At 39.9% G+C, this 72089-nt stretch overlaps 1 pseudogene; it reads left to right on the plus strand.

The window, feature by feature from the left end:
• The first annotated feature begins 21764 nt into the window (after positions 1-21764).
• On the plus strand, positions 21765-36106 carry LOC120292473 (annotated as a pseudogene).
• The last annotated feature ends 35983 nt before the right edge of the window (positions 36107-72089 follow it).

Raw genomic sequence — 72089 nt, forward strand, 5'->3', positions numbered from 1 at the left:
TCGGGAAGGGGGTCACCTAGGTGTCATGATCTATGGGCACCCCAAAATGCTCATGGCGGAAAGGACTAGCCATGGTTAGGGTCTGAAAAATTTAAACCACAATGAGTGAGAAAAACTTAGTAAGTAAACTCCCTAAACCTCGTGTGGGAGATTACTTCGCCTCAAAAACACCATATACGTGTAGCTTAATTGTTGATAGTAGATCAATAGCAAAGCCTTTGATTTGCATCATCTATAAGCATGAAATGAGCAACTCACCAGACAACGTCCTAACAACGTATCCAATAATTACATAATTAATTCTGCACGTGAGTCCACAAATATAGCAAGCACATGACAAATACGAATAATAATCTAGACACAATCATTACCACTTCCATGTACAATGCATCCACATGAGTCTAGATTATTACGACTACTCTCGGCCACAACTGACATTGGCGTCGGTGCTCTTCCGGCATAATCAGGCATCATCTAGCCCCATCGGGTACGGCAATGTCTCGACCTCACTCAAAGACGGCATTCAATTAAAACCATTATTCTGAAATCCATCAACGAACAGCATTCGGACCTCTACCAGGCATCCGAAATCCATCACGTATCATCTCTCGTAGTCATACAAGTACGGAACTTTTTAAGTGATCACATGGGCACACCAACTACTCAAGCCAATTTTTATCTTCTAATTTAGCCAATGAAAGAGTGTTTAGTATTCACACGTCATACACTAGCAATTTTTCCACACAAAAATGCCATAAAATAATCCCATGTGATTACCCATTAATTTTTTCCACCAAAATATTCATACGATAACCTCATTCCCTATGATCAATGCAAACACATAAAAATTGGCATCTCACTGCAATACTTCAAGAATCAATCCTGTCATGCCTTTCTAAGTTTTCTTTTCAAACAATACTTTAGAACAAAGGTTACTAAATTCCATTATCATGGAAATCACCCCTCAATTCCACACAATATCACACCATGAGTTTAGTTATCAACATAACTTATCATTTTCAAGATAAGCTATCACAAGTACTTATCACTTTTCAAGATAAGCTATCATTAGTACTTATTGCTTTTCAATATAAGCTATCACCTAATCCATCTATCTCTTAATCTAATTATCCATAACCTTAATCCTAATCCCTAATCCTAAGCATAACTACTGTCTTAAACAAGGTTTAGGAAGTTACTCATAGGACCACCTTTCAAGCTTCGACTGCAAGTGGCAGCGGCGATGGCACGGTGGATCACAGTAGTGGATGGTGGGGCAATAGTGTGAGGACAAGAAGGTTGTAAGAGTGGCAACAGCAATGGCAGCTCACGACAGTGGACGGTGGGGCAATGGCATGAGGACAAGACAATAGTAAAAGGGGCAATGGCAACGGCAACAGCGGCTCACGGCGGTGGATAGCGGCATGAGATGATGAGAGCGAGAGAGGAGGCATGAGAGTGTTTGAGAGAGAGAGAGAGAGAGTGTGTGTGGGCGGTGATGAGGGTGAGAGATAGAGTATGTCAAGAGAGAGGGATATGAGGTAGAGAGTGAGAGAATGAGAGAATGAGCTTCTCTTCCAAGTTTTCCTCAAAGCCTTGATGAGCTTAGTACAAAATCCCTTGAATTACTCTTGGCCAAGTCCTTTGAATGGCCATCAATAGCTCTTGAAATATTCATATCCACTCTTCAATTAATGCCGAATTTCAAGCATGTGCTTTAGTTGGAAATGAACTGAGAAAGCTAACTACGTTGGACTCTTCATTTTCCCTCTACAAATGGGTGCCTCCCCCTCCCTTGGAAGACAACCATTCTTGTCTTATTAAGCCAACAAGCTTCTAGAAGGGGTAATTTAAGGATTTAATCAAACTACAGTATAAAATACTATTCATGCACATGGGTAATTAATGTACAAGCTTCCAAAAGACTAAGTATGGGCTTAATTGGCCTTGATGGGCGTGAGGCCCATTGGGCCATTTTGCGGCTTGGACCCTCGTGGCTCCTCATTCGCAGCTCGTTTTCACTTTTCCAAAAATTCACGATCTACCGATGTAAAATTAAAATTTTTATGCTAAGGTGACCATCCCTTACTTTTTCATATTTTGTTGATTACTGTTGTAATTCTATTCTTTTGATAGGGATCAAGTTGAGGATGTCACAATTTCTCCTTATAATTCAAAATGGGGTGGTTAGAGTCATTAACTGCAGGTATTATTGAAAGAACACCACACCCTTTATGTGAGAAAGGAACCAAATTTGTAAAAGCTTAGGCAGGGCATGGAGTGTTTTATCACAATTTTACTTATATTTAGTGAGGGAAATAAAAGTTTCAACCAAAATAGTGTTGACAAAGTTCTTTTCCATGCAAACTTGTTGAACTAGCCATGCAATTGTCAAATTACAGGCATTCCCATAATGAGGAAAAACTACGAACCCAAAGAAAGCTAGTAAGAAAATCCTACTCTTTTGAATCGGGGAGGCATTTTCAAAACATTTGCTTAAAAATGAGAAAGGGCATATCCCACGATTACTTTTCAAAACTTTCTCGACCTCATTTTATTCAATGCTTAGAAATTCAGATAAAATGAGTGTAGGCTCTATTCCGACAGACGGATTAATCAATTCAGAGTCCAAAGATTTTCTAATGACAATGTTATATTCTTCCAATGTTTGCGTAAGTTCATGCTTATCAAAAAGGAAAGTAGATGTCTCTAGACACTAGAAATGTGCCAATGCTCGGATGAGCCCAGAACAGACCTTCACTTCTAACAGAGGGAGTAGCCGCCCTGTCTTGGATTTAACAAAAATGTAGCCAGTTGAGTTAAGTTTGCTCCACCATATGCTTAGCTCATCCTTAGGAGCAGTAACGATTCGAATGTTGACTCCTCCCATTGTATATAGACCAAGACTCACGACCAAGCTAATGTCATGGACTGACCAAACATACAAAAAGTAAGTAAATTGCAAGACAAAAGGTTTAGAAAACTTACTTTACCCAATCGAACCATGGCAACTACATAGACATACACATGAGATGCGAGGCTCGATTTCTACTCTAGATAGGCTTGGCAAATAAAGTCACAGGATTACTGGATTGAACCAATGTGGTTGTGATTTGGTCGGAGTTCCCATGACTTTGGCTTTGTCAAAAAGCCAATTCGGGTCGCGTGGTTGCAAACCGGGGTGATAACTCTAGGATACTAGAAAGAAATTTGGAACATAAGAAGGGTGACTCATATTATGAGGTTGTAGTCGGAGTGTCCATGGTCTTAGTACCATCCTAATAATCATGTGTGTCTAGGTCCGACATAGTTTATGTGTGCAATGCATTGTAGATGTAGGGCATGCACAATAGCTTATGTCAAACAACACTTTGTACATAAAAATAAATCATAAAACAAAGGTTAGCAAACACTTCCCTTTATACTTCCCATTCTATAAGAGCATTTAATATCTTAAATGTTAGGGATGTCCCTAGGATAATTGCTGTCAAACAAAAATAAGTTTTTTTTTTCAAGAAAGGAAAATGGCTTAAGTCCACGAAGTTTTTTATGTTTCCAATGAAGTCGCTAAGCTGTCATGACCTAACCTCGGGTGCACTACCTAGGATTTGGCAAATGGATTTTTAAGTCTAAACGTAGTTCAAGTTCTCCTAAGCCCATACTAATTCGCGACTTAGGTTCAAGTTTTTAGCATGCAAATGAATTTTATCTAGGAGTCACCACTAATCAATTTATGGTAGATCGATTAGACACTTGAGTAAAATAATGGAAGAATTATTTTACTCCTATGAGCTAGAGAATTTGGGTACGAGGACTTGGTTACACTAGATTTCTCTAATGCTATTTCGGTATTGTTCTTTTCATGAAAAAATGTTTATCAGGCAACTTGAATTCATTTTATTACTCTCTAGCATCTAAGGTGATCATGTGACTGCGCAATTCACCAATTTAACACCTAATAAAATAATAAATAAATTGCAACACTTACCTCATAGCAACAATAACATCTGCAATGTTAGCTTAGAATTCACATCAACAGCTTAGATATGATTTCTAATTAACACAGAGTCATTTAATCTTTTAGGATTTTCTCTTATTTAATAAACATAATCTACATGCAATGCAATGCAAATGATATGCAATGTGCAACCTAATATGCAAACTATATGTCATGCAATGTTACTTGCGTGACCTAATCTAATGACAGACAAATATTAATGCAACTATCCTCATATGTCTCACGTTTAAATGATCTTAAACATACAATGACTAGATGACATACAAGGGATGACCTAATTTTACGTTAGACATTCATGATTTTTTTTTCTTTTTTAATTAAAATTCGAAATTAAAATTACCCAATAATTAAACACGCAATTTTATTTAAAGAAAAGGAAATGTAACATCTTAAAGCAATATTTTTGGTATTTTTATTTTAAAAATTCAGAATAAATAAATAACCTAATCAAAACATGTAATTTAGCCTAAACAAGCAATATTCTAGCAAGAATCAAATCTATTTTAAAGATTTTTTTTTTGGGGTTTTCTTTTTTAAGGAAAGCAATCGAATAATGGATAGATATTTAATTGAATAATGTAATACACAATCTTATGTTATCTATTTCAATAAGGACACGAAATAAACCGATGATCGTATCCAAGTGGTTATGGATCTTGATGGAAGGTTTATCCGTTCAAATTTGGAAATGGGTTCATCAACGATCATATCCAAATGGTTATGGATAAGATAGAAAATTTTCGCATCGTATATCATGGTTAGAAATCAAGCGACCATTCAGGTACATTGTTAAGTTAGGAAAGTTTCATAACTTGAGGGAGGTATCATAGGATTTTGTGGATTATATTATTTAAGTAAATATCAAACAGAATATTCTAACATCAAACAGAATATATCAGACAATTGCAAAATATATCTAATCACTCAAACAAGATAGTACAATATTGCAAATATTCTAAAGATGTGTATCTGACCTAAGTAGAGGATTTTATTTCCAAATTCGAACGCAATGCAATCAGACTGGAATTGCAACTGGCTCCATGATGGTGGACAGGTGGCGAGCGGCACAACGGATGGCTCGCACGGTAGTGGGCATGACGCCATACAACCAAGGATGGCGGCGGGACTACTGGATCGAAATCGAGGATCATGGCTAAGGACGGTGTGGTGGTTGGCCGTGTGGGGCGCTGTTCGTTTGTCGATGTAGCGGTTCACGGCCAACAACTGCTCGTCAGTATGGTCCAAACCTGCAGAACAATGAACCACAGACCGTGAAAGGAACGCCGTCGGTGATGGATTGGACTGCGACGGGGGTCGCGATCAACGTTGGTCGCGTCATGGGGCTCTCGGTCCGGACTCAGTGGCGTCGGCAAGGACAGTCGCGGTGGAGGTCTCGGTGTTGTCGAGGAGATCTTGCGTGGACGCTTGGAAGAACTGGGACTGCAGGTTGCCAGTAGGAACTCGGTGAATGTGTCGGGTAACAGCAGGAGCTCGCTTTAGAACATCCCGCGTTTCTCTTACGGAGTGTTAAGTATGATGGGAACGCGAATATCCTCCAGGTGTTGCTGTGAATGGAAGGGAGCTCTGCGTAGATTCCCCACGTGTGTGCATCCTCCAGAACAAAATAAAAAATAATCATGATAATGAGATCTAGACGTGAGACATTGATGAAGAATTGGAGGCCTGTGATTTTTGTCTGTGATGGGCATACATGTTATACCATACAAAATATTTCAAGCAAGATCCATAATCTATTAAAAGAAATCAAGAAATCGAGGATGACTTTTCTATGCATAAAATAATTCTCATTGCTTTATTGACACAAGGATCACATCTATATCTGAATTAACAAATCTTTATTTGTCATTTCATTTATAAGTATATGGCAGTTAACAAAAATTAACATTTTTTCCTTCCAAAAACTTCCAAAATATAGAATCGAGGGGATATATACGACGGAAGTTACATCATTTGATGGGAAATAATCATGCAAGAAATCATTAATTGGTTGCAAAGATAGATATGTATCGAATTGTTCATTCGCTAGTGAATTGATCGATTCGCTGGCGATTCAGGTTACTGATGGAAAAGGAAAGGAGGAGCGTTAGTTACAGTTGCATGGTATGGAAACAGCTGCCTCTTCTGTTCGTTTTTGTCCGGTCAACCGGTTGCCAAATACGACTTATAGTGATTCTTGTTCTCTTTATTAATAAGCGTTAAAAAAACAAGATTTGGAATCTGTTGCAACTGAGAACAAAATGAGGATTTGTGCTGTATCACATTCCTTCGTAACCAAGAGCAACTAGTTACGTAGCGGGCATATATTAACGTACTTATTTTCATGTGTGTTTATTCTCCTTTTCGTTATCACCGTCATTAGTTTTGCACGTGTGTTATTTGGAGTTGTAAGTAAGCACATTTGTCAATTGGATTTATAAAATACAACCTGAAAATTTAAACCTAAAATTGAGATAAAATAGGCATATAATTATGGCTGGATAACATATATTTGAATAGAAAAGAGGAGTTTTAATACTGTTGACTTTTCACAAGTTGAATTTTTATTTTATTTTATTTTGCAGTATATGGATTTCTTTATCGGGCATCATATTTTTAAAATGACATTTTCATTTGGGGAAAATAATATAAATGGTCCATGAACTTTGTCAATATACAATATCGTCTCTTGATTTTCAATTTATTTAATGTGATTAGTAAACTATTCGTAAGTGTTTAATCAGAGCTTTCTCGAGTAAATTTTCAATATTCCTTTGCCCCATAGTTCATTCTAACATTCAACGACATATCATGCATTCATTTAGGGAAATTTTAATGCAATTATAACCGGTGAAAACAAGAAAAGTCGTAGGTTGATCTGTGATTTGATTCACTGTTTGAGGCGGGGTGAATTATCACAATCAACTTTCGATGACTATTCATCTTGCCGTCATTCATTACGTCCTTAACAATGTTTTTTTTCGCATTTGGACTTGTCCTACCCTCCATTTTGCAAGTAATGAAAGAATGAGGATTGTTGGGCGTAAATCGCGCAATCCCATGATCTCCATAACCAAAACAAGAGCATAGATAAATAGGTAGAAAGATTAACGCACATGTTTTAGAATCCATCATTCTTGAAACGGAAGCGAAAAGCGATGATTCACACGCAAGTCATCCTCCTCTATTGCCCTCCGTATTACTGGCTCAATGAGACGACCCCCTCACCCTTCAACGCTAGGTTAACGTCCCTTATGTGATGATACTTGTGAGAATTAAGGTTAGAGGAGAGACTTTAGCACTATTTATAAAGTTTCCAACCAGGCCATCTCATTACGAGTTAGGCTCAACTTGGCCCATACAAGCCAGCCACATATTAGACTAATTAAGAAACATTTTATCTCATTTTAGACCAACCCAGTAAAACGGTAAATTACAATATCAATTAATGTAGCCCACATCAGGAAAACTCTTACATTCTCCCACTTGGGCTATATTAATTGAAATTGTACTGTATGTGTGCACCTTGGTCTAGAGATAATTCTTAATAGTCAATCACATCCCATAAAGTCTCAAACACCGAATCATTGCGATAACTGCATATATACACATAGAGCCTTCTATGGTCATGAGTGATTTCAACTTTATTGATATAGATTTAATATGATAGTGTGGCAAATGGATAACATCTCTTATAGAGAGACCCCATTTGTCAATCATCATTCTCTTACCTTAAGCGTAAAAACAAACTTGTGCCACTAGAAAATGTCTTTATGGTTCTAATGAACCCACATATGCCTTATCTTTACGGTTAACATTTCTTTATATATAACAAGACATACACAAGGCTAATAACCGGATGCCCCTAGCCTTCACTCGAGATTTATATAGTACATTGAGACTTTTATCAATATGTATTCAATATAGTAATAACACATTCAATAATATTTTATTGAATGCAAAAGTCGATACATATCAAACCGTTACTAAGTGTAACAAATACATAAGTAAACTTTATTAGGATAAAGTCAAAATAGCTCCCATTAAACAACAGCATCTCATGATGCTCTTAAGTCCATATCAATGACATGTCATTCAAGAACAGAAAAATAAAGTCCTTTAGTTAGTGGATCTGCAACCACATCATTTATGGAAATATGCTATATTATAACATCATCTTTTTGTACCATTTCTTTTTTGTCAAAATTTTGACCACCATATATTTAGACCCCTTGAGACCTCTGTTATTAATAATATTACAAATGTATTGTCTCAGTACAATCGTATTGGTCTATCCATAAAGTTAAAAAACGGTTAATTCCTTAATAAGGTTCCGGAGCCTAATAGCCCAAGTAACAGTCTAAAAGAATGTTACAAACTATGCTTACATAGTAGAAGATGACATATAATTTTTATTTATTGCACTTCCTGCTAACATAAATATGTATTCCGTTATTGATTTCATGTCATTATAGCAGCCAGCAAAGTTTACATCTAAATACCCTACTAGTTGCAAGAATTGAACATGTCTATAAATTAGCATATAATCTCTTGTTCTATTTAAATACCTTAAAACCTTCTTGGCAGTGACCTAGTGATCGCATCTTAGATTTGACTGATATCTGCCTAGAAGTCCCATCGCAAAGACGATATTTAGTCTAGTGCAAATTTAAGCATACATTATACTTTTAAGTACACTTACACAAGGTACACCATTTAATTAGATTTTCTCAATATCTAAATAAGGACAATGTAATAGATTCAGTCCATCACCTTTAATGACAGAAACAATTCCTGACTTGCAATGATGTATGTTGAATATTTCCAACAAATGTCCTATGAGATAAATCCAATAAAAACCAATATATATGGCGAGAACAATCCTTATGGACCTCAGTACAAATGACAAAAGATGCCTCAATGTCACTACTTGTAAGTAAAATATCATGTATATAGAGTATAAAATAAATTTTCTCCCACTAACCTTACAGTATATATATAATCACTTTGTTCACAACTGAACGAAAAGACAACACTATGAAACTTTAATAATATTGGCTGGAAACTTGCTTACGACCATGAATAAGACTTTTCAGTATGCACACAAGTTTACTTGAATCATCTGCTGCAAAATCCTCTAGTTGCACTATATAGATTTTGTATCTATTTGACATAACTCCATATAAAAAATAGCTATTAATGACATGTTCACTCTGAAAAAATCTTTAAAAATGCTAGAAAGAAACAATTATTTCTTCACTATTAACTATCCACCCCTCTTTTAGAATGAAAACTTTAGCTACCAGTTTAGCTATAAACTCCACAATATTTCTTTAAAATCCTTTTAGTTTTGTATATCTATTTGCAACTAATGAACTTGTGATCTTTAGGCAAGTCAGTAAGTTTCCAAATACTATGATGTTTCATAGATTGCATATTGCCTTTTATGGCATCTAATCACATACTTGATTGAGAATAATAAACAACATTTATATAAGTCGCTAAATCAACCATGTAGTGGATATTGCAGTCATGCTCTCACAAATAGAATATATAGTCTGATGGTATAACTGATAGTCTTTCCCTAACAAATCTCTTGAGTAAAGCTACAACCACTTCATTTTGTACTTGAGAGATTTGAGAGATTTGAGAAATTTCATCATAAACTATATCAAGAATAGTATCTTGAATTTCAACAAGTTTACTTTATGATATAAGATATTCTTCAATTGTCTGTATAGGCAAAAACAAAGACACAGTAACCTCCATCGTACTATTATTTTTAATAGTATGAGAACAACTATCCTCTACAAGTGCGTCGAACTCTAGAAACTTTACTATATGTGATTCCATAATTCTCATACCTTCATTAGGGTTATAAAATCAATACCCATTTGAACAATCTAGGTAAGATACAAAATAATTCTGAGTGGATCTGAATTTTAATGCACTTAATATTTGATTATAGAACCTCACTTCTGCGTGACACCTCTAAATTTTAATATGATTCAAGTTAAATTTACGTCAAGTCCATAACTCAAAAGAAATTTATGAAACAACTTTGGTAAGAGCCATGTTTTGTATGTGAAAAGGTTGCTTAAAAAAATCAGCACACAGAAAATCGGATAAATTAGTCTTACTAATCATACTCAACATCATATTCATTATGGTGCAATTATGCCTTTCGGCCAAATCATGTTGTCAGGATTTTCAGGCATAGTAAATTAAGTTACCACCCCAAAATTTACTAAGTATTTGACAAATGACCCTTTAAGCTATTCAGCATTATCATACTTGCCAAAATACTCACCGCCACTGTTAGGCCTGACAACCTTTAAGACTAATTCTAATTGTTTTATTCTTTATCTCGACTATTTATCCTGATTTTCAGGTTCTGTTTTCGATTGAATAAGTTGGGCTTTTCATCAACACGCCTATAGTTCTTTTCTCTGAGTTGACCACTCACGAGATAACTAGCCTATCAGGTGAAGCCGTTAAGGAATATAAACGCAATAGACTTGAGAATTCAACCAGGAATCGACTGCTCAACCGTGCTAATCTGCAAGGGTCATTACGACACAGTTAAAAATCTATTAGAGACCGGAGATAGGTTAATTTGATAGAACCATGTGATTAAGTGTGGGTGATTCCACCTAATTGCAAAATTCTTATCAATCGGCATTAGACCGATTTTTTTGTCGTTTTGGTACCATGTGTCTGTATTTGAAATCTCGAGATTTTCACAACAACCAAGAGTCACCGATGAATCAAAGATGGTTCGAAAATAATTGACCATGGGTCAGTTGCGCTAAAAATTCCTAAAAGCTACCCGGTAGGTTAGGTCATGCTAAAATCACGTCCGGTTGAAATTAACTGCAAAATTGAACCCGATTTCAGAAATTGAAAGTTTGTTCATGTCATGATTTATTTTAGGAACGTCAACTCATACTCCGAAGAATTTTTTGCGAGTTTGAGATTTTTACAGAAAATCAATTCGGACAATTTGGAAACGAAAAGAAATTCGGAGGGGCCAAATTGAGGGGATGTTTGGCCTCCTTAGTGAGCTATTTGGTGATGGGGAATTGTGGAAATCGTGTGGGCTTCCTCCTTAGCGAAATTAGTCATCAAATTGAGGAAATTGATGAAGAAATTGAAGCTCTATTTGTGAAATTCGAAGGCTTGTGAGGGGGCTGCAACTTTTGGCATCAAAATTTGTTATTTGTGGAGATTTATGCAAGAAAGTATTATGGGGGACAAATGGGATTAACATATGGATTTTTTGGGGACCAAGCATTGAAGAAGATAGATATTTTGATTGACCCCCCATTCGCAGCTTCTCTCAGACGCCAACTGCATCCTCTTCGCGGCTTCTTCTTTCCTTTCATTTCTCCTGACTTGGACGAGCTGCTTGTGCTTTCCTTCATTCCCTTTGAAAGACTCCAGCTGCCACGAAGTCAAGCGGAACCGAAGCAACCCCACGGTCGTCTCTCTCCCCCATGCGTCCGTAGCAACTCCACCGAAATGATTTCAATTCAGCCCCACGCACTTCAGCCCACTCTCATGCCTCCCTCGCCATTCCCCAGCTCGCTGCCAGCACAACCGAAGCAACTCCACTTCCTCAGCTTTGCCGCGTGCCAGCTCCAGTTCCGTGCCCTAACTCCACCATAGCAACCCTGCTGACCCTCCATTCACGTTGCCACGCGTCTGTCTCCCTCTCCACCGAGTCAACTCTAGCGGTCCAGCGAAGCCCCGAAGTTGACTCGCAAGCCCAGATCGCCATCACCACTTCGTCTTCTCCTCTAACAGCGACGCCACCGCCCAATTTCAACGGCCCAGCCTAGTCTAGAGTCCACCAAACAGCCATAGCACGCCAGCAGCTCCTTCGTCTTTGTGTTGCACCCACACCACCACCTGCGGCCACCAAGACTAGCCCAAGCCACACCAGTTCAGCCACCGTTTTCACCTCCACAGAAACAAGTCCAAATCTCAGCTTTGGCTGAGACGTGTTGGACCGTTGTCAGCTCGATCCAAGCTCCTATTAGCACCGCCGTAAACTCGAGTTTCGGCGGCCGTTGCGTCGCCGTCGCCGTGGACTCACCGGCCCGCAAAACAGATGAGTTTACTCACTAAACTCTGCGAGTTAATGATGCTTAAGGGGTGATTAGTTTAGGCTAAGTACAGTTTAGGTGGTTAGTTAGAACGGATTAGCGATTTAATTATTCGTTTGTGCATACTCGGTGGTTAGAACAGCTTAATTAGGGACTAAATAAATTGTACTATTTATCTAGATTGGTTCGGGAATTTTCTGGGCCCGTTTCGGTGTTTAATTAAGCATGTATGGCCTAAGTTTCTATTTTTGGTAATTAAATGCATTTATTTAATTATTTTTGGTATTTATTTAATTATTTATTATTTTCCAGAAATTATACGGAATTGTCGGTGACCGGAATTTCGTGTTGATTGCAATGGTGTGCTCGGTTTATTTAAGTGAGTGTTAATTTGTGCAAATTGAGTGGTAATTCTAATTTTGGACAAAATTGTAGAATTTCAGTATTTTAATTAGAAAATACCGGGCATTGATTTACAACGCCAAAAATGCCTTTATGGACTATATTAAATAGTGGGATTTTTTAAAAGAAAGATATTGCATTTTTGGTTCATGCCAACCGTGTACCCACAAACGATTATTTTTATCGGATTTTTTTAACATGGTGAATCGTCAGCTTATGAGAGCTTTATTGCACATAAGCTTGTGAGAGCCTTATTGCATGTCAGCTTATGAGAGCAGTATACTATATCAACTTATATGAGCTTGATATGTATATCAGCTTGTGCGAGCTACTATCTATCTATATTAGCTTACGAGAGCTATGACCATCTATATCAACTTGTGAGAGTTATGACCATCTATTTCAGCTTGTGTGAGCAGTGGTTGTATCAATTGAATTGATAGATGGTATTGATTGTATCGAATCGATTGAATTGAATTGATTGGTTGAGATTATGAACTGTACTGATATGCAGGAAGGAACTGAGGTGAGCGTCTTCTGACTTGTGTGCATAGACTACCTCTAGGCGTATTTCCTTCCTAGTTGGGGTTTAGGGGGTGAACTTGCTGAGAGATTGTCTCACCCCGTCATGGGCTTAACTTTTCAAGTCCCTAGTGTGAAGAACCCGGAGCTTAAGACGGAAGGGTCAGGAGGATGTGTGGCTCAGAAGTTCTTTTTGGAGATAGACCTCCTATACTTAGACCCTAGAGTTAGCCTCTTTTTGTAAACCAAATTGTTTTATAAAAGATGTGTTGATTGATTTGAAATTGTTGTCCTATTTTTCTATCTCACGTTTGTTGTGGTTAGGGGTTTAGTAATTCGCTTCTGCATGCGCATTAAAATGAATGGGTCGGCGATGCGTCCTGGGACGTCGTAAATTTATCGACCACCGAGGGATGGGCACGTGCTCGAGGATCAAGGCGTGACACAATATTCTATAGAAGTCTTTAGATAACCATTAAGAGTAGACATAATATCAATATTGTCAACTTTTCTACTCTTCCTTTAAACATGTGTGAGATTATTCCTTAGACAGAAAAATTTTGGAAATAATATTTTCAATCGTATACGAGACGTATATATCATTATGTTAAAAAGGCCTTGTAGATGTATCCTAATTTCGGTATTAGACAAGGCATAATTTCAAGGCACTAAAGCTTCTATCATCTTTCTGCAGTGCAATTAGTTGGTAAACCTTTTTTAAGTCTTCATGAATGGAATGCTTTATGGACCATAAAAATTCTATTGCTCTTTTCCCAAACAGTATATCATATGTCCACAACTTAAAATTTGAACCAGTAAAAACCTTAATAATAGTGGAGTTATTAATTAAAGAAAATGTGACTGAAAAACAAGTAATGTATATAATTAGTATCATGTGAACATTATGTAACTTGACGTACAAGTACACATTCAAAGAGTTACACGCACCTTTAGGCTGAATACATGACATACAGTTGTACAATCCCCACATGATAGCGGTTATGAGAATATATTTTAATCTTCATGAATTCATCACATTTGGGCATATGAACCACTAGGATCAGTCACTCCTCCACCACACCATCATATATCCCTCCATGAACTAATACACAATCACCTCCTTTGGGAGTATGACTACGTATCAGACTAGGAGATATCCCAATCATTATACGAGAAGATATTCCTCATACCCAATCAAGTGTGCTACTTTGGCAGTCACTACTCAATTGAATCTTTGAAACTCTCTCATACTAGGGATATAAACTTTATATCTCACGTACACCATATACATATGATTTTAACTTTAGTGATAGGGGCAATATATCACTAAAATCACATATCATGCTAATCACACTACTTTATTCATCCAGGAATATCAATCATACATATATAAAGAGGACCTGATTGATAAACTCCAATGAGATCACCAAACATAGCAACACAAGAAACTCATCATAACATAGAAGAAAACGTCTCTTGTGCACCTAGATTACAGATTACCAGAACAACATAAAGAAGAATGTTGATCCAAAGGATCTCTCACAAGTTTACATCAATAGCAATATAGGGTACCCTTGATTAACAAGCCTGACAGCTGATTTATTAGCCCATTTTAAGTAACAAATTATCATTACATTAATCAGTGGCCTATTAATTGAGTCAAACCTCATGACAAAATATCTAAACTACAACAGTAGATACTATTGCTTTGCATAAATGTTGTCATACTTCTTAACTATAAAAAAAATGTTCAACTTGATAGACATTAACAAGTGACCATATGAGTTTAGGTATAGTATCCAATAATTTAACAGACATGCATTACCCACATTTAGCAAATGTGTTAAGTAGTATAATCAGTTTGGTCACGAGTTCTTAAAACGTCCATCATTCAAAGGTTATTAAAAAGAAACAAAAAATGCATCAAAATGCGTGTAAAGGAGTATGTTTGAGTAACAAAAGTTTCATAACCTTTTATTGTTTCTCATCACTTCAATACATAATTCAATTACTATCCCATAATGATTGTATCTCATTAAGCCAGCTTCAGTTCATAATAAAGTTTAATTTTTATTAATGAATCACACTTTATAATGATTATGTGATAACAAACCTATAAACCAACACCTGTATTTCCAAAATCACAGAAAAATACAAGAAAAATATGCAAAAATACACTAAAAATACATGTATTTAGGGTTTTGTATATATTTTCACATCCATAAAATCATTAAAAATGTAAAATAAATACACCACAAGAGAGAGAATGACCATACGAACCCAACGCCACTGGCCATGCGCCCAACGGAGCATCCACACCCCCGCATGCGCCGCTTGAGTGCGTGGTACATTGAGCTCACGCGAGCGTAAAGGTCGGTCAAAAACCTATCCGACCGGTTCCCGGTTTGACCGTCTGATCCAACCGCCCGGTCCGACCGGTTGACTGGTCTGATCAACAGTTGACTAGGTCGGGTTGAGTCAACGGGTAGGGTCAGGTCCTAGGTCAGGCTCGGGTCACTGACCTCATCGTGACGTTAGCACCCACGTGCATCGCATGCACAAGTTGCGCCCCGCACGTGGGGGCGCGTGAGCACGTCTCCGACGCCTTAACAGCGTGTGGGGGCGTGTGGAGCCTCCCTCGGTGACACACCGCCCAAGGTCTTGCTCGTCTTGATGAGCCTGGTCAGAATTTGTAATTTAATTTGATTTTTATTGAACAAAAAAATCACGAAAATCACAAAATTAGGGCAAAAGTTCTATGCGTTCAAGTTCTTGGATTATGGTTGCTCTGATACCACATGTTGACGCAAATCGTGGAACCCCATGATCTCCATAACTAGAACAAGAGCATAGATAAATAGGTAGAAAGATTAACACACCTGTTTTGGAATCCATCATTCTTGAAGCGGAAGCAATAAGCGATGATTCACACGCAAGTCCTCCTCTATTGCCCTCTGTATCACTGGCTCAATGAGACGGCCTCCTCACCCTTTAGCACTAGGTTAACGTCCCTTTTGTTAGGATACTTGTGAGAATTAGGGTTAAATAAGAGACTTAAGCACTATTTATAGAGTTTCCAACCAGACCCTCTCATTACGGGCTAGACTTAACTCGGCCCACACTAGCCAGCCCTATATGTGGCATCCTAGAATTTCATGTCAACCCCTAGATGTGTTATGAACCATGGATAGGTGATGGAAGCACCATCAAGTTGTATTGTAGCCATTTGATCCATGATTTGCAATAAGATTAAGGCCAAGCTTTTAGTGGATAATTATTTGCTAGGAAAGAAAATTCTATTCTTGGCCATGTGTTTTATAAGTTGGAATTTATTAATTTATGATGCAAGTTTTATGGTTATATAAATTTCAATTAGGTATTTTATAAGTGGGATTTAGAGTAGATTATTAAAAGAGGAAGTGGGCCAAAATTCTTAGGCCAAGACCAGCCCGCAAGACCCCACCATTCGACCATTAGGGCCTGGCCCGCAAAGCCCAAAGGGAAGGGGGCTGCCGACGACCAAAGAAGGGAGAGGCCGGCCCATCTAGCCCATCATCTTGCATGGGAAAAATGCCAAAGTGGCTAAGGGGATTGGCCAAGTGGCATTTGCATGCAATCTAATGATTGCAAATCATTGCAAAAGGGAAGAAAAGAGAGGGAGAGTGGGCGGAGTGAGCAAGGAAAACCGAGAGGGAGAGAGAGAGCTGTCGTGCGAGAGAAGGAGAGAAAGAGAGGAAGAGAGGAAGAGAGAAAGGAAGAAGGAGGTTCGTTCGCTGCCATGCGTGCTGCCGAGTCGCCGCCGTTGAGCCGCCTTGCCCCGCCGTTTGCTTGCTGTGTTTTCGCTTGGATTAGAGGCAAGTAGAGTCCATTGATCTACCCTATGCTTGTTGTGTTTAGTGTGTAATGAATGGTGGATCTCGGATGTGGATGAAGTGTGAAATTTCGAAGTTATAGGAGTTGTGTTCTAGCCTAGTGTTATGTTTCTAGGAAAAACAGTCCGACCTTTGATGTTTTCGTGAGTTGCATGCAATGTTCTAGTTGAAATATGACTTCGACTTCTTAATGAAAGTTGTAAAGGACTTCTTGTAAAATAACATATCAAAATTTGAGAGGAAATGAACAAGTATAGGTTGGTAAAACCATTTTTCTTTGAAGAAGCTAGATCTGGAAACTGTTATGCTGACCTAGTACGACTCTATGAATTTTATAAAATTATCCAGTCCGAATTTGATATTGTGTCCTTGATGAAATTTGTAGACGACATCTTGAGGAGTAACATACTAAAAGGAAAAGTATTGATCGGGGAAAACGATTTTCTTTGAAAATGATGAATCTGGACAGTGAACCGAGACTAGGGAGAATTACAAAAATTATATATTTTAATCCAGAAGGAATTAGACTTCAAATTCTTCATGAGACTTTTACCTCCAGATCTTAGCTATAATATATCTTTTCAGAGTTCATTTAATGGTTTAATCGAAATTATTTCCGAAACTGTACAAAAGTGGCATTGGAAATTCTTTTGCTGTGATGTGTGGATCTATGTGATTGATGTGGAACTTTCTTGACATGATGTTCTTCACAAAATATCTTGCTCTGGACTTTGTTTACATTATTTCAAATTTTCAGAATTTATTGAGATGGTTTACTAATTTTACAAGAATTTTTACTAAAGAGGTGCATTCTGTTTCACCCGAAAATTGTTTCTATTTTCAAAAGCCAATGAATTTCTTTATGGAATGTGATATCGTGGGTGTTATGTGTGCTGCATATATGGTGACGTTTGGCATATCATATGACATCAAAAAGCTTGTTTAGACCTTTGATATTGTTGCATCAAATGCCATGTTGAAAATGAGACACATATGTGATTATAAATTGTGATAATAACAAGACCGTCGGAGGTGTGAGCCGACGATACCCCGGGAGTGTCGGGATGCCCGGAGGTTTGTGCCGGATGCCCGGTTGTATTACAATACATGCCCGGAGGTCCTCGGGAGTTTCGAGATGCCTGATGGTATATGGTACGTAATGTCCAGGGGGAATGCGTGGTGGTATGGCGGTACGTAATTCCGAAAACCCTGGAGGTTTGTGCCGGGGGGATTCCTCGTGATGCTAGTTGGGATGCGAGATGCCCAGAGGTTTGTGCCGGAGGCTCCTCGCGATGCCAAGTTGGGTGCGAGCGATAAATTGAGGGATGCAAACATTGGTCCCTGGATGAAAAATGATGAGATCCTTGTGAAAGATAAATATTGAAATTGAATCATGTGCATGGGTGTATGCATATGGCATGATGCATGATTTGCTTATGAAAGTAAATTGATGCTATTTGACATTGAGAATGCGATCATGAAGGCTTGAATGGATCTCATGGGGATGTATACATGAGTGCATGGATGTTATGAATCATGCGTATGTATGTGCATATGGCCTGGGATGAACCTCATGGAAATACAAGCATGATTGCATGGTGGTACATGCACGATGGCATGGTGAGATATGCATGATTGCATGGTGATATATGCACGTCTGCATGGTGATGTATGCTTGATAACATGGATGATATGTGCTTTACTTGTGATATCTTGATTGTCTTGCTTGTGGCATTGTGTAGTTTGGTGGATCTTTACTGCTGAGTGGTTGTACTCACCCCTTTAGAGACTAATATTTTAGATTGAAAGATACCTCTATCACCTGTCACGTATGGTACATTTTATGGATTACCGTCTGATGTCGAGGTCGAGTGCTCGAAGCACCCCTGCGTCGGTGTTCATGGTTTGGTGTTTATCCGCGTCCGTGTTTTGGTCATGTACGATGTGGGCTTACCTAATGGTCCCGTTGTACAAGAGTTTTTGCCTGTCCATGTTCGTAGAGATGGGAGGATGATGGGGATGCTGCCGCCGCCAACGGTCAATGCACCAGGATGGGTGTGATAGGAGTGTGTGACTGGTGAAGGTTGACACTTTTTGGGATGGCCGACACTAGCTGATGGATAGATGTTCACGTTTGATGTATAGTCGGGTTTCTTTTTAGCCGAGCTTACTTAAAGTCTTGGCCCTTTTGTTGTACCGACTTGTGAAATCCATCTTAGTATGTAAATAAAAGTGATTTGGCCCTAAAATGCATATATATATGAAAGGTTGTAGTTGGTGTGTATTGCATCGTATTATTTAGTTTGTGTACGGGTTAGGGAGATGTTGAGTATGCTTCCGTTAATTTGAACTACGCTGGGACCGATCTAAAAGATGTAAACCCCTAGGATGTATGGACCCGCTGCAATTGAAATGGTATCAGAGTGGAATGTTATCAGGACAATTGATATGTGAGTAGGCTGTGGTGACCCTAGCGGATCGGGGGGCCGTGTTGAGGGGTGCCACACCATATTAGACTAATTAAGAAACATTTTATCTCTCTTTAGACCAAGCCCGTAAAATGCTAAATTATAATATCAATTAATGTAGTCCACATCAGGAAAACTCTTACAAGGATCGCATAATTCTCGGTAACATTGTCTTCTCGAGCAGAGTTTAGGTGACAATTGAATTTACTTAATGAGAAAATGTAAATTACCAGCTTATGGTATAACTAGTAGTAAAAGTTAAAAAGTTAATATGGTTATGTTTTTGAAATGTAGAACACAATAAACACATAAAAGATATTTATCCAGCTCTGAATGAACTACATGAATTGTGACTCTTGCACTATGAACAATCACAAATTAAAGAAATAGGTAAGAAATCCAGTATTGTACAAAAAAGCATTATGGCAGAATGATTAATTGGTTCAATCTAATTCCTAAAAATAAAAATAATCTTACAAGTCCCTCCATATGCTGGCGCTAATGCTAACCACTGTATGCCCGGTTATATGTCTTAACTCGAGATAAACATCATTTAAATTCCGACATGTATTTTTACCTTGGCAATCTCAGACTTTATCATAGATTAAATTGTGCCTGAGTTTGTTTATGTTCAGTTCGTTCATAATAGCTGTACTTCCTAAGTCTCTTCATTGATTAAATTCCGGCACAATTTGCATTATTTGTATAGTTTGGTTTGAAGTAAAGCTATTGATTTCCCTATTTGCCTTTCTTGTCCAGAATCGCCATAGAACCAATTCCTCCATTTAAAAAATTGAAAAATGATTTTCGGTGAAAGGTATTTTATTGCAGGAGAAATTTCGGCAAAACATTATCAAATAGTTTCTCATCCTCGGGCGAATCGACAAAGGACTAATGACTTAAGAAGAGAACCTATTGGAGCAAATGCAATGGAGAATAATAGAATATTTGGATCGCGAGCACGAAAAATGGTGGAACGCTCACACAAGAGATTACGAGGAAAAAAGATGGGTTAAGTGTCTCCCTAACGACACATTTGGTTTCCATTCATAGACATCAATCCAAGATTCGAGTTGACCTCTTCCTTTCTAAAGAAAAGAGAAGCCTGAGGAGAGAAAAAAAACATTTCTCGACAAGCATCGTATAATTGTCACCATTGACATGTCTTGATTTGGCTGGAACATTATGATTTGCTTGGTCTCATGATAATTCTATACGTTGAGCATCTACTGCATCTACTTCTACTCGACTTCGCTCTTAAGACGCACTTTCAATGCTTGACCTCAGTACGCGAAACCAACTGGATCACAGATACCATATGGCTATGAATGTGAGGAAGGCTAGTGGTATCACTTAGAGAACAGTCAAGTTTGATATAAGTTGAACCGAGTGAGATAGTGTATAGATATAATCACAAATTGGTTACGTCAAGCAATATAATGTCGTGCTTCTATTAGGCAATAAATGAATATGAGCAGAGAGATAGAGAACAATGCACAAGAGCTAATAGTGGTTTAGCTTGACTCTCCCACACTAATAGCCTACTGGCTAGATTCCACTAAAAATCATCTTGAATGTGCCACTTATAACCAAGTGCTTCTTCTCAAAGTTGGTGCTACTTATACCCAAGTTGATAGGACTTACTAAACAAAAACTATAATACTGCCAACACTTCTCGAAAGAAAAATTGAAAAGTATAAAGCTCTCTGTAAATTTGGATTTATGAACTCTTGATCCCCATACTTTCTTTAACATCTTGATCTCATTTTATATTGCTCAACATCCAAACTTCTTGTTGGACAATCTTCAAGAGGATCAATCTCCAAACTAGCCATTGGATGATTGTTGAGAAGATCAATTAGCCATTAAAGATAAGCAATCAGAATTCCCATTGATTTGGTCGCCCATGCAATCAAATCTGGGGAATTAAAAAATAGAGTAGCTATGGAAAGTGATTTGTCTACATGATGATTGCCAATCCACAAAGATGTTATGTGTATCTAAATCTTTCACAAAGATATATTTTGAGATTGATGATCAATTATATCCTTCCATAATTGGAATCCATACCAATTATATGTTACGGACTCCAAAAAGTTGTGCTCAATCCCAGATTTCAAGAGCAGTGGAGAAACCTCAACGAGAATGGAACTTCGCAGCTCAGCAGATCATAAGTTTCAAAACCAAAGAGCTTCAACCTCTCCCAGTCTTGGTTCTCGCTCTAGCTGTTGCCTTCACTACTTTGGCATCGTCTCAGGACATCGATTTCAGCTTCCAGACTTTCAACGATAATATCATTCAACGCTAAGGCAATGCGACGTATGATTCAAGCGGCTTCATCCAAATTACAGAGGCCAATCGAGACAAGATCCTCTCTATGAGGGTGAGGTGGGCCACGTTCCGCGACTCGATGCGCCCTTGGGATAAAGCAATTGGGAACGTGGCGAATTTCACCACCCAATTCACCTTCGTCATCAATTCGCTAAACAATCAACTTTTCGCTGATGGAATGACCTTCTTTCTAGTCCCCGAAGGATCAAAACTCCCGCCCAACTCATCTGTAAGTGCCATGGCTATTATAAATCCATTCCATGACCCTTTAAACTCTTCTACTAAGTTTGTAGCTGTTGAGTTCAACACTTTTAACAACGGCATGGCCGTGGACCCGGGATGTTCACTAGCTCCACATATCGGCATAGACTTGAATAATCTCAATTCCACCATGTTCTCTAGCTGTGACGATTGGTTCTATTATAAAATCATGAGCGGTGAGCGGATCAAATCTACGATTATGTACAATTCTAGCACGCAAAACTTAAGCGTTCTCATGATAGATGCCGATCTCACGGGTAACGACATAAATTCCTCCGCAGTCTATCACATAGTCAACTTGACTGAGTATTTGTCGGAGTGGGTGACTTTCGGTTTCTCAGTTGTGACGGGAGAACTTTTCGAGTTGCACATTGTTGAGGCATGTGAATTCAGATCTACTATACAAGTGGCTAGGACAGATATTTAGATTCCTACAAATGGTATAAATATATCAAATGGTACAAAATAGTTCGGTTCCAGCAAACGGTGATGCTAACAAGAGCATGTTATGGCTATGGTCCATCTTAGGGTCAAGTTCTTTCATTTTGCTCATTCTTGTTCTAGCCTTTATTTGGTATCGTCACCATTCGAGGAGTAAGAGAGCTAACATGAGTGGAGAAGAAGATGATCTAGCGATCGACAAAGAATTCGAGTAAGTGTTGAGCCCCAAGAAATTCACCTACAAGGACTTGGTTGTGGCGACTGACAATTTTGCAATTGAATGGTTACTTAGGGAGGGAGGCTTTGGGAGAGTGTACAAAGGTAACTTGACCAGCGTGAATGCTCAAGTTGTAATCAAGAAGATCAACATAGAGTCAAGACAAGGAATAAAGGAGTCTACAACCGAAGTTAAGACCATAATCCGTCTTCGACACCGAAACTTAGTCCAACTTATTGGATGGTGTCATGAGAAAAAAGAACTCCTTATCTATGAGTTCATGTCTAATGGTAGCCTTGATTCTCATCTATTCAAAGGACGTGTGACATCCTGATTTTCAGGTTCTGATTTCGATTGGATAAGATGGGCCTTTCGTCAACGCGACTATAGTGTTTTTCTCTGAGTTGGCCACTCATGAGATAACTGACCTATCAGGTGAAGCCATTAAGGGATTTGAAATGCAATAGACTTGAAAATTCGACCAGGAATCGACTGCTCGACTGTGCTAGTCTGCCAGGGTCATTACGGCACAATTAAAAATCAATCGGAGATCGGAGATAGGTCGATTCGACTGAGATGGTGATCAAAGTGTGGGTAATTCCACTTGATTGCAAAATTATCGTCGATCGACACTAGACCGATTTTATTTCATTTTGGGTATCCTGTGTCCGTATTTGAAACTTCGAGATTTTCACGACTATCGAAAGTCGCCAATGTGTAGAAAAGGTACGTGTGGTTCGAAGAAAATCGACCACGAGTCAATTGCACCAAAAATTCATAAAAGCTGCTCAATATGTTAGGTCACGCTAAAACCGCGTCTAATTGAATAATTGCGAATTTGAATTTGATTTCAAAAATTGAAAGTTCTGTTGTGCCATGAGTCATTCTAGGAACGTTGACTCACCTTTTGAGGTATTTCCGGCGAGTTCGGGATTTTTACGGAAAATCGAATGGATGATTTGGAAAACTAGCAGAAATTCAGATTTGCCAATTTGAAGGGATTTTGGGCATCTAGTGTGAGTAAATAGGCGAGAGGAAATTTCGTAGGCTTTTTCTGCAACAAATCAAACCCCAATCGGAAGGGTTTGTTTAGAAAATCGGATTCCGAGAAAAATGAAACAGAATTCGGAATTGAAAGGAATGGCCGTTTTTGCTACGAGAGACTTGTTATTTTGGGAGGATTTTAGTGCAAGGAAACAAGTGAAAACTAAACTTTCTCCATGAAATTTGTAGGACCAAATTTGAATAAAAATTGGACGTTCTATGTTCAATTTTCCCTCCCCCTCCTGTTTCGGCTTTTTATTCCGCCCATTCTCTTCCTCTCTCTCATATTCTCTTTTTCATTTCTTTCCCAGTCGCCGGTTCCATTTAGATGGTCTTCCATCATCCTCAATTGTTGACTAGTGGGCCCCTTTTGCCCATCCAATTCATTCACGACTTCTTTTTGATATAGCTAGTATAAGTACCTAGGGGGGTGAATAGGTATATAAAGGATTTTTCTCGATAATTGTACAATACTAGACAGTTGATAGATTTGAGACAAACAATAATCAAAGTAAGACTGAGAGAAGAGAAAATTGAACACGCGGTTTATAGTGGTTTGGCTTATTTCAAGCCTACGTCCACTCTTACGCAGCGACAGCCTATTGGCTGGATTCCACTATGAACAAAGAGATGTTACAGCGTTGTTCTCCCTTGATTTCTCAGTGTAGATGATCTACCACACTCGCTCAAGGTATCACTGAATATAGACACTCTTTGTGTATACAATTTCGCTCAAAATGTATCGACTAATAATCAAGGTGCTTGGACTGGAATTTCTCTATCGATCATGCACTAAAGCAACTAGAACGTCTTCCTTTTATACTCCTTTATGCCATCATACCCGTTGGCACTTACCAAAGGAATTCCTCCAATCTACCCGTTGGATGGAATCAATCAAGAAGATTTTTCGAGCTATTAAAGGAACCTGACGATAGCCCATCAATCATGTTCACCCATACAATCACGATCTTGGTTTCCAAGAATAGAATCTTCCAAGAATATTTCGTCGATCATCGGATCTTCAAACGATCTTGATTACGAATAAAAGAATCCGTTATATTTATCCAGCCAAGAGATCTTCTCTAGAGGATAGGACTAAATCCTCAACCAAATACTTTGGCTCTGGATTGCCTTCGTCACTGGATTAGAAAAACTGTCAATGAGAATAGTCTTGAGTCTTGAGTCTTGTGATCTAAAAGTCTTCAGACTTTAAACATAAGGTCTGTATTTATCCAGACTAGACTGATAGAAACGTTTTGTCAGCTTCAAAATATTCTGGAAAGATTTCTCCAACAATCTCCCCCTTTTTGATGGTGACAAAACTTTCCTATAGATTTGAACAACTTTGACCTGCAAAACATTACTCAAGCAATATGGCTATCTCATAAAGATTAATAAATCAACCAGACTCTGCATCCACAGAAAATCGGCTAGTCTTTCATGAGTAATACCATACAACAACACTTGATATAAATGCAAACAGTCAAACATCAAAATCCACACAAGTCAGTCAAATTCAAGTTCAAACCCAAGTCATACTCAAATATTCAAACACGTCAAAGTTTAAAGAGTTTAAAGAGTTTAAGAGTTCAAATTGCAATTCTCCCCCTTTTTGTCATCATTAAAAAGGTGAGAAAAGAGTCAAGTCTGCTTGGGAACGCGCACAATCTGGAAATCTCCTATCGACTATACAATGCCTTCCAGCCTCTTCAAGTCTTCCCGTAGGTGAGCCACCTCTTCTCCTTTGGCATTGGCTTGAATTTAAAGAGTGAGGTTTTTCATTTGATCTGCCAAGGTAACAGAAGATGCTTTTCTAGCATTCTTCATGACTTGAAGTTCACATTCCAGAGCATAGATTTGACCCTGCATTTCCAAAAGAACATCAAGGATACGACAAAAATCTGCGGTATTGTCCGTCTGTGTGCTTGCATTTGCTCTTTCGGATGGAGTGAAGGCAGACGATGGAACTTCGGTGTAATCGAGCAGATTTGGTGTTGATGTATCATGTCCTTCCTTAGGCATTTGAGAAGCCTGAAAATCTTCTGGATTTGCTGGTGAGCGACTCACACCTTCACTGTTGACAGCATGTGGTGTAGTTTTTCCTTGCTCGCCATCTCCCCCTGTCTCTAGGACCTCAATTGGGGAAGAGTGATGGTCATGCTCTTCAGCTTCTTGATTCCCTTCTTCTGCGGCTTCATCTGCAGACTTTTCTTTTACTACTTCTCCTTCTTCTTCAGCTTCTTTCTCTTTGTCTTCTTTCTCTTTCTCTTGTTGCTCCTCTGCTTCTCTGTTCTTTGCTTTTGTCGTTCTGTTGATTCAGGTACAAAACGTCTGGTCCTTTTCAAAGCAGAGATAGTGACATCTTCCTCCTCATCTTCATCCTCCAAGATAAGAGTTCTTCTCTTTTTGGATGGAGCACCCATGGGCTCCTTCCCTTTTCTCTTTGATGCAGAAGATGCTGGAGTCTTCACTTTGAACTTCTCCATTGCCTTATTAAGCTCTTTCAGACGCATTTTTGTTAGCATTTTCAAACCCACCACCATTTTGTCGCATGGTCGAACACAAAAAGTATGTGGAGGTTCAATGTTCAAGTGTCTGAAGATCTTGGTCACAAGACCTGGATAAGGCAATTGGCCCTTGTCCTTCAACATTGCTCTGTACATGTGAAAGAGAATGGTGTGAGGGAGAGAGAACTTCTTCCCGAATTGATCGCGTACATCAATTTCGCCTCGGAGTTAGACACGTCAGTCTTGGATGTAGACTTTGGCCTGATACAGTTGATCACAATTTTGTGAAGCAAGATGTTGATGGCATGCATTCTTGAGTAGGTAACTCTTCCTTCTGTACTCCTATCTTTGACAAGTTCCAGTGTTGTACGAGCGATTGAAACCTTGATTTGTTTATATCGTCCTCTTTCAACTCCAATTATGTCTGCCAACATATCCACATCTACCTCATAGACTTGGTCTCGAACACTGAAGGATATTCTATTCGCATCTAAAAAGCTAAGATTCGAATAGAACTATGCTGTCAATTGCGCATAACCGTCTGTGGTGTCGAAGCAAAATTGCGCAAGTTGAAGCAGATTGAACTTCTCCCTTAAGTTCACATTAATGGCATCCAAGAAATCGAAATCAACACTCCTAGGGTTTATCACCCCTCGTTTCAACAGTCTGAAGAACAGATTCTCCTGTTCCTTCGATTTAAACAAATCCATCCTTTTTCCCTTCACCTTCGCAGCAACACCCATTCTAGGTTGAAATTCACTTGAACATTTTATCATCATCGTTCCCGTCGCCGTCGGATTCAGCCCCGATACACGAGGGTCACTTGGAATGTTTGCAAGTGCTTCCTCAGCCTTTCCTTTGGGAGCAATTCCCAAATCCTCCATTCCTCGCAAAAATTTATACTCATTCCCATAATTCTTATCTTTAAGGAAATCATCTATATAGTTCAGCGGAGTCCCAATGCTTTTCAACGCACGATAGAGCTTGTAAATAAAAGCGGGTTTTTGGACTCTTACAGGGTCTGCGTCCTCGATTATTTCTTCCTCCAATTGTTGACTCGCATCTTGTGGGGTAGATAATGAAGAGTGACGTGGTGGAGAGTGAATAGGGCTCTGTTGCTGACTCGGTAAATCTTCTTCTTCGGTGAGATCGAAATGGGTAGGCCCCTCCCTCATTCTCTGTGGTCCCCTGTTCGCAATTCTTGAAGACTTTCTCGAGGAAGACATCCTTTCTTGTCGTTGAAAGATTCATTTACTCGCTTTCCCAAGAAGAGATGACAACTTTCTCGAAGATGAACACGAAGTAGATACGGGATTGGGAGGAGAATGCCTTTTAGGGTTTTGAAGTTTAAGCGAGGAAAACTGTATATATACAACTCAGTTTAAAAAGGAAAAAACCAATCGGCACAAAGGAAAATGAACAGACGCCTCTTTTTAAAATCGATAACTGTCAAATAGGAGTTAATCTTTTTGAAAAGACAAGATTCAGTTTTTCATGGAAATTATAAATTAACTGAACTAATGATCATACCTTTTCGAGATTGAATATAACAACTTACAGTCTATAGCCATGAATGTCTGAGTCTGAGGGTTGGAGAGTCTCTAGACTTTAACTTCCTCAAGCTTCAAAATGTTGAGTCTGGAACGGATAAAATCGAATTGATTTTTCTCCAATGGCTTTGTGAATATATCCGCTAGTTGATTTTTGAATCAACAAATTGAATCGAGATTTCTCCATTTTGAACATGATCTCTAATGAAATGATGTCGAATCTCTATATGCTTTGCTCTTGAGTGAAGGATTGGATTTTTAGTGAGATTGATTGCGCTGGTGTTGTCACATTTAATCTCTATGCATGAGTCTTCAATTCCAAAGTCTTGTAGCTGTTGTTTTATCCATAGAATTTGCGAACAACAACTTCCAAGAGCTACATACTATGCTTCTGTTGTTGAGAGAGCCACAGTGCTTTGTTTCCTTGAAAACTAAGACATTGTCCTGCTTCCAAGCAACTGGCAAGTTCCCGAAGTGCTTTTTCTATCAACTCTGCAACCGGCCAGATCTGCGTCTGAATATCCTAGAAGATTAAAGTCTCCCTTCTTAGGATACCAAAGACCGATGCTTGAAGATAATATGTTTCGCAAAGAGATGGGATTCTCTAGGATCGATTGAAACCTAGCACGAGATGCAAACACTCAACAAAATGTCGAGGTCTAGAAGCGGTAAGATAAAGAAGTGAACCAATGATGCTCCTATATAGCTTTTGATCAACTTTCTTCCCTTCTTCATCTTTGTCTATCTTCAAAGAACTTGACATCGATACGTCGGTCTTTTTGCACTTTTCCAGTCAAACATTTTGACAAGATCATTAGCATATTTTTCTTGATAAATAAAAGTTCCTTCCTTCAATTGTTTTACTTGAAGACCAAGAAAGAATGTTAACTCTCCCATCATACTCATTTCAAACTCGTCCTGCATAGACTTAGAAAATTTCTTGCACAGACTTTCATTAGAGGATCCAAAAATAATATCATCCACATATATTTGAACAAGTAAAAAACTTTTTTTCCTTTTTGATAAATAAAGTAGTATCTACTTTACCTTTGACAAAACCATTATGTATTAAGAACTTACTTAGTCTGTCGTACCAAGCTCGAGGTGCTTGCTTTAAACCATACAAGGCTTTTTCGATCCGAAGACCGAGTCCGGCTTCTTTGGGTCTTCAAACCACGGTGGTTGTTCCACATAAACTTCCTCATGGATAACCATTTAGGAAGGCACTTTTGACGTCCATTTGGAATAACCTGAAATTTTTATAACAAGCAAATGCAAGTAATAGTCGAATAGCTTCTAACCTTGCTACTGGTGCATAAGTCTCATCATAGTCTATTCCTTCTTCTTGCGTGTATTCCTTGGCCACGAGTCTTGCTTTGTTTCGTACGACTCTTCCTTTCTCATTCATCTTGTTCCTGAACACCCATTTAGCTCCAATAATAGTTTTACCTTTTGGTTTAAATATCAATTCCCATACATCATTAATGTTGAACCTGTGCGAGCTCTTCTTGCATAGCTTCAATCCAGCTTTCATCGGATAAAGCTTCTTCTATGCTCTTTGGTTCAATTTCGAAACGAGAGCCACAAAGACTAGACTCTTCACGCCTTTTGGATCTGGTGCGAATTCCTTCATTAATTTCGCCGATAATGAGATCTTTAGGATGACCGGACTTATGCTTCCGATTCTTGGTTGATTTGTCCGGTTGATGATCTCTTTCTTTATTAGAATCTTCACGAATAGCTTGATGCTGGTCTTCCGAGTCTCGAGATGCTTCTTGAGTTGTAAGCTTTGGAGGGTGCAGGCGGTTCAGACTCTTCATGATGAGTCTGACTGGATTCATCTTGCGTAGAGTCTTGAAATTTGACATTCATTGACTCCTCCACAGACTGGCTCTTCTTGTTATAGACTTTGTAGGCTTTGTTTGATGTAGAATATCCAAGGAAGATGCCTTCATCTGATCTTTCTTCAAACTTACCAACTCGATCTTTTGCATTTTTCAATATAAAGCATTTGCAACCGAACACATGAAAGTATGAAACAACGGGGCTTCTTACCTTTGAATAACTCATAAGGGTTTTCTCTAGAATAGGTCTTAAGAAGACTTTATTGATGATATCGCATGCTTTGTTGAAATAGCTTCGAGCCAAAATCGTGAAGAATTCTTACTTTCAATTAAAAGAGTTCTAGCCATTTCTTGAAGAGATCTATTCTTTCTTTCCACAACTCCATTTTGCTGAGGAGTATATGGAGAGGAGAACACATGCTTAAAGCCAGATTCATCACAAAGTTTTGTAAAATCTTGATTTTGAAATTCACCTCCATGATCTGTTCTTATACTTGAGATAACACATCCTTTTTCATTTTGAACCTTTTTAGCAAATTTTTCAAAATACGAAGGTTTCAGACTTACTTGCAAGGAAATATACCCAAGTAAAGCGGGAGTAATCGTCCACAATTACTAGGCAATATTTCTTACCTCCAATGCTCTGGGTTCTGGTTGGTCTGAAGATATCCATATGCAGCAACTGTAGTACATGATTAGTAGAGACATGTTTTATTGGCTTAAATGAATTTCTTACATGCTTCCCCAGAATACATGGAGTGCATGGATCAGTCTTTTGGTATGGTAATTTGGGTAGACCTCGAACAAGCTGCTTTGATGAGATTTTGGCTAATTGCTTCATGTTGACATAACCAAGCTTTCTGTGCCATAAGCTTGCTTCGTCTTGAATTGAGATTAGGCATTGCAATTCATTTGGTTTTACATCCAGAAGATAGATGTTTCCATGTCTTCGACCCATGAAAGACTGAGTAGAGTCTTTACTGATCCCAGAACATGTTCCTTCTTGAAAGAAAATCTTAAAACCAATATCACACAATTGACTAATGCTGAGAAGATTGTAATTGAGTCCTTCCACTAGGGAAACATTACTTATTGTGAGATTTCTGATTTTCACAGTTCCAAATCCCACAATACTTCCTTTGTTGTTTCCTCCAAATGAAACTTTTCCACCATTTACTTGAACAAGCTTTATGAAGCAATTTGAGTCTTCTGTCATGTGTCTTGAGCATCCACTGTCAATATACCACTTTACCTTTTTCTTGACGGAGACCTGCATTTAAAATAGAGTCTCAAGCTTTCTTTGGTACCCAAACTTTCTTGGGTCCTTTGGTGTTAGTAAGATAAACAAGATTAGCCCATACTTTCTTAATAGGTTTCCAAACCATAGGACACTCTTTTTCAAAGTGATCCGGACTGTTACACTTTGAACACCTAAGGGCATTTCGACCTACAGACTTTACAAAAACTTTCTTGAAATGATTTTTGTAAGCCTCTCTCGAGGGTCTTTCCTTAATTCTTTGTTTGACTTTCGGAAAATCAATCAAGGGAATTGTTTCTGCTTGTCATACCTAGACAAGACTTATTAAAGTAAGGTTTTTGAGCTGAAAGAATTTTTTCAAGTTTTTCGGACCCTATTGAAAATTTCTTTAAAAGATTTGATAAGTCAGTTTTAAAAGGGCATTTTCTTTCAAAAGATTATCTTCATTTTCTTTAAGAGTGGAAACATTCAAGTCTAAACTTTTAACTCTTTCTTCTAAAACGTTTTCCTTTTGTTTTAGAGCTGAGTTTTCCTTTTAAGTTCGGAAATTCTTTTGAGAGAAGTCTGAAGACTAAAACACAGTTCATCAATGTATTTAGAAACTTTGACAGGAATTTTAAAATTACTTGCCTCAAATTCACTGTCTGAGTCTAATCCAGAATCTGAGTCTGATTGTGCCATCAGACATAGGTTGGCATATTCATTATCACTTTCTTCACACTATGTATCACTCCAGGTTTCGGCTTTGAGAGCTTTTCGAAACTTTTCAGCTTTTCCTCTCTTCTTCTTCAGAAGAGGACAGTTGGGTCTGATGTGTCCCTTTTTCTTACATTCAAAGCAAACTACATCTTTGTTTGGTTCCTCATCATCAACAGACTTGGTCTGCTGTCTTTGAAAACTTTGTTTCTTTGAGTTGAACCTTCTTCCTTTTCTATTCAGTTTTCTGAATCTTCTTATCATGAGAGCAAGCTCCTCATCGTCCATATCATCTTCAGAATCTGTATCATCAGAATCATCATTTGATTTTAATGCAATAGATTTCTTACCTTTTAGATCTTCATCTTCATTGATTCATTCCACTTCATAAGACTGAAGAGTTACAATCAGCTCGTCGACAGATAGTGGCATAATTCTTTGCGTCTCTCTTATTGAAGTCTTTATGTGATTCCAATCCTTGGAGAGTCCACGCAGTAGCTTGTTTACCTTCATGGGATCTGAAATTGTTTGTCCTTGATTCTCAAGACCATTGACAATATCTGTAAAACGGCTAAACATGTCAGTTATAGATTCTCCTGGTTTCATTTTGAAGGCTTCATATTGACCGAGGAGAATGTTAATTCTGGTTTCCTTCACTTGATCTGTTCCTTCATAGGTGATATGTAATATGTCCCAAACTTCTTTTGCTGTAACACAAGAAGATATTATGTTATATTCAGTTGGAGACAAAGCACAATATAAAGAGTAAATTGCTTTTGCATCAAGTGCTTGTCTCTTGATTATCTCTTCCTGAGTCATTCCGCTGGTCTCAACGGTTTCTTTTCCTCTTTCAGAGACTGATGCAGCTTTAAGAGTAATTCCTTTTTTCTACAACATCCCATTCCAGAGGATCCTTTGATCATAGGAAAGCTTTCATCTTGTTCTTCCAGATGTTGTAATCATTTCCATCAAAGTAGGGTGCTCTGGTATTGCTTTGCCCTTCCACCAGCCCTGGTGCTAGCATACTAGCCATGGATCTTTTACTCAGAAGTAAAACACTTCAAATAAAGTGAGTACACGAGCTCTGATACCAATTGATATAGCTAGTATAAGTACTTAGAGGGGGATGAATAGGTATATAAAGGATTTTTCTCGATAATTGTAAAATACTAGACAGTTGATAGATTTGAGACAAACAATAATCAAAGTAAGACGAGAGAAAGAGAAAATTGAACACGCGGTTTATAGTGGTTCGGCTTATTTCAAGCCTACGCCCACTCTTACGCACCGACAGCCTATTGGCTGGATTCCACTATGAACAAAGAGATGTTACGGCGTTGTTCTCCCTTGATTTCTCGGTGTAGATGATCTACCACACTCGCTCAAGGTATCACTAAATATAGACACTCTGTGTATACAATTTCGCTCAAAATGTATCGACTAATAATCAAGGTGCTTCGAGACTGGAATTTCTCTATCGATCATGCACTAAAGCAACTAGAACGTCTTCCTTTTATACTCTTTTATGCCATCATACCCGTTGGCACTTACCAAAGGAATTCCTCCAATCTACCCGTTGGACGGAATCAATCAAGAAGATTATTCGAGCTATTAAAGGAACCTGACGATAGCCCATCAATCCTGTTCGCCCATACAATCAGGATCTTGGTTTCCATGAATATTTCGTCGACCATCGAATCTTCAAACGATCTTGATTACGAATAAAAGAATCCGTTATATTTATCCAGGCAAGAGATCTTCTCCAGAGGATAGGACTAAATCCTCAACCAAATACTTCGGCTATGGATTGCCTTCGTCACTAGATTAGAAAAACTGTTAATGAGAATAGTCTTGAGTCTTGAGTCTTGTGATCTGAAAGTCTTCAGACTTTAAACAGAAGGTCTGTATTTATCCAGACTAGAGTGATAGAAACGTTTTGTCGGCTTCAAAATATTCTGGAAAGATTTCTCCAACACTTTTCTCCCTATCTCTCTCTTTCTTTCTCTTTTCTTCACACATTTGTTTATCCTCAGCCGACATCCTCTGCCACTTGCCTTTTAAATCTTTTCTTTCTTCGGTCTTCAAATGGGGTCACGCTAGCTTCGTCGTTATCCCCTCCCCAATTGCTCCTCTTTCGCTTTTAGTTTCCCCCATTTGTCTTCTTCTCTTTTCATTTTTCGTTCATCCCTTTGCACGCCCTTGCCTCATTTCCCCTGCAGCTTTATTTTTTCCCTTCCATTTCCCCCGTCGAGGACGCGAGAAGCAACACCACCGAAGCCATTTGGCCCCTACAGCATGCCCACGTGTTTCATTCGGTCAACAACCCCGCGATTCCTTCCTTCGCGGTTGACTCCAGCAACGAACCGAGTAGCTCGTGCACGGCCAGCTCCCTTGAAGTCGAACCAACAGCCCCGCATAGTGATTTGTTCGACCCAACTCAACCCCTCCAGCGTTCACGAGCTCAACCGTCCGTGTTCCTTCGAATTTCAACCACTGAACTCCTGCCGAAGCTGCAACTCAGCTGAGCCCAGCAACTCAGCCCTCTTCAATTCAGAACGGGCAGCCCAACCGCAAAGCTTTGCGTGGCCGATTTCGGCCCGATCCGGGTCCCCGTTGGTGCCATCGTTGTGGAGCTTATCGGCTGCCGTTGCGTCCCCTTCAAATTGAACTGAACGATTCGATAAACGAGTGAGTTTTACTCACTAAACCTCGCTTAGTAGGTCAATGATGCTTAGGGGTTGATTAGATTTAATTAAGCGTGGTTAGGTGAATAGATTAGATTAGATTAGTTAATTTAATTATCTGCCAATGCATGTTAGGCAAATGGTTAGTGTATTTAGCAAGTAAATAGGTTTTAGGATTTATTAAATGAACCTCGGAATTTTTTTGGGTCCGTTTCGGCATCCAATTAGGCATTACGAGGCATAAGTTGGATTTTTGGCTATTTATTTAATAATTTTCGTAATTATTTAATTAATTATTTATATTTCGAAAATTAGATCGGGATAGCTGGTGACCGAAATTTTATGTTGATTATTGTGGTACTCTCCGTTTATTTATTCGAGCCTTAATTTGTGCTGAATTGATTAAATGGTGATTTTAGGAATTATTTCCTAAATTGAATAATTTTTTGTAATTAATTGAAAAATTACCGGGCGTTGGTCTATAGCACCAAAAATATATTTTTGGACTGCTGAAAGAAGTGGGAAAATCAAAAGTGAAATTATAGTATTTTGGCTAAGGCCGACCGTGTACCCACACACGAATATTTTTATCAGGTATGATAAAAATGATGAATTGATTTTATGGTGGGAGTGGTATATTATAATGGCCTAGGGGCCCTAAATTATTAGCTTTGGGCGAGCATATAAATAGTATACCATAGTATCGGCTTTGGGTGAGCATATATAGTATACTAAATTGGCCTGGGGGCCCTAATCTATCAGTTTTGGGTGAGCATATATAGTATACTAAATTGGTCTGGGGGCCCTAATCTATCAGCTTTGGGCGAGCATATATATAGTATACTATATTATCAGCTTTGAGCGAGCTATATTATCTATATTTTCAGTTTTGGGTGAGCGGTCCTAGTTTGATAGGACCTTATAGATAGTATTGAATGTACCGACTAGGGGAATGTCGTGATGACATGTAATCAACTAGGTCGATTGATTGAAGTCTCGATCTATGGTGATTGATTGGATGTCTATAATTGAACTTATTTGCAAGGAGAAACTGATGCCAAAGTAAGTCCTTTGACTTGTGTTATGCTTAGGTAGCCTTAGAGTGTATTGGCTTTCTAATCGAGTCTTAAGGAGTTGAACTTGCTGAGACATTGTCTCATTGGTTATTGTATAACCACTTTTAGGTCCCTAGATGGTGGTCATGGAAGGCTTGAAACCTTGGAGTTTGGAAAAATGGAGAGATCAAAATTGGCGAACGGGTCTGACTAGTAGGTTATAGGAGCCGACCTTTTTGTAAATAGTTTGGTCTTGTAAATAAACCTGGTTGTTTATAAGAGGTTTGTTTGGTTTGAAAAATTGATCCTATTTTTCTATATGTCTGATTGTTGCATGGGGATTTATATTGTTGCTTCCGCTTGCGTATTAAAAGGAATGGGTCGGCAATGCGTCTTGGGACGTTGTGATTAAATCAACCAAGGAGGAATGGGCACGTGCTCGGAGGTTCAGGGCATGACAGGACGTACCTTCTTACCATGGGAGAAGCGGTATAAAATCAAGCAAGGCATAGCCTGAGCATTGCTTTACCTCCATAAAGAATGGGAACAATGTGTCTTGCACTGGGATATAAAGTCTAGATGCTCGATTTCGATTTCAATGCTAAATTAGGGGACTTCAGTTTGGCTAGGCTAGTTGACCATGCCAAAGGATTACAAACGACGGATTTGGCTAGAAGAATGGCCTATATGGCGCCTAAATACGTTTACATAAGCAAGGCGAGTAAGGAATCATATGTCTATAGCTTTGGAGTTGTCCTATTAGAAATAGCTTGTGGAAGAAAAACCATCGACCTAAGGGTCGAGCAAGGCCAAGTTCGGCTAGTGGATTAGGTTTGGGAGCTGTATGAGAATGGGAGAATACTTGATGTGGCAAACTCGAAACTTGGTTCTGATTTCAATGAAACACAACTGCAGTGCTTAATGGTGGTAGGTTTATGGTGTGTTCATCGAGACCACATTGCCTATCCTTACATAAGAGAAGCATTCTGCATTCTCAACTTTAACACTCCACCACCCCTTCTCTCATTGAAATTGCCAGTCCCTACATTTTAGGTACCTTTATCTACATTCTCTGCGTCATCAATTGTTTTTCTCCCATGCCGCCTAGACTAGTAGCACCAAAGTGTCCACATTTGCTACCTTTTCTATACAATTGTCTCATCCAGATTTCCCTGTATTGCTCCCAAATACAAGATAATCCACTTTATTCAATGATCAGTTTGAATTGTAAATTGTAATTTGAGATTTGATTTTGGATATTTTCCACTTCATATGAATTATTTATGTGTACCTCAGTATTAACCCTTCATGTTTAGACTTCCATTTGATCTCTAGGATAAGGCAGTATGTATCTTCTTTGATGGTTTATTATTTGTTATCATTTGCTAGTTATAGTTTCCTAGATAAAAATAGTGTAATCAACTCCCCAAACCCAAAATATATAGTTTGCTTGTCACACCTCGAATCTCCAAGCACGCGAACCTCCCTTAACGGTTGTTCAGCTACGACGTCCCAAGACGCATCGCCGACCCCTTTTTTTTATCTTTTGATTAAACGCAAGCTGAAGCATAATATCAACACCCAATCAACCAAAATTAGGAATAGTAAAAACATCTTTTGATTAGACTTGTTAACCCCAGGAAGTTAGATAATTACAAGCCTTTCCAACAACGGCAACTTCCTACCGACCTTCTAATAAAGAAGCAGTGGTCGATGTGACATCCTGATTTTCAAGTTCTGCTTTCGATTGGATAAGTTGGGCCTTTCATCGACGCGACTATAGTGATTTTCTCTGAGATGGCTACTCACGAGATAACTAGCCTATCAGGTGAAGCCATTAAGGGATTTTAATGCAATAGACTTGAGGATTCGACCAGGAATCGACTGTTCGACAGTGCTCATCTGTAGAGATCATTACGATACAATAAAGATCGATTGGAGATCAGAGATAGGTCGATTCGACTGAGATGTGTGGTTAAACGTGGGTGATTTCACCAACTTGAAAAATTCTTGTCGATCGCACTAGACTGATTTTTCGTCGTTTTGGTACCATGTGTCCATATTTGAAACCTCGAGATTTTCACGACAACTGAGAGTCACCAATATGTCGAAGAGGTTTATTGTGGCTTGAAGAAAATCGACCACGGATCATTTGCACTAAAAATTTCTAAAAGCTACTCGGTAGGCTATGTCACGCTAAAATCGCGTCAGATTGAAATTAATCGTGAATTTGAACCTAATTTTGAAAATTGAAAATTCTGTCATGTCACGATTTATTTTAGAAATATTGACTCATCTTTCGAGGAATTTTGGAGAGTTCAGAATTTTTACGAAAATCGATCCGGACGATTCGGAAAATGAACGGAAATTCGGATTGGCTGAATTGAGGGGAGTTTTGACTTCCAAGCCGATCTATTTGGCGATGGGTACTTGCAGAAAAGATATGGGCTTTATTGGACATTGAATTGGGGAAATCGGAGAAGAAATCGAAACTTAAATTGTGAAATTTGGATCCTAACATGAGGGCTGGAATTTTGGCACCAAAGTGGATTAATTTGTGGAAATTTTGTGCTAGAAAGTATTTAGGGAACACAAGGATATGCATGAAGACTTTTGGTCCAAGGAAATGATGAAATAGATATTTTGGCTTTGACTTTCAAGCTTGGTTCTCTCTCCTCCTCCTTCCATTCGTGCGACCATCCCCTTGCTGCCCATCTTCTTCGAGCGTCCCATTCCCTTACGCTTCTGCTCTTCTTTTCATCTTTTTCATTTTCCTTGCAAGCCTCTATCTCCACCGAACGAAACATCCGCCGAAACTCCAATTCCCCCCCTATCTCCAAGCTGCCACACGTCCGTGTAGGACTCCTACTCGGTCAACACTCCATGGAGATCTCTTAAGTTGCTGACCGTGTCTGCATCTCCGCGACACAGCCGCCCCACGTTCTCTTTTCCCCACGCCAACGAAACCGCGAAGCAGCCCAGCTCCTTGCCGCGTGCTGTCCATCTCTCTGCCCCGTCTTTGACCGCCAGCTCGCCTCCCTCAGTCGGTTTGTTGACTGTTGCGTCAACTCCAGCGACTCCGCCGAAGAAGCCAGCCGCGATCGTCTCCTCCTTCGTCCGCAAGACCGCCCCCATCTCCACGGAAGCAGCAGCCGTCCACTGCCTTGCACGAAGCCGAGTCCTCAGCTCGCGTTTTCAATTCAGCTCAGCACCACTTCGAGCAGCCCACGAAGTTAGTTCAGCCCTGCCGTTCAACCACGTTCATATTTGGAATGGGCAGCCCCGCCGTGGACTTGTGTGGCCGATTTCGGCCCGATCCGGGCCCCGTTGGCGGTCCCGCTTTGGAGGTTGTCGTTCCTCGCCATGCCCCCGTCATTTTGATCCAAGCGGATTGCAAATCAAGTGAGTTTAACTCACCGATCCTCGCTTAGTAGGTTAATAACGCTTAAGGGTTGATTAGTTTAGACTAAGCTTGGATTAGGTGAATCGTTAGATTAGATTGGCAATTTAATTAATTGTTATTGCATGTTAGGTGGTTAGTTTAGTGCAATTAGCGAGTAAATAGGCTCTAGTATTTATTTAACGAGTCTCAGAATTTTTCTGGGTCCGTTCCGGCATATAATTAGGCTTTACGGGCCTAAGTATGCATTTTCTGCATTTATTAATTAATTTCCATAATTAATTAATTAATTAATTATTTTCCGAAATTAGACTGTGATAGACGGTGACCGGAATTTTATGCTGATTGCAGTGGTGTGATTCATTTATTTAATTGATTATTATTCAGTGCAAATTAAGTGTGATTCGTGATTAAAGGGTATTTATCCCAAAATTAATTAATTTCAATAATTAATAAGAAAATCACCAAGCACAGGTTTATAGCGCCAAAAATGGATTGTGGACTGTTGAAATTAGTGGGACGTTCAAAAGTAAAAATATTGTATTTTGGCTAAGGCCGACCGTGTAACCCACACACAAATATTTTTATCCGGTATGATAAAAATGGTGTAATGATTAGCATAGCGGATCAGTGGATCTGGCAAATTCTGGCGAGCATATTTAGTATAGCAACTTCTGGTGAGCACGAATAGTATAGTAGATCAGTGGATCTGGCAGCTTCTAGCAAGCACAATAGTATAGCGGATTAGTTGATCTGACAGCTTCTAGTGAGTATATTTTGTATACTATCTCTATATATGAGGCAGCTTCTAGTGAGCTATACTACCTATATATCAGCTTAGAGTAAGCAGTCATGGATTATGGTCAGACTTATAGATAGTATTGACTGGGGAATGGTCTTGATGACATGGAATTGACTGAGTCAATTGATCGATGATTTGATCTGTCTGAAAATTTGAGGCCCTACTTTCTTATCCTAGGACGTCGCTATTTAATTGACCAAAGAGGGATGGACACACGCTCAGAGGATCGGGGCGTGACAGTCGAGGTTGAATTAAGCTACTCTAAGGCAAAGGCCAACCAAAAGGGATGTAACTCGCACCCATCACTAAATGTTGCAATAACTAGGCAGAATCTCGGGTTCATAATTGAAGGGGTGCTCCTCCACATCCGGGTTGGTCTCCGTATTCTTAACGACACCATCAGAGGTGTCCATGTCCATCGAATCCCACACCTGCTCTCCAATCTCCTTGTCAAGGGGTCGATCAAAATCCCGAATTGGGCCAAAACGATCTTCTCCCTCCCTAACGAACCTAGCCTTTAACCTGTGACATCCTAAAATTTGACTTCGTTTCGAATATATGAAATGGTAATTTCATTGACACATTTATGGTTAATTTACTCAGAATTGATCACTCTCGAGTTAACTAATCTATTAGGTAAAGCCATTAAGGGATATAAACGCAACAGACCAAAGAATTCGATCGGAAATCGACCGCTTGACCATAATAATCGACAAGGGCCAATACGACACCGTTATAAATCAATTTGCCGATTTGCGAACAGGTACGAGTCGATTAGACGAAAGTACGTAGTCGAATTGTGGTTGGTTCCATATGATTACGATATTTGCGTCGAACGGCAATAACCCAACTTTTCTATCGATATTATACTTGGTACACGTAATTGAACCCTCACGATTTTATGATAACCGAGGGTTGTGTACAATTCAAAGATGCACAAACATGGATCGAAAATTATTGACCACGGGTCAAACGCGTAAAACCCCTAAAAGCTACCCGATAGGTTAGGTCGTACTAAAGTAGCGTTCGATCGATTTTAACCATGACATTAAATGCGGTTTCGAGAATCGGACGTTCAAGTGTGTCATGACTCATTTATAGGACGTCGTCTCATCTTTCGGCAAATTTTCAACGAGTCTGAAATTTTGCGGAAAAACGATTTTCGGACAAAGAGAAAAAGAAAAGGAAATTCAGATGGGATGAAAAATAGGGTTTTTCTACCTCCAAATTGGCTTAATTGGGTGAAATTAGAGCTAATTTCTAATTGGGTGGGCACAAGACTTTGTAGCATGAAGACTTTAGAGGCTTAGGTGATGTGTGCTTAGATATTTCCCTAAGTTTCTCATTGGTTGTCCCCTTGACTTTCTTCTCTCTCTCTCTCTCTTCCCATGCACGTTTAGCCCCCTCTCTTTGCTCGTTCTCTCTTTTTCCCCACACATCTCTCCCTCAGCCAACTAAACAGCCCCTTCTTTCCCCTCTTCTTCTGCCATCTCCATTCCCCTTCGCCATAACAGCCCCTCACACCCAAGTCCTCAACAGCACCATTCCACCGTAGCTTCTTCACGTCACCACCACACCACCAGCCTCCCATCTTCCTCTCACGACCAGTAGCATCCCACAGCAGCATCTCCTTGTGCCAACCCCAGCGCCACCCTCCACGTCTAGCGTCCAAACCAGCAAAACCCTCATCGCCTCACTGCACATCCAACAGCCCGTCCAGCTCACCAACAGCCGCTGTCCACCAGCTCATCGTCCAGCTCACCCCGGCGAGCTTAGCCCAAGCCAAGCCGAGCTTCCCCCGTTTGGCCAAGAGTTCATAGGGCCATATCCATCGCCGTCAAGCCTCCGTGCGAACCGCGGTTGTCTCGAGTTTTTATCGCTGTCGTATCGCCGTCACCGGGAGCCTGCTGTTGTAAAAAAACGTGAGTTAACTCCCTAATCGTTGATTAGGCCATTAGTTACGCTTAGGGGTGGTTAGATTTGCCTTGATAAGGATTTATTTAGTTAATCCTAGGTTAGTGTTAACTAAGCTTGGTTAGGTTAATTAACCTTGGTTAGGTTAGTTAAACATGATTAGGTTAATTAAGTTGGATTAGTTTAATTAATCTCAATTTACTTAATTAATCCAAATTTGTTTAATTAATCGTAATTAGCGTAATTAGTGATGGATTAGCTATTTCGTAGAATTTTACGCTCGTTTTCTTGGATAGAATTATGCGTGATTTTGATGGCTTATATGTGCTATGATGTGCAATTGATTGCTTGATGGTAGATATTGATTTTTAGTATAAAACTCGGTTTTATGGGCATTTAAATAGAAAAATGCGAGGTGTCGGGTTTTGACGCCAACTTTTATGTACTATATAAAATCGTGGAGTTTTAAAAATGGGAGTGTACTAAGTTTGACGGTTCGATTTTGAATACATGACCACGCATGATTATTTTACCAAGATTTTTAATAAGAAGAAAAATTGGCCAAGTTTACTATTTGAAAATTACGCGTTTGAAATCAAAACATGGTGCTCTTGGCTAATTATGTGGTCGTATGGTCACTTATTGGAACCCGTCACCCGACGAGAGTTGGGGGGGGGCAACTCCTGATTAAGCTCGGATGCCCCAAGTCAACGGATGCCGAGTCGCGGTTGAGGCCGAGCCGATGCCCTTTATGGAATGCCGTCTAGGCGGAGTGTGCTAGACACTGTCGTGCCCGATAGGGCGGGACGATGCCCGGTTACGCCGAATGACCATCGACTTTTGAGTTGGCCGTAACCGATGGGTTCTAACAATCGGAACATGCCTGAATGGTTGTGCTATTGCACTTGATTATAGGGCAAAATTATTTGGCATGGTATGAGATCTGTCAAAACGGTTTTACCTTATAATCGGGACCCATGTGAATGTTTGGAGGATGAGAATCATGTGTTCTGGTTATTAGTTATGCTTGTAATATTTATAATGGCATATATGTGATGCGCTAATATGCAGGGACGTGCCGAGGCGAGGTGAGTTTGTTTGTGGTGCCTGTTTAGGCTACCTTTGAGACGAATTTGCGTCTTAGTCGAGGCTTAGGGTTTAACTCGCTGAGATTTTATCTCACCTTGTGACATCCTAATTTTCAACCTTATTTTCGATGAAATGAAATGGGCTTTTCATCGACGTACCTATAGTTGTTTTCTCTTAGCTGATCACTTACGAGATAATTAATTTATCAGGTGAATCCATTAAGGAATCTAAATGCGACAGACTTGATAATTCGACAAGAAATCGATTGCTCGACCGTGCTAATCTGCAATGGTCAATACGGCATCGTCAAAATCGATCAGAGACCGGAGATAGGTTGGATCGACAAAGGCATGTGCTTAAAGTGTGGGTGATTCCATCTAATTGTAAAATTCTTATTGAATAGCACTAAACCAATTTTTCTGTCATTTTTGTACCCTATGTCTATATTTGAAACCTCGAGATTTTCACAACAATCGAGAGTCGCCAATGAGTCGAAGATGTACAATGTAGCTCGAAAATAATCGACAACGAGTCAAATGCGCTAAAAATTCTTAAAAGGTACTCGGTAGGTTATGTCACGCTAAAATTGCGTCCGGTTGAAATTAATCACGAAATTGAACCCGATTTCAGAAATTGAAAGTTCTGTCATGTCACGATTTAATTTAGGAATGTTGACTCATCCTTTGAAGAATTTTTGGCAAGTCTGGATTTTTGGCAAAAAATCAAAATTGGACATTATTGGACCAGGAAATTAAAAGGGCCGTTTTTGTGTGGATTTTTGGCATTCAATATGGATCCATTGGTGAGGAAATCATGGATTGGATGTGAATACCTTGGCTAGTATTTTTGGGCACCAATTGGGATTAAATCGAAGTGGAATTGAAGTGAATGGAAGGGGAAATGCACAAAATTCGTATGCCTAGGAGGGGTACAACATTTCAGCACCCTTTTGGCTTGCTAAGGAAGCTTTGAGGGAGGAAAATGGGCTGTGGCTAAGGGTGGAGATGGTGGGGACCTCTACTCAAGTGTTTAGATTTTTATTGAAGACTTTTGAGGCTTTGTGTTCCCCCTCAACTAGCAGGTCCTCTTCTTCTTCTTCCTTGTTGTTCTATCTCCACTTTGTTGTTGATTGAAGACCAAAGAAGAACCAAGCCAGCCAACCACCGTCGACCACCCCTTACCGCCGTCCGAGCTGCCACCTAAGTCGCACGCCCGTGAGTACCCGTCCGTGCGTCCCCCGTTGTCCCGCTCACCGCACGACTCCAACCCTGCACCGTCTCCCACACGTTGCCCCGTGCCCATGTGTACGTCATCCAGCCACCGTCCCAAGCCATCGAGGCTGTCTCCGCCACCTGTCGCCGCCACCTGGTTGCCGTAGCCGTCCCCGTTGCCGTTCCAGCCAAACCGAGCTGCCTAACCAACTCCTTCAGCCCAAATCCAGAACCGAAGTTCCAGGCTGTGGGCTGAGGCTTCGTGGGCTTTTTTAGGCCCCTTCGGACCTCGTTCGGTGTCGGCAGTAGGATTGTGTCTCGCTCACCTCTACGTCGATGTCACCGTGAACTTTCCGGCTTGCTAATCCGGTGAGTTTAGTTGCTAAACCTTGCTTATGGGGTTAATTATGCTTAGGGGATAATTAGATTAGCTTAAGATTGGTTTAGGTGGTTAGTTTAGATTAATTAGTGGTTTAGTTGCTTAATTAGGCTTGTTAGGCAATTAGATTAGATTAGTTAAGGGTTAATTAGATTGTACTATTTAATTAGTATAGTGCACTATTTTTCTAGATCCAATTAGGTGGTTATATTAGCATATTTAGCTTAATTAGGCATTTATTGAATTAATTTTCATTTATTAATTAATTTTGTAATTTATTTAATTATTTAATATTTTTCGAAAATTATACCAGGATAGCCATCGTCAAAATTTCGTGTTGATTGTCGTGGTGCATTTAGTTTATGCAATTGAGTGCTAATTTGTGCAATTGAGTGATGATTGTTGATTTTGAGTTATTATTTTAAAATTATGAAATTTTGGTATTTAATTAGAAAATACCGGGTGTTAGGTTTTGACAAAAAAAAATGTTTTTCGGTACTACATCAAATAGTGAGATTTTAAAAGGAATGATATCAATTTTTATGCTTCGATCTAACCGTGTACCCACACACAATTATTTTACCAAGTGTTTTTAATATGAAGAAAATAGACCAAGTACATTATTTTAATTGAGGTATTTGAGTGCAAAGCACGATGTCCTTAGCTGGGATTGGATATGCATGGAATTGCTATGAGAACCTGTCACGAGTTTTTGAGTTGGACAATGCTCCTTTAGGAATGCCCCAGTCAACGGATGGCAGTCACAATGGAGGCTGAACCGATGCTCCTATGTGGAATGCCTTCTAGATGTAGACGTTGCCATGCTCGATAGTGTGAGACGACGCTCGGCTATGCCGAAAGACCGCTGACTGTTGAGTCGGCCGTGGCCGTTGGGTCGTAATCAATTGGGACGCATGGATGATTGAAATTGACAGGTCTAATTATGGGACAAAATTATGTAGCACAAAATGGGATGTGTCATAACGATTTTGCCTCATAATCAAGACCCCTGTAATTGATTGAGATATGAGTGAGGCATTCCAATTGATGTGTGCACTTAATATATGCATTTACTATATGAACAATACTAACGTACAGGAAGGAACTGAGGCGAGGTGAGTCTTTTGTGATGTGTGGTTAGACTACCTCTAGGTGTATTACCTTCCTAATCGGGGTTTAGAGCGTGAACTCACTAAGACATTGTCTCACCCCGTCGTGGGTTTCATCTTTTCTAGGTCCTTAGATGGAGGCGAGATCAGTTCGTTTTGGACAGCCACGGGGGTATACCAAGTAGAGTACCGACGTCCTTGTCCCCAAGAGTCCCTGGCTCCATGAGCTCATCGTGACTACTATCTTGGTCGATGAGGGCCTACCACGATTGGTACCTTATCGATTCATCGCGTGGTTCCATCATGGGCCTAATGGGGTCCAGGAAGGTCCCCTGCAGGGTTTCGACATCCCCACCATTGTGGTCAACGTCGCTGCGGGCGAGGGGGTAGCTAACCCACTTGACGGTGTCGTAGTAGACCCAGATCCCAAGTAAATAGTGTCCGAGGTAAGGTTAGCCTGGCCGCTCTTTTGTCTTTTTGGGCCTCTGTGTTTAAACTCAGTTTGTTTATATAAGTGTATTTATGAGATTTTGTTGTCTTGCTTTTCTATCCCATGTTGGTTGTTGTATGGGGATTGTTTTATTTCACTTCCTCATGTGCAATAAAATGAATGGGTCGGTGATGCATTCTGGGAACGTCGCAATTTTGTTGACCATCGAGGGCTGTGCGCACCCTTGAGGTTTGGGGCGTGACACATGTCGTCGTGGTTAACCTTTTTCAGGTCCTTAGTATGGAGATCCATCCAGTCCAATTTGGGGTTCCATGAGATATAGAGGTGGAGTCTACCTTCTTCCCTATCTTCGGGACCAACTGGACTTGCGAGTTAGTAGTGACTATGATTTGGGTCGATGATGGTTCCTTTAATGTAGTGCCCCATCGCTTCAAGGCATGGTTCATTAATGAGCACAATGGTGGTCGGGAGGGTCCCTTGCAGGGTTTTGATGGACCGCTCGTCGGAACGAAGGATGGGAGGTAGGTCAACCCATGGATATCGACATCCCAAATGGTGTCATGGTGGATCCAGAGCTCAAGTCGGAGGGATCTGGGGTGTAGGTCGCCTAGGAGTTCCTTTTTGAGACAGACTTGTATATATAAACCCATAGGATTAACTTGGTATATATATAAAGCGTAGTTTATGAAAAATCACTAGCATGTTTTTACTATCCCTATGTTTGTTTATTGGCTAGGGGTTTGTTTAATTCACTTCCGCATGTGCTTAATTGAAAGATAAAAAGGATGGGTTGCCGACGTGTCCTAGGACGTCGCATTTTTAATCGTCCGCCAAGGGATATTCGCGTACCTGAGGTTCGGGGCATGACATATCCTATGGGGCACCCAGTGGCTTATCTACCCAAACTGTAGTGACCACAAGCTCGTGCGCTCAGTCAAACCCCATAACAGGGTATGAGGTAATGATTGTATCCTCGTCCATAGGGACCCCAAAACGCCCATGACGATGTTCCGTACCAGGGCCTGAAAATATTTAACAACAACAGAGTGAGATAAAATCTCAACAAGTTAACAACCTAAGCCTCAATTAGGACGTTAATTCATCTTGGAGGTAGCCCATTATATATCCTTACCTCATCTTGGCACACCCCTACATAAATTTTATTAACATGGGCCAATACCAATGCTTCAAGCACAACAATATTTAGAACACATCTCATATACATCCATGTACATTGCATTCACACATTTTTCAATTATTACTACCCCTCGGGCTACGGCCAACACAAGAGTTGGCGGTCTTCCGACATGACCGAGTATCGTCCCATCCCATTGGGCACGACATCATTTAGAACCCCTGCCATAGATGGGATTCCTTAAGGAGAATGGGTCTAGCCTCAGCTGCGACTCAGTATACGGACCCCCATCGAGCATCCGATAAAAATCGGGCATCATCCCAAAACTCCCATTGAGTGACGAGTTCCATTAAGTGACCACTCAAGCACACCCATACTCATGCCAATTTCATTTGCCATTAATTAACCCAATGCAAACATGATTCGTGCTCATACAACAAATTACAGTAATTTTCACACGTAAAATTACGGTAAAATAATCACACATGATCATGTACATATAAATAACCCATCAAACTTTATACACTTTCATTTTAAAATCTCATTGCCTCAATTGACACATAAAACATGGCATTTCAACATGACTCCCATGATTTGCCATTATATGCCAATAAAACCTTCTTTAAAATAACAAGTTAGGTTTCTAAATTGGGAAATTATTTCCATGGCATAACAAGCTTCAAACAACATGAATTATGCATAAATTCATCCAATAATTCAAGAATAAATTCTACTTATCAACTAATCCATCATTAATTAATGTTAATCCATCATTAATTAGTAGTAATCGTCATTAATTAAGACTTAGTGCAATTAATTAACTAATTGCGATTAATTAGGACTAATAGAAATTAATTAAACTAATAACGATTCATTAATGCTAATTACAATTAATTAAACTAACCACGATTAATTAAGACTAATTGCAATTAATTAATCTAACTATGATTAATTAAGCTGACCACAAGTAACCTTAATATAGACAATCCTTAATCACAATTAATACTAAACCATCATTAATTAGCGATAACCATTCTTAATTAAGGCTAACTACAATTAGCCTTAATCTAATCCACAATTAACCATGATTAATGCTAAATCGTCATTAACTAACACTAACCACAATTAACCATAATTTAATCCTTTCCCTAAATGCAATTAAGAATTAGGAGGCTAACTCACGGTTTATGATGATGGTGAGCTCTTGGCAACGGCGGTGAGAACGTAAAACTCACGACTCGAATGGCGACACCATGGCAGTGGCTCGACAAAACTTGAGCTCATGGCCAAGGGGGCAGCTCGGTGATGGTGGTGGTTCAGCGGTGACGACAACGAAGCAACAACAGCACAGCGGCGGTGAATGGTGGTGGTGGCGGTGGTAAATGGCAATGATGATGGGAAGAAGAAGAAGAAGAAGAGTGAAAATGAGAGAAAAATAGAGGGGGGACTTTGGCCGAACCAAGGAGGAAGGGGAAGGGAGAGAGAGAGAGACAGAAAGAAGATTTTTTCCTAAAATTTTACTAACCCTCCTCATTTCCCTCTCCTCCAAGCATTTCCCTTTTTGTCTTCTTGTCCAGAAATGCCAAAAACCTTCTAGAATGGGCAAGATGGACATTTCACAATTTTTGACCAAAAATTTCAATTTTGCCCTTGGGCCGTTTGCTTGAATGGGCTTGAATTGGGCTTGGCTTGACTTGATGGGCCTAATCGGGTCCTCATAAACGAATCTAATGGGCATGAGGCCCATTGGGCCTTCGCTCGGCCCAACCCCTTTTTGGCTTCCAATTCTCAACCAATTAGTCCTTATTCGAAAAATTTTAACTTGCCAATAAATCGATAGATAAATGAGGTGACGTCCAATAGTTTGGTCTTGAAATCCTCGAGAGTTTGATACCCGAAATCGAATTAAAATTTGTGGTTAAAATCGATCAAATGAGACTTTAGTACGACCTAAACTATTGAGTGGCTTTTAGAGGCTTTTGCACATTTGACCCGTAGTTGATTTCGATCCACGTTTGTGCCTTTTCAAATCGTGGATGACCCTTATTGTCATGTAATTGTGAGGGATCAATTACTAACTTTGAGTACAAGATCAATAGAGAATCGGTTTACTATCGTTCACAACAAGTATCGTAATTATGCGGAATCACTAGCAAGCCGACTACATACTCCTATCAAATCGATTTATATCCATTTGCTATTTGACTTATAATAGTATAGTATTGACCATTGTCGATCTTTATCATTGAGCTGTCTATCCACCATTGGATTCTCTGTTCGGTCGCATTTTAATCATTTATGGCATCTCCTAATAAATAAGTTAACTCATGATGATCAATTCAGAGTAAATTTCACTATCAATGTATTGATGAAATGACCATTTCATATATTTCGAAAGGGTTGAATTTCAAGATATCACAACTATTTCCCCTTTATAAAAATTTCGTCCTCAAAATTTGAATCATTACAAGGCCGTTCAAAAAGATGGGGATGTTGATGCCTCATTATCTCTTCGCTTTCCCACATGGCTCCCTTCATTTCATACTATTGCGAAATCACCTTGACTAAAGGGATCATCTTGTTTTGCAGCACTCACTCCTTTCGATTCACCATCTACACTAGCTTTTCCACATACGACTCTCTGTTGTCCACATCTATTTCCACGAAATTCAACACATGGGTTGGATCAGGTTTATATTTCCTCAACATCGACACGTGGTTGAAATGTATGTACGACAAATAGTTCATCTTCATGAAGTCCTTAGGTTTAAATTCAACTCGCACTTGCTAAACTTAGCATACATCTCATGAGTCCTTAGAGTTTGCAGTACCCATCTCAAATGTCCTTCATGCTCCTCTAGACTCCTTAAGTATATTGGGATATCATCGATGAACACGATCACAAACTGATACAGGTATTCTTTAAACACTCGGTTCATCAAATCCATAAAAGCAGCTAGAGTATTCATCAATCCAAATGGCATGACTGTGAATTCATAATGACCGTACCGAGTACGAAACGCTGACTTCGGTATATCTTCCTTTCTGATTCCCAGTTGATGATATCCTGTCCTCAAGTCAATTTTCTTTTGAAAATATCAACGCTCCTTATAACTGATCATACAATTCATCAATCATCGATAATGAATACTTATTCTTGATCGTCACTTGATTGAGTTGTCGATAGTCGATACACAGGCGCAACGATCCATCATTCTTCTTTACAAATAGAATTTGTGCTCTCCAAGGTGATGCACTAAGACGTATGAACCCCTTATTCAATAATTCTTGCATCTGCACCTTCGGTTCTTTCAACCCTGACAAAGCCATCCGGTAAGGAGCCTTAGAGATTGGCTCTGTCCCGGGGGCTAACTCAATCATGAATTCCATTTCACTATCTGGCAGTAGATCTGACAGTTACTATGGAAACATCTCAGAAAGCTCTCATACGACGGCTATGATCTCCCTACTTGGTCTCTCAACTAACGCATCCATTACAGTTGCCAAGTAAATTTTGCAACCTATATCCAGAACTCGGTCGGTTTCCGTGACGAAATAACAAGGATCAAAGGTCATTTCCAACTCTTAGTAATTCAAAATTTCCATATGCTAACTGATCAAACTGCATTATATTACTACCACAATTCATTACAACAAAAGTCTCTTGAGCCAAACATTATATATATATATATATATATATATATATATATATATATATATGACGTCCAAGTTATACATAAGCAAACTAGTCAAATATAACTCTAGCCAAGGTTCTTCTTTCTACAACTTTATTACAACAACTGCAGTTCTACAAAATTAACCACAACTCCACTACGCTACTATGACAACATCGTCCCAAAAACATTCTTCCTCTGATTCATGCATGGTTAGTCCATTCTTGTTCCTTTAGCCATCCTAGTGGCATCCTATCTGCAGTAACGGCACTTATGCTCTCCTGGACCTATGTGGGCAATCCTTATACTAGTGGCTATGCTGGCCACACTTAAAACAAGCTCCCGTCATTTTAAAGCACGGGGCAGACCCATGCCTTTTTCTACAAATTCGACACATGTCTAGTGGGTCCCTTGCCTCCCGTCGAGCGACAGCCTGCATCATTTCTTGCACCTGAGGCCTGTTCCAAATACTCTGCGATGCATTCGGTGGCGCGATTCCTCGGTTCTGGTCCATCGGTGGTGGCGGCGATAACTGTAGTCCTATTTGTCTTCTGGGACAGTTCCTAACCAAGTGACCCAGCTGGCCACATTCAAAACAAGCACCCATCCTTAAGAGGCATGGGGCTAATCCATGTCGCCTTCCGCAAAAACGGCACACTCTAAACTGGCTCGATCCTGGCTTTCCCATTATACTCCTTCGAGTGGGACGATGGAAGTGCTTTCCTTCTGTCGTTGGTCTCTTCCTGAATCAGTTGTCACCTCTGTTGGAACCGAATCTTGACCCAGATGCGACAGCTTATTCCCTTAACATGTCCCCCTACTGGACCTCAGCCGGTACGGCAGTAACAGTGGCTACGGCATTAGCAGCAGCAGTGGCAACGGTAGCTTGATTCTGTGCTTGCTGACCCAAAATGCTTCCCAAAGACTCTAGCGCCTGAACGATCCCATCAAGCCTAGGATCGCTCGGTGCTGCTACACTCTCAGTACCAGCCTACGGCGGTACTCTTGCACTCGCACTGGCCTGAGCCGGCGCTCTACCTCGAGTACCGATCCTTGTCGGCGTTCTACTCCGAGATACAGGTCCTACTAACCTCCTCCAAGGAGTTCTCCACTCCTAGTCACTCATCACGCAGATTCTTACAGAAACCTGCTTACCAATTCTTATACCAAATTAGAATTTGAGTGACCCCACAAACAAGCTACCAAACAACTATCACTCACATGCATCAGCATAAAATAAAGGCCATTCCTACTAACTATCCCAAGAACCCATCGCACCTTATCACTCCAGACACAAACTTCGCTCTGATACCATAAAAAGGGGATGTCACACCCCGAACCCCAAGCGCGTGCCTATCCCTCTCTGGTCGATAAAAAGTTGCGACTTCCCAGGATGAGTCGCCAACCCTTTTCATTTTATTGCACATTCGGAAGCGAAAAGAAATCCCCTGACAGTAATCATCTCAGGATAGAAAAGCAGGATACAAATTCATAAACAAACATGCCTTTATATTCACACTGAGTCATGTACAAGAGTCTATGACCAAAAAGACTACAAAAGATTGGCCTTCCAAAAAGAAGCGGTCCTAACTGACCTACGCTTCTGATCACCTCCTCTCGGCTCCAGGTCCTCCACTCAACGACCCTGAGAATGGTGTCCCACAACGGGGTGAGATATCATCTCAGTGAGTCTAAGCTCTAAACCCCAATTAGGAGGGAAATACGCCCAGAAGCGTCCTAAGCACACCATCACACAATCAAGGAGACTTACCTTGTCTCAGATCCACCCTGCAAGTCAGTATAATTTATGTCACAAACAACATAAGAGCGGGAGCAACAATAAGCTCCAAATAACTGAAACGCCACACTCAATTAATCAAGCGTTCCTAGTTTTGATCTCGGCATATAGCACGGCCTACTCTCAGTTCGGCGGTCTTCTGGCATTGCTAGGCTTCGTCTCACCCCATTGAGCACGGCACGTCTCTTTATCAGACGGCTTTCCCAAAGGAGCATAGGGTCCCGAGAATCAATCTGGCCCAGGCTTCCCGTTGTCCATGGGGTATCCCAAATAGGGATAACGTCCAGCTCAACAGCCGGGACAATTTCTCATAACCATCACACGATCACTCAAATATGGCCCGGGACACCGTGCATTGCACTCAAATGCTTCAATTAAAATGGTGAGCTGGCCTTTTTCTTTGTATTAGAAATTCACATGAAATTACTCGTGTGTGGGTACACAAATAACTTGATCCAGAAAAATTGATATTCATCCTTTTTGAAAATCCCACTATTTCATATAGTACTAAAAACCATTTTCGGTGTCAAACCCGACACCTAGGATTTTCTAAATAAATATTGGAAATTCACAATTTTTGGAATTAAATACCAAAATCCAATCAGCACTTAATTTGCATAATTTAACACTCAATTGCAGAAATTAACCACACCATTGCAATCGGCACGAAATTCGGTCACCTAGGTTATCCCACCAAATTTCCGGAAAAATAATTAATAATTAAATAATTACTGAAATTAATTAAATAAATCAATTTAAATTCTAAAAATACTAAACTAGGCCAGAATCATTAAATTAATAACCAATACGGACTCGGAGAAATTCCTGAACCCTTCTAGATAAATAGTAAAATTTATTTAGGCTTTAGCTAAATCATGCTAACCACCTAACATGCTCAATTAAATAATTCAATTTCTAATTTAATCTAACTAACCACCTAATTCCTAATAAAATAAATCTAACACCCCTTAAACGTCATTAACCTACTAAGCGAGTTTAGAGTATAAACTCACCGGTGTATCGTGAAAACCGGTTCACCGCGACGACGACCCGAGGGCGGCCGAAATCTTAATTTTCGGCGGTGTCGGCGAACTCTCGGACCAGGCCTAAAACGGGCCCAACAAATCTCAGCCCAAATCTGAGATTTGTTTCCAACTTGGGCTGGGCTTCACTTGATTCGCGGGCTGAATTTCAAAGACTGAATTCTGCTGGGCTGATTTCTTGTGGGCCAGACTTGCGTGAAGGTTGGGCTGATCCGCAAGAGGAGACTGAAGCTGCTGGATCCGTGGGCTTCGGTCTTCACTTGAGCTGAACGAAGGAGATGGGTGGCTGGGCTTTGACCGATCCAATGGAACACGGGAGCGTGGAGGGAAGCTTCGCCGGCAAACCGAGAGGGAAGCAGGGAAAATGGAGGCTTCGGTGGCTTTGGAGTCAACGGCGGTGGTCCTTCGCTGGGGTTCTGACTGAAGAAGTTGAAGACGCGAGGGCTTGTGAAGATGCGGACGAAGGGAGCTGCTTCGCTTGGACTTCACGCGGCTGGATTCGCTGGCAGAGGAGACCGAAGATGCTGAGCTACTCGCGGACGGTGGGCAGACAACCAGAAGACGCGCAGCAGCAGCTTCGCTTGGTCTTTGAGCTGGCCGAAATCCACAACGTTGAAGTCAGTTGGTTGACCAACTCTGGTAGCTAGGAGACACGTGGGCTAGCATGGCAAAGGGAACGGAGGAGAAGGGGAGCTGGCTTCGCTGATCTTCGGCGGACGCATGAGGATTTCTTCGGTTAAGGGAAATTTCGGTGGATGGTGGCGCTGCAGTGTTGACCGAACTTGGAGACGACACAGGACTTGGCGGCTGCAGGGATGAAGATTAAAGCTGAGAGGAACCGGTGGCCGCTGACTGGGACGGGCAGCTGGGGAAAGGAAATGGAGGAATTCGATGGAGATGAGCGGTAACAGAGAAAGAGAAAATGGAGAAGCTACGGGTGGTCTCCAGCTGGGGTGAGGCGTGCGCAGGAGTGGAGGGGAATGGATGAGGATTAAGTCCCCAAAAGTCTGCAATCTTAGCCCCTCCATTAAACCATTGTCCCCCTAATACTTTCCAATATAAATTTCCCCAAATAAGCCCAATTAAAGTCCCAATTTTTTTTCAGCCATGTCCAATTTCGAAATTCACTATATTTAATCCAATTTCCCAAATTGAGGTCCAATTTTGATGAAGAAAAATCCCGAACAATTTTCTGCAAGTCTTTGACACTCAAAAGCTCGGCTCGGAAGTTCCAATAACTATTGATTTAGCCCATTTGAATTTCCGTTAATTTTCTGTGGCATCCGAAACGGTTTTCCGTAAAAATCTCGGAATCTCTGAAAAATCTTCGGAGGATGAGTCGACGTTCCTAAAATAGGTCGTGACACCACAGAACTTTCAATTTCTGAAATCGGGTTCAAATTCAGGATTAATTTCAATCTGGCGCGCTTTTAGCGTAACCTAGTCTACCGGGTCACTTTTAGGAATTTTTTGGTGCAATTGACCCGTGATCAATTTATCTCGAGTCACAAAGTACCTCTTCGACACATTAGCGACTATCAAATGTTGTGAAAATCTCGATGAATCAAATACGGGCACCGGGTACCAAAACGATATAAAAATCGGTCTAGTGCCGATCGACGAGTATTTTGCAATCTGGTGGAATCACCCACACTTTGATCACATATCTCAATCGAATTGACATATTTCCGATCTCTAATCGATTTCGATAGTGCCGTAATGATCTCGGTAGATGGACACGGTCGAGTAGTCGATTCCTGGTCGAATTCTCAAGTCCATTGCATTTAGATTCCTTAATTGCTTTCCCAGATAGACCAGTTATCTCATGAGTGGCCAACTCAGAGAATAGCACTATAGACGCGTCGACGAAAAGCCCGATTTATTTAATCGAAAACAAATCTGAAAATTCAGGCTGTCACATAAAATCTCAACGAATTAACAACCTAAGCCTCGAGTATAATGCTAATTCGTCTCGGAGGCAGCATAAACAAGTAGCATTATATATCCTTACCTCGCCTTGGCACACCCCTACATAAATATTATTAACACATGCCAATAACAATGCATCAAGCACAACAATAATCAGAACACATCTCATGTACATCCATGTACACGTGTTCCAATTATTACGACCCATCGGGTCACAGCAAATACAAGAGTTGGCGCTCTTCTAGCATGACCGGGTATCGTCCCATCCCATTGGGCACAGCATCGTCTAGAACCCTTGCCATCGACGGCATTCCTTAAGGACCAACGCTCCGGCCTCAACCGTGACTCAGCATCCGAACCCCCACTGGGCATTCGATAAAAATCGGGCATCTTCCCCAAACTCCCATTGGATGACGGATTCCATTATGTGACCACTCAAGCACACCCATACTCATGCCAATTTCATTTGCCATTAATTAGTCTAATGTAAACAGAGTTCGTACTCATACAACAGACTACATCAATTTTCACATATAAAACTGTGGTAAAATAATCACATGTGATCATGTACACATAATTAACCCATCAAACTTTGGACACTTTCATTTTAAAACCTCATTACCATAATTGACACAAAAACATGGCATTTGAACATGACACCTCATGATTTTCCATTTATATGCCAATAAAACCTTCTTTAAAAAATAACAAGTTAGGTTTCTAAATTGGGCAATTATTTTCTTGGCATAACAAGCTTCAAACAACATGAATTATGCATAAATAAGGGGGCAGTTCGGTGATGGTGGTGGTTTGGTGGTGAGGACGGTGAAGCAACGGCAACATGGTTGTGTGAGGGACGGGCGGCAGCGACCAATGGCGGTGGTGGTGAATGGCGATGATGATGGGAAGAAGAAGAAGAAGAAGAAGAAGAAGAAGAAGAAGAAGAAGAAGAGAGAGAGAGAGAAAATGAGACAGAAATGGAGGGGGGGACTTCGGCCAAGCCAAGGAGGAAGGAGAAGGAAGAGAGAAAGAGAGAGAAAGAAGATTTTTGCTAAAAATCCTGCTAGCCCTCCTCCTTTTTGTCTCCTCCAAGCATTTCCCTTTTAGTCTTCTTGTCCAAAAATGCCAAAAACCTTCTAGAATTGGCAAAATGGACATTACACAATTTTTGACCAAAAAATCCAATTTTGCCCTTGGCCCCATTTTCTTGAATGGGCTTGAATTGGGCTTGGCTTGGCTTGATGGGCATAATTGGGCCCTCATGGCCGAATCCAATGGGCGTGAGGCCCATTGGGCCTTCGCTTGGCCTGACTCCTTTTCTAGCTTCCAATTCTCAATCGATTAGTCCTTATCCGAAAAATTTAAACTCGTCGATAAATCGACAGATAAATGACACAACATCCAATAGGTTGGTCTTGAAATCCTTGAGAGTTCGATACCCAAAATCGAATTAAACTTGTGATTAGAATCGATCAAATACGACTTTCGTATAATCTAAATTATTGGGTGGCTTTTAAAAGTTTTTGTGCATTTGACCGGTAGTCAATAATTTTCAATCCACGTTTATGCCTTTTCAAATCATGGATGACCTTCCGTTGTCATGTAATCACGAGGGATCATTTACCAACCCTGAGTAGAAGATCAATAGATAATCGGTTTATTGTCATTCGTAGCGAGTATCGTAATTGTGCGGAATCCCCTGTGAGTCGGCTACGTACTCCTATCGAATCGATTTATATCTGTTAGCTAATTGACTTATAACAACATAGTATTGATCTTTATTGATCCTTTTGTTAAGCTGTCTATCCATTATTGAATTCTCTAGTTAGTCGTGTTTTAATCCTTTATGGCATCTCCCAATAGATTAGTTAATTTATGAGTGATCAGTTCAGAGTAAATTTTACTATCAATGCATTGATGAAATAACCATTTCATATATTTCGAAAGGGGTCAAATTTCAGGATTTCACATTACTGGCGCTTTACTTCGCTCCTACTCAGCCTAGAATAGGTTAGTGGTGACTTTAGTCTCATTAAACCGTTAATGAATGACAGATTAAGATGTGGTCAGTGGGATTTGAGAGAGCCCATGCAAAAGTTTGACGCCATCTTACAAGAGGGCTATAAGAACCCACCTAGCAATCCTTTAACCTCCTCGAGTCTGTGCTCATCCAATTTTCCCAACCATCAGCCCTTAGTACTCTTCTTGCTTCTGCGACACTTGTCATTGTTCCCAATAGGCAAAAGGTATACACTTTAAGATCGAAGGTTGCAAACTTCAGGGTTATTTTGCGTTGCTCCATAATGTTAAACCATCTCTAGTCTCTTTAAGTTGGAAAGAGTAACAGAGACTCCAATGAGATGGCTTTAAACGTCAACACCAAACCAAGTCCCCTTGGTGAACATATTCTCCATATCACTCACCCAACTCACTAGAACGAAGGATGAGATCAAGAAAGTTAGAGAGAGAGCGATGCAACCATGGCTAGACTCTCGCCCTATCATCAACAAACTAAAGAAACCACAAACCATATTGAGAGCGCCCAGAGCAAAGCATCTATGTCGAGTGTCCTCGTTTCGGAGTTACAGTCCTAGCTTGAGTCCATAGAGGCCTTCATCTAGGCCCAAAAGAGGGACGAGCTCAAGGCGATGAAGGCGGTCGATGAGCTCACTAAGGAACTAGTGTCACGCCCCGAACCTCAAGCGCGCGCACATCCCTTGGTGGTCGATAAAATTGCGACATTCCCATAATGCGTCGCCGACCCAAACGAATCATGCACAAGCATAAGCGAAATAAACAATCCCTAGACAACAACAAACATGTGATAGAAAAGCAGGACGGTCATATATCACAAGCACACTTTTATAAACACATCAAGTATATATACAAATTGGTCCATATACAAAGACCTAACTCCAAAAAGAAGAGCTACTAAGCCATCTAGGCGCTAGACTCCTCATCCATGGCCTCCAGGGGCTCCGGATCTACCATGACACCATCAGTAGTGTTGAGATCTATATGATGCGCTGCCTCCCACTCCCCAGTCCCAACGGGAGGCCCATTGAAACCCCGTAAGGGGCCTTCCCGACCCCTTTGACGGAAGCCAATGAACCATGTTATGAATCGGTGAGGTACCAACTAAGGCAAGCCCTCATCGAGTTATACCACGAACTCAACTAACTCCCGAGTTAGGGTAGTCTCATGAATAGGGAGGAAGGTATGCTCAAAATCCATCGTTTGCAGAACCCTATATCGTACGTGACGCTCCTCCATCTAAGGACCTATAAAAAGTTAAACAACGAGGGGGTGAGATAATGTCTGAGCGAGTTCATGCCCTAAACCTCGATTTAGGAAGGTAATACACCTGAAGGCAGTCTAATCACACATCACAGAAAACTCACCTCGCATCAGCACCTTCATGTATGTTAGTACAGTTCATATAACATATGCATATAATCAATATACTCAACAATTGGAACGCCTCAACTTATATCTCAAACAATTACAGGGGTCCCGATTATAAGGCCAAATCGTTATGACATGTCTCATTCCATGCCACACAATTGTCCTATAATCAGGCGCGTTTATCTTAATCATTCACGCGTTCCAATTGATTACAGCCCCACGGGCACGGCCTACTAGATGTTCGGCGGTCTTTCGGCATAGTTGAGCATCGTCTTGCCCCATCAAGCACGGCAACGTCTACCTTGAGACGGCATTCCCGAAGAAGCATCGGCCCAACCTCTACTACAACCGGCATCCGTTGACAGGGGCATTCCATATAGGAGCATTGTCTGGCATAAACACTCGCGACGGGTTCAGATAACAGTCACATGATCATCCAATTCCGGCCAAGGACATTCTGCTTTGCACTCAAATGCCTTAATCAAAATAATGTGCTTAGCCTATTTTCTTCATATTAAAAACACCTGGTAAAATAATCGTGTGTGGGTACACGGTCAGATTGAACCTTAAAAATTGATATCCTTCTTTTTAAAATCCCACTATTTGATATAATACTTAAAAACATTTTTGGTGTCAAAACTTGACACCCAATATTTTCTTATTAAATACCAAAATTTCATAATTTTGAAATAATAACTCAAAATTAACAATCATCACTCAATTACACAAATTAGCACTCAATTGCACAAACTAATCACACCATGACAATCAGTAGAAATTCTGAAAATATTAAATAATTAAATAAATTGCAAAATTAGATAAATAAATGCCAAATAAATAGATAAATGCCTAATTAAGCTAAATACACTACTCTAACAACCTAATTGAACTTAAATAAATAATGCACTAAGCTAATTAAATCATACAATCTAATTAACCCTTAACTAAAATAATCTAACCACCTAATTAGCCTAATTAACTAACTAAACCACTAATTACACTAATCTAACCACCTAAACCAATCTTAAGCTAATCTAATCCTCTACTAAGCATAATTAACCCCTTAAGCAAGGTTTAGCAAGTAAACTCACTGGTTTTGCAAGCTGATGAGTTCACGACAACGGCAACGCGAAGGTGAGTGAAACATGGGCCTACGATGACACCCAACGAGGGTTGGAAGGGCTCGGAAAAGGCTTACATAGCCCACAGCAAAATTGCTGGGCTCTGTTTTGTGGTTGGCTGGAAGGAGCGAGACCGAAGGCTCAGCTTGGCTAGAACGGCGAGGAAACGGACCAAGCAGCTTGGACGGGCGGCGAAGGGGCTTGACGACGACAGTTGGCAGTTGGAGCAGCTCAGGCGGACAGCGACGCGGGCTACCAAGGCACGGACGAAGGTTCGGGACAACGGGGATGCGCAGGACGCGGGACAGGCGCGACGGCTCCAAAGGCTCGAGCGATGCTCGAACGGCGGGGAAGGGTAGTCAACGGCTGCAGGGGAGTGCTTGCTGGTTTCTCTGGTTATATGGCTCTCAAACAATAACAAAGGAGAAGAAGAAGCTAAGGAAGAAGAAGATGGCTACTTGCTGTAGGCTTGAGGGGGACAAAGGCCGCCAAAGTCTTCAATAAATATCTCAACTCATCATCACAAGGCCCCTAAAGTCCACAGCCATCATCCATAGCCATTTCCCCCTCCAAGACTTCTCCAACAAGCTTCAAATGATGCTGAAATGTTGTAGCTCCCCATGGCTACGAATTTCCAAGCATTTCCCCTCAATTCCATTCAATTCCCCTCCAAAAGACTTCAATTAAATGGCAAACATGCCAAGGAGGAAGTCCACACTCAATTTCTACAATTTCCCTCACCAATTGATCCATCTTGAACGCCAAGAATTCACACAAAAACGGCCCTCTGAATTTCTCGGTCCAAAATTGCATAAATTTGAATTTTCGCCAAAAATCTGAGCTCGCTAAAAATTCTTCAAATGATGAGTCAACAATTCTAAATAAATCGTGACATGACAGAATTTTCAATTTCTGAAATCGGGTTCAATTTCGTTGTTAATTTCAACCGGACGCGATTTTAGCGTGACCTAACCTACCGGGTGGCTTTTATGAATTTGTAGCGCATTTGACCCGTGGTCAATTATTTTCAATCCACATTATACATCTTTGACTCATAAGCGACTCTCAATTGTTGTGAAAATCTCGAGGTTTCAAATACGGGCACGGGTACAAAAACAATAGAAAAATCAATTTGGTGTCGTTCGATGAGAATTCTGCAATTAGGTAGAATCACCCACACTTTAATTACATACCTCTATCAAATCGACCTATCTCCGGTCTCTAGTCGATTTCAACGGTGCTGTATTACCCTTGCAGATTAGCACGGTCAAGCAATCGATTTCTGATCGAATTCTCAAGTCTGTCGCGTTTAGATTCCTTAACAGCTTCACCTAATAGACTAGTTATCTCCTGAGTGGCCAACTTAGAGAAAAAGGCCATAGGCATGTCGATGAAAAGCCAATTTCATTTAGTCAAAAGCAGGGTTGAAAATCAGGAGGTCACAACTAGATTGAACACGTGAGTGGAATGATGTGTCAAGCAAGAGATCGGCGAGGGGCAGGATGTCACGCCTCGGAGCTCCGAGTGCACGTGCATCCCTCGATAGTTGATAAAATTACGACGTCCCAAGACATGTCGCCGACCCATTCATTTTATTGCACATGCGGAAGCGAATAAACAATTCCCTTCACAGCAAACGGTATGGGATAGAGAAGCAAGATGACAAATTCACAACCAAAACACGCTTTTATACACAAACTAAGTTTATATACAAGACTAATATGTCTACAAAAAAGATTGGCCTTCAAAAGGAAACTGTCCTATGACCCACTAGTCGGACACGTTCATCGATCCTTCCGACTCCACAGGCTCCGGTGGCGCTGGGTCCTCCACAGCACCATCAAGAGGGTTAGCTGCGCCCTTGCCTGGAGCGGTGTTGACTACCACAATGGGGACCTCAAAACCCTGGAGGGGACCAACTCTGTATTCATTGAGCCTGCGGTGAAACCACGCCCTAAATTGATGAGGTACCCTCTTAGGTAGGCCCTCATCGACCCAGACGGTGGGTACTACGAGCTTATAAACTGAGTGGCCTCTAGGAACAGGGAATTCAGTAGTTAGCTCAATAACCCTTCGAAGCTAACCATAACAAACCGGCAGGGCCACCATCTAAGGACCTGAAAAGATTGAGCCCACGACAGGATGAGACAATGTCTCGGCAAGTTCACCCCCTAAACTCCGACTAGAAAGGAAATATGCCTAAAGGCAGTCTATACACACAAAACAGAGGACTTACCTCGCCTCAGTTTCCTCATGCATATCAGTACAATTCACATACTCAATCAATCAATCAATTCAATCAATACCATCGATCAATCATTCAATCAATCCAATCAATACCATCGATCAATTAATCAATCAATCTAATCAACCAATCAATCCATCAATTACAAGGGTCTCAATTATAAGGCTAAATCGTTATGACATGTCCCATACCGTGCCACACAATTTTGTCCCATAATCCAGCGCTTTGATTTCAATCAAACACTCGTTCCAACTTGATTACTGCCCGCACAAGCACAATATACCGACGCACATCGGTCTTCTAGTATAGCCAGGCTTCGTCTCACTCCTTTGAGCACGGCAACAACCACCAACACATATCGAGGACAGCATTCCCGAAGGAGCATTGATCCATAATAAATAACCGACACACTCCTTCGAGCACGGCAACATCCACCTCTACTGCGACCGGCTTCCGTTGTCCAAGAGCATCCCATATAGGGGTAACATCCTACCGACACACATCGAGGATGGGTTCACTTAGCCATCACACGATTAATCAATCTCGGCCAAGGACATTGTGCTTTGCACTCGAATGTCTCAATTAAAATAATGACTTGGCCTATTTTCTTCGTATTAAAAACACATTGTGAAAATAATCGTGTGTGGGTACACGGTCAATTTGAACAAAAAAATTGATATCCTTCCTTTTAAAATCCCACTATTTGATATAGTCTTTAAAACCATTTTCGATGTCAAAACTCAACATTAGGGATTTTTTAATTAAATATCAAAATTTCACCATTTTGGAATAAATAACCAAAATTCCAATCACCACTCAATTTGCACAATTTAACACTCAATTGCATAAACGTTAGCACACCACTACAATCAGCACAAAATTCCAGTCACCAACTATCCCGATATAATTTCCAAAAAATAATAAATGATCAAATAAATTACAAAAAATAATTAAATAATGCAAATTAAATACAATAAATACCAACTCAGGCCGAAACGCTAATCTAACCATTTAAATGGGCCTAGAAAATTTCCGAACCTATTTAGATAAATAACACAACCTCTTTAGCCCCTAATCAATATATTCTAACCACCTAATATGCGTAATTAAGCGATTAAATCACTAATCTAAACTAGCTAACCACCTAATCCCTAATTAGCCTAAACTAATTATCCACTAACTGTCATTGACTCCCTAAATAGAGTTTAGCAAGTAAACTCACCAGTTTAACAGGTCGATGAGTCCACGGCGATGGCAACGCGGAGGCGAGCGATAAACAAGCTAGCGACGACACCAACGGAGGTCCGGATAGGCCTTAAAACGGGCCACAAGCTCTCAACTAAGGGCTGAGCTTCGGCTCTGTTTCTTGGGCCAAGAAGGCTGGTTGAGGCGGCTGACTGGGCTGAAACGGTCACACAGGCAGCGAACGGCTGCTGCGGGGTCAGGCGGGCAATGGCGGCTGCTAGACGGCGGCTAACGGCAACCAGGTGAGTTGCGACGGTGGCTAGGGTAGCTCAAGACAACGGCTAGGCGTGAGCAGTAGGTGGGACGGCAAGGACACGCGGCTGGGCTCGCGGTTTGCGTGCGGGCGCGCGACGGGTCCAACGGCGGCAAGGGAGGCGGTCGACGACAAGGGGTTGGCTGCTAGCTGGTCTCTGGTTCTTTCAAGCTCAAAAATACCTCAACAATGGATAAAGTGGGGCTCCATGAAGAAGAAGAAGAAGCTAGCTGAAGCAAGGGGGGACCAAATTGGCTCAAAAGTCCACACAAATATCCCATTGTGCTCAAGTTCATGCCCCCACCAGCCTTGGCTGTCATCCTCAGCCAATTTACAGCACCCAAGTTTCCTTAGCAAGCCAGCCAAGTGGTCCAAAAGTGGATGCCCTTTGGTCCTAAGAATTTTGGACCATTTCCATCCAAATTGATTCAATTTCAACTCCAATTGAGCACAATTTGGCCTCCATAAAATCAACCAATGTGCCATCGTCCATCTTATAATTTTTCCTCGTCAATTAAACCAACTTGACGATCAAAAATGCGACAAAAAACGGCCCTCAAATTTTCTCGGCCCAAAATAACCTTACTTTGATTTTTCGCCGAAATTTCGGGTTTGCAAAAGATCTTCGGAGGATGAGTCGACATTCTTAAAATGAATTGTGACATCATAGAACTTTCAATTTTTTAAATTGGGTTTAAATTCGCGGTTAATTTAAATGGGTGCTATTTTAGCGTGACCTAACCTACCGGATAGCTTTTAGGAATTTTTAGTGCAATTGACCCGCGGTCGATTATTTTTTAGCCACATTGTGCATTTTTGACTCATTTGCGACTTTTGGTTGTCGTAAAAATCTTGAGGTTTCAAATACGGGCACATGATATAGAAATGACAGAAAAATTGGTCTAGTGCCGTTCAACATAAATTTTGCAATCAAGTGGAATCACAAACACACTAATCACATATCTCTGTCGAATCGACCTATTTCCGATCTCTGATCGATTTTAACAGTGCTGTATTGACACATGCAGATTAGTACGGTTGAGCAGTCGATTTCTGGTTGAATTCTCAAGTCTATTGCATTAAAACTCCTTAACGGCTTCACTAGATGGACTAGTTATCTCGTGAGTGATCAGCTCAGAGAAAAGAACTATAGGCGCGTCGATGAAAACCCCAACTTATTCAATCGAAAACAGAACCTGAAAATCAGGATGTCACATAGGAAGTGAGGCAAAAGATCAAGCAAGCACTGCACATGAAGAGAAAAGGCCCCAAGTGATGTCAAGTGAGGCATGAAGTGGGGAACAAGTGGATGAGATCAAATAAGGGCAAGAGAGGGAGAGAGAGCATTGCAAGTGAGTTGGGTTTGAGTTGGAGTCTAAACCCATTAAAATCCATAGTTTTGTAGGTCGTACTACTCCAAATCCATTAATGACCAAATTGTCAAATTTTATTGAATTATATAAAAACTCAACTCGTCATATATAAATTTAAAAATGAATTTGGCCTGGAAAGTTCATAGGCCTCTTTTTCCAGCTCTGCCAGTTACACATATGCTGAAGACCAATTCTAAAAAGTCACACGCTTGCGAGGGAGAGAAAGGGAGAGAGGTGGGGGCAGAGTAAGGGAAAGGTAGTGGCTGGGAAGAGATAGGGATTACTGTAAAACAGATATATGTATTTTGAATTTAAATAATGAACTCATGGATCGTGACTCGAGAGTGCAAACCAAACTGTAAGATTCGATAAAATATCTAAAATTAACATTTTTTGTGGTGGGCATACATATTATACTATGCAAAATGCGACTTATGGTGATTCTTGTTCTCTTGATTTTTTTTTATTTTTTTATTTTTGGTCAGTTTTCTTGTTCTCTTGATTAATAAGCATTAATATAGGGAGGTTTCAAATCCCATAGCAACCAAGAGCAAATGAGAATCTGTGCTTTATCACATTCCTTCATAACCAACAGCAACTAATTACGCGGCCGGCATATATTAACAAACTTATTTTCACGTGTGTATTCTCCTTTTTGGTATCACTGTCGATAATTTTTGTATGTATGTTATTTCAAGTTGTAAGTAAGAACATTTGTCGATCGGACTTACAAAATACAACCTGAAAGTTTAAACCTAAAATTGAGCTAAAATAGACATATAATTATGGCCATACGAGATATATGTGAATAGAAAACAAGAGTTTGAACACTATTCACTTTTTGCAAATTCAATTTTATTTTTATTTTATAGTATATGGATATCTTTATGAAGCATCATATTCTTTAAATGACATTTTCATTTATTGACACCCAAATTTTTGTCGACGTTTTAGGTATCCATTTATTTTACAAAGATTTAAAAATTTATGAAAAGATTAAAAAGCAAAAACAATGAAATAAAAAAAAAAAATGAAATGAAGTCGTGTGGGCCTGCAGGCCGGCCCAGTTAGCAAAGTTTTCAGCCTTCTAAGCCCCCTCCCTCCATTAGTCCAACCCATTTCGCCGCATGCTCTTTGCGTGATTCTCCCTGTCCTCCTCCCTCCAGCTCTTCGAATGCGGCTACCCCATCAGAGCTACCTTCGCTCGCCGGTGAGCCCCCACGGTTTAAGGCCGTTCGAGTCAGCAAACGGGTGATGTGCAATCGACAAAGAACTAATAACTCAACAAGGGAACCTGTTGCAGCTAATCCAATGGAGAATAATAGATTATTTGGATCGCAATCACGAAAAAAGGCGGAACGCTCACACGAGAGATAAGGAGAAAACAAGATGGGTTTAGTGTCTCCCTAACGACACATTTGTCTTCCATCCATAGACATCCAAGATTCGAGTTGACCTCTTCATTATTAAAGAAAAGAGACATCTGAGAAAAGAAAGAAACATTTCTCGACAATCATCGCATAATTGTCATCATTGACATGTCTTAATTTGGCTGGATCATTATGATTTACTCCGTCTCGTGATAATTCTATACATCGAGCATCTGCCGCATCTGCTTCTACTCGATTTCGCTCTTTAGACGCCCTTTCAATGCTTGACCTCGATACTCGAAATCAATTTGGATCACGAATACCATATGGCTTTGAATGTGAGGAAGGCTATAGCGGTACCATCTCGTTCTCTCAGAGCTGAAAATAGCCATACTTTTTCATATATCTTTTATATGCAAGTCCAAACAAAAGTTTAGGATTAATTACAAGATTGCATTCCGATTCAATAAATCCGGTGGAGATACTTTAACATTTGTTATTCTGTCATTGTTGAAATCATGTTAATGCTACTAAAAATCCCAAATTGATATGTCCAATATACATATTTCTTTTTCCAAACAAATTTTCGTTTTCCAAGAAAATCCAAACCGGTATCTTTGATTCAAATTTATCATCTGTTAATCTTCGGTCAAGTATCTTGTTAAAATGCATATATGTTAGCACAAGTGACGGATAATTGCAAGACCGATCTAACATGGTAAATGACAGTTTTGACTCAAAAAATCCACGTAAAAGATGGTAGATTTGAGTTAGGGGTACTAACTTTGGGATTTTTTTATTAATTAGTTTAGAGTAAATGTGTCATGGGATACTAATTTGATATTTTTTGTGAGGAGAAGATTAATTTGAGGTAAATGGGTTATGGAGTACTAGTTTGAAATTTTACACTTATTAATCATGTTAAGATCTTATTATGCGTATGTGTAGTTGAAATTTATTGATCGACTGTATCTACATAAACATGTTAACATTAATAATGGAAACTATTCTTTTATTTGCTATGGACTATGAAAATCACACCGAAGAAACCCCCGAGAAATAGCTAGTTTCCACTTGATCGATAAATATAGAGCTATTAACTTTCAGTTCTTTTTAATCTTTACCTGAATTTGCTTATTTACGTCTAGTTTATCGCACTCTCCATGATTACTACCTGTTCTGTACAATCCTCTCATTCATCTTCTTCTGCATTGCTCCAAAATACAATTTGAGTTCCTACTTTTGGTATATGTTTTAATAATCAGTTTGAATTGTAAGTTGTACTTTGAAATTTGATTTCGGATATTATTTGCTTCATATAAATTTCTCCATCTCTTCATGTTATCAATTTCTAGTTAGAGTGTCCAAGCAAAATCTACCATCCTTTTGTTGTCCTTTCATGCTCCATCGAAGTTAAAACTAAATATCATTCATAAATGAAGGACTCCAAACAAATTCAGGGTTGAAAACATATTGTGCGCGCTCATTGCCTCGACTGATGTCGCGATTCTCTTGAGGTGAACCCAGAGGAGTTTAACAAATTGCTAGACTGACATCTATAACCTTCTTGCAAGGTGTCGCTTACGCTTCCCACGAGCTCCTCTGAGGCCTAACAACCACAACTTAATTTCTTGTTTATTATTAATCGAATGAGACTAGAGTTGCCATAAGCTTATTCTCGAAAGGGTACGAGCCAAGTAAGCCAAGGAAAGTTGCCTCACTTCAGCAAACTAGAGATTTTATTTTATTTTATTTTATTTTATTTTGTGACTTAGTTTTGTAAGGTGCGTTCGGTAATTATTTTGTTCCTAAGAATACTTTATGCTCAGAAATACTTTTTATTTTATTTTATTCATTGGACAAGTTTTTGAGCATTTGAAGGCATTCGGTAATTGTCCAAAATTTTTTATTCTGAAATAGAAATGTGTTTAGTAAAACCCTTAAATTCTTTTGTGATTTATAATTTATTTTGATTTTTAAATAATTTTATCACATTTTTGTCTTTTGTCTTTTTGTTCTTTTTTTCTTCTTCTTCTTCCTTTGGCCGGCAATCTCGTTGGAGCGTCGTCGGCCCCGGCGAGGCCGAGCCTCATTGGCCTCACCTAGCCACCAACGACGTTCAACCTAACCGCGCCACCACAAGGTTGGCCTCGCCATGGTCGAGCGACGCCGACCTTGCGGTGGCCAGGCGAGGCTTCACTAAGGCTGGCAATTGGCTAAAGGAAGAAGAAGAACAAAAGGAAAAGAAGAAAAGAAAAGACAGAAAAACAGAAAATGGGCTTGATTCTGGAATTGTTCTTAGGAACAAAGAAGCAATTTTTTTCTGATTTTTTTTTCCAAATCTATAAAACATTACTAAACAAATTTTTATTCTTTTTTTTTTTTTTTGGGGGTGGGGGTTCTAGGGAACAAAAAAATAGAATAAGGCACTATTTGGCTGATTACCAAATAGGGCCCTAATGGCTATTATCGATTCCTTTTCTCTTTTTATAAAAGTGGTTTCAAGCAGTATTTTTTTATTTCTATTCCTTAACATGCGAATCTATATGGCCATGCATAAATATCTAAATAATAAAATGAAACAATAAATAATAAAGACTACATGAAGATAAAAAAAAAATGTATAAAAAAATCTATTGGGGCTAACATACAACCTAGGTGGGGGTAAATAGGGTTGTTGTCAAATTTCAAACGAAATTTCTCACGGAAGATAATGAACAGCACTCCAGCAATGATCAATGGCAAATCAAGAGTAGCAGGTGCAAGTGTTGCCAGCGATAAGATACAGCCAATAATGAACTGATGATGACAATAATGAGGAGATAGAGATGATTGCACACAAATTATAAATATTTGACTTGATCCCCAAGCTCACGTCTTCTTTTCAAGGTAACAACCTTAATATTGACTAAATCCCAGAAGTAATCTTCAAGCTAAGTTACAATTAGTATGTACCATTCCTATCAACTGATAGATCACACTATCTAAACACAAGTGATACTATCACTCTTGTACATTTGCTTTTAACACAATTATAAAGCGACAAGAATACTACATGGTGAACTTTCAAATGGAAATAGGTATAATATTATCATAGAGAAAATGATAATCAACAACCCTATTATTTCTCTATTTTCATTTTGATCCTTTTGAGCTTATTTGATCCATTTTATATAGACATCTCCAATCTATCCGTTGGAGGCTCTTTTGTGAACCAAGGAGTCATTGGAAATTAGTTGGCGCAGTTACTGAAGTCAAAATTGCCTATACAATCCTTTGTAGAAGCTATAGCAAGGTTTTTCTAAAATTGAGTATGATGATGTTATTACATCCACCGTTCCTCTGAAAACCGTCATTTGTTCTCTGACACAATCCTAGTTTTCTTGTTGTGTTTTCCTTAGCCTGTCGTTAGCCTTTCGACAAACAATCATCTTCAAACGACACGTTCGCCAATATCTCCAAAGACTCAATATTTGCATAATCCAAGGCTCTTTATCACTTGATATCAGCACGTGCATATAATTATCAGTCTGTTGATGCTGTCCATAGTCTTTTTGGGCATGTCAACTTCCAAAGACTTTATGTTGATGACAGATCCAGTATGGTACTTCCAAATTCTCATGAGCTTTTCGTCATATTTGACTTATTCTCCTCTTGTCAAAATCTATATCAGTCTTTATTAAAATCGTCAAAATTTCATATGGATGTTTTCCCAAACAACAGAGAAGTGATCGTATGACCTAAGGAGAGACACTGTGAGGAGCTATGCATAAAGGATAAACAAGCACTAAATTAAAAGAGAATCTTTCAACTTGCTTAACTTTGTGATAAAACTTGTGAAAGTAGACTAAAGTAATCCTATCATGAAATGCAAAGGACGTCTAAATGAATTTGATGATTCATATGATTATCCATCTATTATGATGCTTCTGAACGTGAATGATGCAACGAAATTGAAGAAACTTGTAAAACCAATTAAAAAGAAAAAAACTAGTTATAACTGGCAAAGCGGTAATGAAAATGCTAACGTTCCTATTATGAGATGTGCTGATTGATTTTCTTTGTACTTTACGAATGAGTGTTGGGACAATAAAATTTAGCTGGCCTATGAACCACACCAATTAATTTGCGAAACTACAAAATCATTTAACCAAACAGCCCCTGTCTCGAGCACGAGTAGCATCACTCCCCGGTTTCCATGGCTAAGAGACAGTTGCAAAGGTAAAATTTAAATTATTCCAAGAGAGTGACGGTAAAATTCAACATGATTTTTTTTTTTTTTTTATTGTCGATAGCCCTTTTTAAATCTTGATATGGCACCGACTGAGTGTAACTAAATTTTAAAACTAGTACTAAATTCAAATTATTTCATGAGAGTCACAATGACATTCAATGATTTTTTCCTTATATTGTCGATGGCCCTTTTCTAACCCTGATATGGCACCGATTGATTGCTGCATCAGCATCGAGAATTCATTTTCACGGGCCAAATTTGTCATTTAAATTACAATGTAATTATGGATAAAGATTTCTTTCTCATGATTTAACACACAGAATATATGTATGGTGTAAGGTATATATATATTACTCAAAGGGTTGTTTTTTTTGGCCGAAACTCAGAGGGGTTTTAAATGTATGTATGGTGTAAGAAGTATATATTACTCAAAAGGATTTTATTATCTCATTCTCATGGCACTAGTTAAATACATTTAGTAAGAACCGTTTATTTTTCAGAGCTTTGATTGCTTGTACCCAAGAAGAATATGGGGATTATTATACACGTGGCAATTCCCTCAGCAAGCGACGTGGATTCATTGTACACGTGTAATTGCCACGTTGGATCTTTAGCGGCAACATTCGAACGGAAAGCTAAAGGGGCCAAATTTGGATGCAGAGCAAAAGGTGATGATTCTCTATGAGACCCAAAAAAAAAAAAAAAAAAAAAGTTCCGATCAAAATTAAGCCTTGGTACTCTCTTAGAGTATTAGCCCATCGTATAGACGGCTTCCCTTCCTTTTTTCAGTTGGCTCACGGGCCTTTTTGTCGGCCTTCGGTTGTTGCTTGCTAGTTGCTCGGTGTAATTCATTTTTTTATTTATCAGGAACGTAATCTTTCCCATTCTCAGGAGAGCCAGAAATTAGATGTAGATATTGATCATGTAAATACAGAATTAGGTTGATTTCGACGGTGTGGGGGTTTAAAGGACAAATAAAATGTCGTGGTCCCAATTATTTGGTACAGGCAATGCACTAGATTGGCTTCACTGAGCACACAAACTGTTGAGGGCGAAGTTCAAGCAAACGATACATTCAAGCATCAGAATCAAATTGAGAGCGAAGGAACCATCGAAACCAACTCGATGAGGCTGAAGGAGACCTGGGAAAGGGCTGCCCACCCTCTGTACAGACTCGAATGTGGTCTGCACAGTGGGCGATCAGCCCTTCAGTTGGCCGTGAGCTTCGATCCTGAGTTGGCTCATCGCCGATCACTAAATCCTTGCACCGAATATGGACAAGGAATTGGAGTATTCCATTAAAAAAAAAAGATATTGTATGCAGAGATTCCATTATTTACTAATTTATGGTGTCGTGACATACTCTTTTCGTCTAAAGGGAAATGATAATAGGTTTAGAGGTATTATATAAGTAGCGGGTCTACAGCACTTGACGTTGGTGTATTTGATATTATGAGGATTTTCAAATGAGAAGTTGCTACTTACTTATTAGGGTCAATTAAAAACCAAATGAGACATCTTCTACTTGATTAAAGAATCTAAACTTTGGGACTTGATTATATTAATTGATCATCTAGTACTCTTTCAGTACATAATCTTAAATAATTACCAAAATGTTAAGGCAACCTTCCTAC

This window comes from Eucalyptus grandis, chromosome 4 (genome assembly GCF_016545825.1).
Source record: "Eucalyptus grandis isolate ANBG69807.140 chromosome 4, ASM1654582v1, whole genome shotgun sequence".
Classification (NCBI taxonomy): Eukaryota; Viridiplantae; Streptophyta; class Magnoliopsida; order Myrtales; family Myrtaceae; genus Eucalyptus; species Eucalyptus grandis.